Here is a 72,089-nt window from a genome sequence, read left to right as displayed (position 1 = left end):
GTGCAGATTTTTATGTAGGCTTATAGTGCAGATTTTAATTAAGCTTATAATGTAGAGTTTTATGTAAGCTTATAGTGCAGATTTTAATTAAGCTTATAGTGCAGATTTTAATTAAGCCTATAGTGCAGATTTTAATTAAGCTTATAGTGCAGATTTTTATTTAAGCTTATAGTGCAGATTTTAATTAAGCCTATAGTGTAGATTTTAATTAAGCTTATAGTGCAGATTTTTATGTAAGATTATAGTACAAATTTTAATTAAGCTTGTAGTGCAGATTTCTTAGAGCTTAAAATACAGATTTCTTTAGAGCTTGTAGTGCAGATTTCTTAAAGAGCTTATGGTGCAGATTTCTTTAAAGTTTATAATGTAGATTTTTGGTGGAACTTGTAGTGCAGATTTTTGGTGGAATTTATAGTGCAGATTTTTTGTGGAACTTGTAGTGCAGTTTTTAAAGAAAAAGATTATAGTGCAGTTTGGTTAAGTATTATAGTGCAGAATTTATGTTTGCATAGTATGCAGAAATAATGTAGCATAGAATGCAGAATCTTGATTAGTATAGTATGCAGAATTTTGATTAGTATAGTATGCAGATTTTTGTTTAAGCATTTCAAAGTTAGAATTTGCTTAAACATTTCAGTTTCTTTTTAAAGAAGCATTCTTTTAGAAGTATTAACAAGTATAAGAAAGATAAAGAAAAGAAAGAAAAAGGCCAAGGCCTTAAGTAGATCCCAAAGTCAAGACTTTAGGGATTTTGGCACACAAGGTGCTTATTAAAATACCAAGGCATTTAAAGAAGAAGTAATTAAGATAATAAGATATTTTACTTTGAAGAGGCTAGTACTTGACTTCCAAGGTTGTCGTTAAATAAATCTAGGTGTCCAATTCCAAGGTCTTGGCCCTGGTAGACCAAGGTCTGCTCTTTTAGGATTGGTGGCTCGCTACCCCAACCTATTAGGGAACGCGCATAAGATGATACTAAGCCTGGGCCCAAGAGAAGTTGATTATTATTTTGGAGTATTAAAGTATAAGTTTTAAACAAGTGAAATAAAAGAATAAGTTTTTAAGCAAGTGAAATAAGATTCAGAAAGTGTTTAAAACTCAGCAAGTTTTAGTTTTCCTTATTCTAGTGATCCTGTCCGAATCGCCGAACCAAAGGACGCTGGGCACGTGGCGCTTCCGGCTGCTGGCGTGGATCTTCGACTGGTGGCACGAAGCTCCAGCGAACCTGCACAAAAGTCGGGCCGGGAAGGGTTTCCCGGCGGCAACCCTCCGACGCTCAAGTCAGGTAAGCAAGTGGTCGAAAAAATAGCTCCAAAGCTTGTAGAACGCGTACCTCCGGCGAAGTCTGCGGCTCCTTATATAGAGCGATGAAAGAGCTTCTACACGCCCATCGAGGCGCGTACGTGTCCTCCGCCCATACCTCGGTATGTGTTTGTCAGAAAGCTTACCTGACGCCATACCGCAACAGTCCCATCGCGCCTTCGATGGGACAACAGGACACCCCGTTGTCAGACTAGGAGTATGGCTTAGCCATACGACTTGACGGCTGTCAGAAGATGTTCCTGTCCTTTACCCACCGCCCGGCCGGGACGTCCGTCCGGCCGTCCGGGCGAAGAGCGTCGTCCGGACGGCCCTAATTCCCTGCGCCGGCCGGGCGGAGCGCCCATTACGTCCAGCCTTCTCTTAGGCCTTCCGCTCGGTCATTATGTACTGTTTCATTGAGCATCGGAACCCCGATCCCTGTCAGGGCTCCTATTACTACCAGATGTTTACTGGCAGACCGATCGGCCTGCCCTTTTCGCATGAGTCCGGCCGGCTCACCCTTCTTCGACGGACCACCTGGCATTTTGACCTCCACGTGGCGTTGGCCCCTCGTTAGGGGGTCCCGGGCTTTTACCACCGGATCACTTGCCTTCCCCTCGAGTCTAGTCGAAGGAGGCAAAGTCCGACTGACTGGACTGCCGATCTGACTGAGCAATGATCATCGATTAGCCGCCGCCGTGCATAGGGATACTCATCCGCTCGCAGATCTTGCCCGTGCCTTGCGCTCTCTTGAATCCATGTCCGATGCTCTCCCTACTACCCATCACCTGCGCACGGTAAGGAGAGCTCATTAAATGCGGCTATCCTGCCGACACGTGGCGATCGTGCGTTTGTCGCGTATGGCGGTGGCGTCACCTCCGATGGGACAACCGTCGTTTGAAATGAATGGTCGGATGATGACCTCGTTATCGACGACTGGATCGGACGGCAAATCGATCGCGCCGCCTTATAAAGCCCCCGACCTCTTCGCCGATTTCGACCTTATCGCCCCACCATCCCTCCTGTTCCTTTTTTCCGATGACCTTATGCTTTCAGACCTCCGACGACTCTACCCCTTCGATCGCCTTCTTGCCCGTAAGGATTCCCTTTCCTTGCTGCCTCTCCTTTTTTCTCTCTATTAGCTATTTCTTTCATCATCCCGCATTCTTTCCCTGTTTTTATTTCTCCCTCCTTCCATCGCGCGTCCATCCCTAGCCTTATACCATGACCAACACCTCACAGCCGACCGGCGGTGTTCCGGGTCTTTGGTATTCGACTATGGAAAGCCGGTTCGACGAGGAGGACGCCTTGCGCCTCACTCGAACCTATGATCTGTCGACCGACCACCAAATAGTGTTAGCCACACCGGCCGATCGGCCTCATGAACCGCCGCCCGGCACCATTCTTTTCTTCCGAGACCAATATCTGGCCGGACTGCGTTTTCCACCCCACAAGTTTTTCTTACAAGTCTGCAATTATTTTCGTATTCCGCTCGGCCAGGTAGTTCTCAACTCTATTAGGCTGCTGAGCGGAGTGATAGTTCTCTTTAAACTGAACAACATCCCCCTCGATCCCAAGATTTTCCACTACTTCTTTTACCCCAAGCAAGCCGAGTGGGGCACTTTTGTTTTCCAGTCTAGGATAGGTTTCGTCCTTTTTGATAATATGCCGAGCTCCAACAAACATTGGAAGGAGCATTTCTTCTATGTACGTTTTCCCGAGCCGCCAACCTTCCGTACCAAGTGGCAGACGGCGATGCCAGCGCAGCCGGAGCTCGGCAAATTTAGAGGCGACGCGGCCTACCTTCATGCAGCCGAACGGCTGGTTGGTCAGCGTTATCATATTGACAAGCTGCTCCTTCCGGGAGTAATGCACATATTCGGCTTGTCTTCTACCCCAGCCGATCTGCCTTGCAGTATGAGTAAGTTCCCTTATCTTCCCGTTTATTTTGTTCTAACTGATTTATTTCTTGCTTCCGCAGCTGAAGTCATGTGGCGCGCCAAGGCGACCGAGAAGCTCAAATTGAAAGCCGCTCAGATTGAGGCGGTGCAGAACAAGGAGGTCGCCAAGCGGGGCCTTGCTCCAGCTGATCCGGCCGGCGAAGAAAGTGAGGGGACTCAAACTATCCCCGAAGCCTTGGACACCACTGCTTCTCACGACGAGGCTACGGGCGACGTAGAACCCTCTGCTCAAGTCGAGGTGGAGGGTCGTTCGGCCGATGATGTTCCGCTACTCACTCGGAAGTGCCGACGACCGGAATCTGCATCTGCCTCAACTCAACTTGACGAGCCACAGCCCGAGCGGGGCGCGGATGCTCCGGTGTTGTCCGGGACGGTTTCCCTAGAGAGTACCCCGACCCCCCATGGCTCTCCGAGGGCAAGCTCTGGGGTGCCGCCGTCCAGCCCTTCTAGAACTCTGCGCCGTATCAGGCGTTTGGGCGAGCTTCCTTCCTCGTCCACCGGTAAGGCCGATGCTTCTCAGAGCGAGCCGAGCGGCTCGAATTTAATTAAGACCGTTCTGCGCCTCCCCTCAGAAGAGTACATGGCTGCTGCTGATCGGCCAGTGGTCCCCGAGCAGCAGATTACCTTGACGGACCCTCTTGCAAAAGCTTGGGAGGACGCTCGGCGTCGCATAAAAGCGATGACTCCCGGGCAGCTCGGCGACAGCAACCTCCAACAGGCCACCGGGGTATGCTCTTTTTCTTTGTTCGTGTATTTGAATTAAGTTTTTAACCTATTCACCTTTGCACGTAGAACTGGGTGGAGCAGATTGTCATTAGCAATCGGTTGGCCGAGCTGGAGGATGAACTGAAAAAACTTAAAGCCGCCAGGGACAACCAACAATCGACGACCGCTCTGGAGAAGGCCAAAAAATTACTGGAAGCCGAACGGAAACGGGCTTCCGATCTGGCGAGCAAGGTCGTTCGGCTTGAAGCGATGATCAAACAACGAGATAAGGAGATCAAGACGCCGACCACTCGAAAGCGACAGGCCATCGATGACATGGACCGAATGAAGGTGGAGATCAGAGGGCTGGAGCAACGCATCAAGGATCTGGATGCTCTTCTGGCCACCGAGAAGGAGAGCCACTCGGCCGATCTCCAAAGATTTGACGGAGACTTGAAGGATCTCCAAGCCGCCAGCGACGCTGCCCACGCCGCGCTCAAAGAATATCAAGAGGGGGAGTCGGCTCGTTCGGACGAAGTGAGGAAGGCGTATCTCCGCTCGGAAGATTTCGGAGAGAAGTTTACCGACAAGATATCCCTTACTTTCGAAGAGCGATCAAGGCGGCGGTGGATTACCTGAAGACCAAGGGCCACCTGCCCGCCGAGCTGGCCATCCCCCCCGAGGACCTCGCGACCGTGATGGGCGCCATCCCTGACACTCTTTTTGACTTTGACGCGTGATAAGCGTTTTTTCTTTTTATGAACTTTTTTGTATTCCAGCCGTTCGGCCCAACTTATTTTTGTAGTAACTTTTTTGGTTCACCCAGTGCATAATAGATAATCTTTTCTGTTCCTTCAACTTCTGTTTTGGCAAGAATTTTTCCCTCGTCATATCTAGTGTTCTTTATATCCACTCTGATCGGCACCACGCTTCTGTCAAACTCAATTCGATCGTCTTTAATGTCTTTTATCATGCGACTGAGCAGCCGCTCGGCGTTCTAACGCAGCCGCTCGGCGTTTACATGCTAATATCTCTTAACTTCTACTGACCAACTTTTGCTTTGTGCCTTACCCCAAAGAAGTTATCCGTATACTTTTGATAAACAAGCCGCTCAGCCGTATGTTGGTCTTAACGACCAGGCTATCGCTGATTGTATCGTGTGAATGGCTATCCGCTTGGACGTTTATAGACGCCGGCTCGTCTCTCGATATTTAACGTCGGAGCTCGACGGTCTTCCGCTCGGACATTTATAGACGCCGGCTCGTCTCTCTATATTTAACGTCGGAGCTCGACGGTCTTCCGCTCGGACGTTTATAGACGCCGGCTCGTCTCTCGATATTTAACGTCGGAGCTCGACGGTCTTCCGCTCGGACGTTTATAGACGCCGCTCGCCTCGATATTTAACGCCGGAGTCGACGGTCTTCCGCCGGACGCTTATAGACGCCGCCTGCCTCGATATTTAACGTCGGAGCTCGACGGTCTTCCGCTCGGACGTTTATAGACGCCGGCTCGTCTCTCGATATTTAACGTCGGAGCTCGACGGCTTTCAAGGCTAATTTTGACGCTGCCGATCGGCGGATCCATTGGCCATCCTTTGCATTAATTATGCTTCCTGCATTACAAGGACATGGGCGACTAACATATACAAAAATGATTTACATTCGTGCACCTTTCACCCCGCTCGATAAGGCTGGAGATGATTCGCACTCCACGGTCGATCCAGCTGCCGCCCGTCTTCATCCTCCAAATAATAGGCTCCTGAGCGGAGCTTTTCAGTAACCTTGAAGGGGCCCGCCCAAGGAGCTTCTAACTTGCCGACATCGCCGACCGGCTTGACTTTCTTCCAGACCAGATCGCTAACCTGGAATGATCTGGGGATTACGCGGCGGTTGTAATTTTGCTTCATCCGCTGCCGGTACGCCATCAGCCGAACGGACGCCTTGGCTCGCTCCTCGTCGACCAAATCCAGCTCCATGTTCCTCCGTTCGGCGTTGCCATCATCATAGCTCTGGATCCGGACGGACTCAACGCCGACTTCAACCAGAATAATCGCCTCGCCGCTATACACCAAATGGAACGGTGTGACGCCCGTCCCTTCCTTCGGAGTCGTTCGGATGGCCCATAAGACGCCCGGCACTTCATCTGGCCAACTTCCTCCCAAATGGTCGAGCCGAGCGTGCAGAATACGAAGAATTTCCCGATTGGCTACTTCGGCTTGACCGTTGCTTTGGGGATAAGCCACGGACGTGAAGTGTTGCTCGATGCCGTAGCTTTTGCACCAATCCTCTAGCACCTTCCCTGTGAATTGCCGCCCATTGTCGGAAACCAATCGGCGAGGGATGCCGAACCGACAGATGATGTGTTGCCAGATGAATTTTTTGACCATCTGTTCGGTGATCTTTGCCAGCGGCTCGGCCTCCACCCACTTGGAAAAATAATCGACCGCCACTAGCAAAAATTTCCTTTGCCCGGTCGCCATCGGAAATGGACCAACAATATCCATTCCCCATTGATCGAACGGATATGAAACGGTTGATGCCTTCATTTCCTCGGCCGGTCGGTGGGAGAAGTTATGGTACTTCTAGCACGAAAGGCACGTAGATACTGTCCGAGCGGCGTCTGCTTGTAAGGTCGACCAAAAGTATCCGGCTAGCAGGATCTTCTTAGCTAGTGATCGTCCGCCCGAATGTCCTCCGCACAATCCTTGATGTACCTCTTGGAGGATGTAAGCCGAGTCTTTCGAGCTCACGCATTTCAACAGCGGGCGAGAGAAAGCCTTCTTATAAAGCTGATCGCCGATGAGTGTGAACCGACCGGCCCTCCTCCTTAACAGCTGGGCTTCGTTCCGGTCGGACGGTGTGGCTCCCGAGCGCAAAAACTCCGTGAGGGGTGTTCTCCAGTCGCTCGGAAACGCGAGGCCTGCCATCCGGTCGACGTGCGCCACCAACAATACTTTTTCAATTGGATGCTGAATGGCGACCGACGTTATTGAGCTCACGAGCTTGGCTAACTCATCGGCCGCTTGATTTTCTGCTCTGGGTATCTTCTGAACAATAACTTCTCTAAAATCGGCTTTGAGCTTCTCGAAGGCTTCAGCGTAGAGCTTGAGCCGAACACTATTGATTTCGAAGGTACCAGAGAGCTGCTGAGCGGCCAACTGCGAATCCGAGTGAAGCGTTACCCGACCGGCGCCGACATGCCGAGCTGCCTGCAAGCCGGCTATGAGGGCTTCATATTCTGCTTCATTGTTCGTGGCTTTATAATCCAGCCGGACGGATAAGTGCATCTTCTCTTCTTGAGGGGAGAGCAGCAGCACTCCAATCCCGCTTCCGAGCCGAGTGGACGATCCGTCTACAAATAATTTCCACATGGCTTCCGGCTCCGAATTCTGCACCTCAGTCACAAAATCTGCCAAGGACTGCGCTTTGATTGTCGAGCGGGGCTGGTATTGGATATCAAATTCACTTAACTCCGTCGTCCATTTGATGAGCCGTCCTGATGCCTCTGGATTTAGTAGAACACGGCCGAGCGGGCTATTGGTTTTGACGATGATAGTATGCGCCAGGAAGTATGGACGGAGACGCCGAGCGGCGAGGACCAGAGCGAAAGCTAGCTTCTCGAGCCCAGTGTAGCGAGATTCAGCATCTTTTAAAATGTGACTAAGGAAATACACAGGCTCTTCTCCGCTCGACCTCACTAAAGCTGAGCCGATTGCATGCTCGGTTGAAGACAAGTACATATGAAGTGGTTCACCCGCAGTCGGCTTGGCTAATACCGGGAGAGAGTTCAGATATGCCTTCAAATCTTCAAACGCCCGGTAGCATTCTTCGTCCCAGTGAAATTTTGTAGCTTTGCGTAAGATCTTGAAAAAAGGAAGGCTCCGGTCGGTAGTTTTTGAGATGAATCTGGACAGAGCGGTTATCCGACCGGTCAAACGCTGCACTTCCCTTGTATTTCTTGGAGGCGGCATATCTTGTAGAGCTTTCACCTTGCTGGGATTTGCTTCGATTCCCGCTCGGTCACTATGTACCCAAAAGCCCTCCTTTGGCTCCAAACAGCACTTCGGGGATTTAGCTTGACTCCATATTTCCAGCGCTCGGAAGGTTTCCTCCATGTCTTTGAAGAGATCGGCCGCTCGGACGGACTTAATGAGAATGTCATCCACATAAACTTCTAGATTCCGCCCGATCGCTCTCTCAATACTTTATTCATCAAGCCGATATGTGGCCCCGCATTCTTCAATCCGAACGGCATCACATTATAGCAATAAGTGCCGTCGGAAGTCGACTTTTCTTGATCTTCACGGGGGCACTTGGTGATAGCCATGGTAGGCGTCGAGCATACAGATTAATTCACAGCCGGTAGAGTCCACCACCTGATCTATCCGGGGGATAGAAGTCTTTGGGCAAGCTTTGTTGAGATCCCGAAATCTATGCATACTCTCCATTTGTTGCCGGCTTGAGACTAATACTACGTTCGCCACCCACTGAACCTCGACTCACAGATATGGCCGGCCTTAAGCTTCTCCACCTCCCCGGATGATGGCATTCTCGCTGAAATCTCTTTTTCTCGCTTTCGCCGAGCGTCCTTGGACATGTAACTCAGGTCGCCTATGCTCGAAATTCGTACTCATGTGTCGACCGAAAGACATCATGATTTCTTTGGAGGCATTGGATCAGTTCTTCTGCTTCTCCTCCAGATCGGACGCAATAAAGGTTATGGCCTCCGATCGGGTTGGGTGAATCGCACCTCTTTTTCCTCATAAATTAAAGAGGGTGGCTTTTCGGTGATGGCGTTTACCTCGATCCGGGCGCCGAGTGGAATTGGCTTCTGCTCGGACCATCTCGATGTAGCATCGTCGAGCTGCTAGCTGATCTCCCCGTACTTCTCCCACTTTGTCCTCCACGGGGAACTTGATCTTCTGATGGAAGGTTGAGACGACCGCGCGGAATTCGCTGAGCGCCGGTCGTCCCAAAATGACGTTGTAGGACGAGGGAGAGTCGACCACCACGAAGTTTGTTGTCCTTGTCCTCCTGAGCGGCTCTTCTCCCAGCGAGGTAGCCAGCCGGATCTGTCCGACCGGCTGTACTTCGTTACCCGTAAACCCGTAGAGCGGAGTTGTCATGGGTAACAGCTCGGCTCGATCAATTTGCAGCTGATCGAACGCCTTCTTGAATATGATGTTAACTGAGCTCCCTGTGTCAACAAATACGCGGTGAATAGTGTAATTGGCTATTACTGCTTTGATGAGTAGGGCATCGTCGTGGGGTACTTCAACTCCTTCCAAGTCCCCGGGCCCGAAACTGATTTCGGGTCCACTCGCCCGCTCTCTGCTGCAGCCAACTGCGTGGATTTGGAGCTGCCGGACGCTCGCCTTTCTTGCTCGGTTAGAGTCTCCTCCGGTCGGCCCGCCAGCAATAACGTTGATCTCGCCTCGGGAAGTATTGCTTCTATTTTCCTCTTCCCGAGCGGACGGTCGGGACCGTTCTCTAGACGCTCGGCGATTCTTCTGCCTTGGAGAACGATGCCGATCGGGAGTTTGTTGCTGTCGCCTATCAGCTCGCGTCCGATCGGCTTCATGAATTCTCTGTCGCCTGTCGACTGAGGGAGACCCTCGTCCGGCATTCCGGGGTACGGGATGAGACACGAAGGGAAGACTTCAACAATCCCTTGTGTTGTGCGTATCCGTCCGGTGGAAGGAGCAGAACATCGGGGTCCATTTCTTTTTTGGCGGCACCGCCTCTTGCACATGGGACTGGCGTGGGGATCGGATTGCTTCACCCTTGGTCCTCTAGGCGATGAGCGGCGTCGCTTCCGCCGGCAGAGGAGCCCCTACTGAGTTTCTTTTTTCCGTCGCCATGCTTCTTCCACGTTGATGTATTCGTTAGCCCGGTGTAGCATGTGATCGTAATCTCAGGGCGGCTTTCGGATGAGTGATCGGAAGAAATCCCCATCCACTAGGCCTTGTGTGAAGGCATTCATCATGGTTTCCGAAGTGGCCGTTGGAATGTCCATCGCCACTTGGTTGAACCGCTGGATGTAAGCTCGAAGCGATTCACGAGCTTCTTGCTTGATGGCGAACAGGCTCACGCTCGTTTTCTGGTAATGTCGACTGCTCGTAAAATGGTGGAGGAAGGCCGTTCGGAAGTCCTTGAAGCTTGTGATGGATCCATCCGGCAACCTCCGAAACCACCGTTGAGCCGATCCCGAGAGAGTGGTAAGAAAAACTCGGCACTTTACTCCATCTGTGTATTGATGGAGAGTAGCTGTGTTATCGAACTTACCTAGATGATCATCTGGGTCGGTTGTCCCATTATACTCGCCGATCGTCGGTGGCACATAGTGCTTCGGCAGAGGATCTCGCAGAATAGCCTCTGAAAATTGGCGATTAATCCTCTCGGGTGATGCGTCCGCTCGGGGGGCTTTCCCCTTTCTGTCATCTCATCTAGGCATCTCATCCGAAGAAGATCCCCTATCTCTATGAGCTGGTACGGCTTCAGGGGTGCGGAATAGGGCTCGATGAAATGCAACGGTGGCGGGTGGTGCTTCCGCTCGACCACCAGACGCTGATGTGGCTTGCTGCTCCGGCCACTCGGCTGTGGCTTTCTGTTTTTGCTCCACGAGCTTGGCGGCCCTTATCTCGATCAGAGCGTCGAGTTCCTCGTTCGAAAGCGTCACAATGTGTTGTCGTCCAGCCTCGTCCATTGCTTCCGATCGGATGCAGGGGCGTTCCCACAGACGGCGCCAAATTGATCCTGTCCGAATCGCCGAACCAAAGGACGCTGGGCACGTGGCGCTTCCGGCTGCTGGCATGGATCTTCGACTGGTGGCACGAAGCTCCGGCGAACCTGCACAGAAGTCGGGCCGGGAAGGGTTTCCCGGCGGCGACCCTCCGACGCTCAAGTCAGGTAAGCAAGTGGTCGAAAAAATAGCTCCAAAGCTTGTAGAACGCGTACTTCCGGCGAAGTCTGCGGCTCTTTATATAGAGCGATGAAAGAGCTTCTACACGCCCACCGAGGCGCATACGTGTCCTCCGCCCATACCTCGGTATGTGTTTGTCAGAAAGCTTACCTGACGCCATACCGCAACAGTCCCATCGCGCCTTCGATGGGACAACAGGACACCCCGTTGTCAGACTAGGAGTATGGCTTAGCCATACGACTTGACGGCTGTCAGAAGATGTTCCTGTCCTTTACCCACCGCCCGGCTGGGACGTCCGTCCGGCCGTCCGGGCGAAGAGCGTCGTCCGGACGGCCCTAATTCCCTGCGCCGGCCGGGCAGAGCGCCCATTACGTCCAGCCTTCTCTTAGGCCTTCCGCTCGGTCATTATGTACTGTTTCATTGAGCGTCGGAACCCCGATCCCTGTCAGGGCGCCTATTACTACCATATGTTTACTGGCAGACCGATCGGCCTGCCCTTTTCGCATGAGTCCGGCCGGCTCACCCTTCTTCGACGGACCGCCTGGCAGTTTGACCTCCACGTGGCATTGGCCCCTCGTTAGGGGTCCCGGGCTTTTACCACCAGATCAGCTAGCATGTTATTCTGATTAGCTTTACATGTTTAGCATTCCAGTATGCATTGTTCTTTTGCTATTAGATGAGCATGTGTAGTATTTTCTTTAGAGCTTTCAGTTCTTGGATTTCAGTATATTTACATGCATATTCAAGTTTTTATGAGTTAAACATCGCTTACTAAGCATTCGCTTATAGTTTGCATTTCATCTTACTGCAGATAAAGGAAGGCGACAAGTAGGTGCAGATGGATGTGTGATGTCTGGACTATAGAAGCCTTGGGATTTAGTTAAAGATTTTATTAAGATATTTTGTATTTAGACATTTGAGATTGTATCTTATATTCCATGTCATTTGAGATTGATATGTAGTTTAGATGTGTAGATTAGTCATTTAGTTTTCCGCTGCTAGTTAATTGCATGTTTAGAGAATTTATGTATTGATCTTTACATGTGAACAACTCTAATTAAGTAAAGTTAGTAGTCCAGTAGCGCTCCGCCCTCGCAGACTAGTAGTGAGGAGGTGGGGTGTTACAAATCAATTATAGAATAGAGAAGGAAAATACGATAGGCAAAAGAGCCTATATAGCTAATACGAGTGGATATGACACAATGTGGTAACCACAATTTGAGCCAGTCATTCAGTTCATAATCATGACCCTAGAGGTACCTCCTAGGAGAACATGCAGTCATATAGCCGAAGCTAACATAAATTATATTATCAGTCAAGTTTGGAAGGGCCCTCCCTGGAGCTCATCCCGGGGCACCCATCCCGTACTATCACTATATATGCTCATATTCATCCAATTAGTCACATAAAAAAACATAGTCTATCCTCATTATCCTTAACATAATTCATTCATATCATTCTTCACAAAAATAGGCATGCTTATTGCATAAGCTAACTTTCATAAAAGAAACTACCTAAATTCAAACAGTGCATAAACAACCTAAGTATCTTGAGGTAGTAATGAAAGAACAATTGCTTTGAAGGTGCTGAGTCTCGAGCCAATATACGAAAAATTCGAACAGTAACCAAGACACCAATACCAACTCACAAACCACAATATCAATTCCATAAATTCGTTACAAGCCATAAGGGGACCAACACTGAATTCATCTTAGCAATCCAGAGGAAACGAGCACACATTAAAATTGAATCAGAAACACACAACTTCATCCATATCATTCATTCAACAGCGGAGAATTTCACACATAAATCCATCCATAACCTTCACTCAACAGCGGAGAAACAAGCACGTATCGAAATCAAGTCACCACTACCAAATTTAGTCTTGGAAATCTAAAACCTCCATAAAGAACAAGAACAAACTCATTCTAAACTAAACCCACCAAAATTGTACTAGAACAACCCAACTACAAGCAAAAGAGCAAAGCAGTATTAAAATCCATTAGCTATCTCCCAAATCTACTCAAGAAATTTGATACCATCATGAAGAAAACATGAATCAAATTCAATTACAACCCATTGAGTCCATTTTAGTATTTAAAGCCACTACGAACAAAAAACTAAAGTAAAACAATTACTTAAAAAAAATCGTATTCATTCTCATTCCATCTAGATCTGTCCCAGCAATACCATTCACAAGAGAAAGCTAGTTGACATCAACAGTTACCGAACACAACAATTTCAAAAACACGAAAAATAACCTTGAGATCTAAACACAATCAACTAGAGCTGCCCGAAATCCCAGAACTCATATACAAAAGAAGTAGAAGAGCACCATTGTAATCGAGCTACAAATCCTATATTTGTCAAGTAGTCCAAAGAACATAACGAAGAAGAAGGGCATCGTAGAAATTCACCATAAATCCTCAATCGATAGAGGAAATCTGAAGTAGAAGGAAGAACTAGAATTTGTAAAGAGGAAAATCACTGGTTTCCCAATTTCTAAATCCAACAACATACTTCTACAAATTCAGAAATAAGAAAGAGGAACAAAAGCTTCTTCGATCGACACCCTAAACTATCCATACTGTCCCAAAGCTTCCGAAAACTATAGAACCAAGTGAACATCACGCTTACATCACCAAGAAATCAAAGATCACAACAAGACTTAACTTCAACCTTTGACAACATCAAAACTTAGGTTTGATTCTGGTGCAACTTGCACCAACAAGCTCAACCTCCCTGAGCTAGAGTAATTAAAGATTCATCTCACTGAGGGGCTCAACTTCCCTGAGCATGATCTATCAAAGTGTCGATGTCTCGCTAAGGGGCTAAACATCCCTGAGCGGGAGCTATTAAAGCAAAGATGTCTTGCTAAGGCGTTTAACCCTCCGAGCGAGAGCTAACAAAGTTGTCTTCTTAAAGGCTCACCCTCCATAAGAGGGGAGTTAACAGACTCGAAGTCTTAAAGTCTTAGTCTTCCCAAGCGCGAACTAACAACTCACACTAAAAAAGAAATTAGTAAAACCCTACACGGATGAAGAAAATCCATAGGCACAAGTCTTTAAAATATAAAGGCTCCAGGCCGGCTCCAGGCCAACTACAAAAAACATTTACAGAATCAAACGTCAGTGATCTGCCTTTTCTGAGGTAGATAGATCCTCCCATTCTTTCTACATATTGAGGAATTCAAGGGAGGTACGGGGTGATAGGTGTCTAGCCTGGAAGATTTGTCAGACAATGCCTTCACAATCTTGTCACATCCTTTTCCATATCTAGGTAGCCAACAAGTCAAAGTATTCTTGCGATGGAAGGAACTCCGTTTTGAAATTTAAGTGTTGTTCTTCCTCTGTAGCCTTATAAGTCGTCAACTCGATCTTCATTAGTTCTAGTTGAACAATTATTTCTCCTCAACTTTGAATAGCCTTGTTGGCCTACTCTTTCAATGTATCAAGGCTCTCTACTGCCTAAGTCAACTTCTCTTGAAGATTAGTCGTTAAATGCCCAGATCGGTGATTCACTCCTCTTGACGGCTTATATAAGACTCATGTTCTTGCAGCCAGGTAGTTAAGCAGACTCTTTATACCTCTAGAGGTGTGAATTGCATTTGCAGTTCTTCTAGCTCGGCTTCTAAGGACTTGACGTTAGCCAATGTTGTTTCTAATTCTTCTTAAAGACAATCAAACAAATTGTCCTATAGTTGGGACTCCTCTCGTGCCCTAGCTGCCTTGGCACCGCCTCTTCTACCACTCGGGAGGGTATGACTAGTTGGGTTTCCAATTCTTCAATTCGCTTTTTCAATAGCCCAATCTACCTACTAGATGTGGCACACGGTTGTGGATTTCCAGGTGCTCCGACCACAACTATCGGAGAGTTCTATTAGCTCCAAGACAACAAAACAACATACTAGTGATTAGAATCAATGAAGTATCATGATTATGGAGCTACTATCTCAACCACTGATCTTGAGCGTGTCCAAATTTTTTAATTCCTTGGCGTACTCACCCTCCTTTATTAGTGCTAGTAGGTTGGCCTAACGTTTATTCTCTGCTTCTCGGCATGACCTGGGCGGTACCCCAGTTACAATGGCAACTAGGGGTGCCTCTAATAGGGGTGTGGTCGGCCTGGTTGGGATTTCTTGCTATACCGGCATAGGAGATATTAATCATTCAAGACTTGATGGACTCGAGGATGCAGTTGGCAAGTCATGCCCGCTGACTTGCTTGAGAGAGCCGCCTGAGGAGGTAACTCTCGTGGCCCTGTGGCCAACAGAAGCCATACGCTTCCGTTTCTTATGCAAGGCAGTAACCAGGGATGACAATGGGTAGGATTTGGGTAGGATTTCATATCCTCCATACCCATCCTCATACCCATCGGGTATTTAACTTTCATATGTTATTTAGAGCCCTAGAGCCAATCATTTGATGATTGTATTATGGACTTGTTGTATCATATTCTATATAAATAAAGGCATTTGATTTTTGGTTATTATATTTACTTGTATTGGTGCCAAATAAACTAAGTATAATAACGTCCTTGAGTAGAAGGTTCTTACCTATATCAATCGATTGGTTGAATCGATAGTGAGATGATATAGGGAACACTACTCTAAATCATTCCTAGTCAAGTATTAACATTCAGGGACAATGTTAATGCAATAAGACTAGCATGTAGGTCAACTCGATGACTTGATCTCACAAGTCATGGATATGGAGATATCAAGTTGACACATGGGTATGCATTAGAGAATGTATACTAAATGACCCGCCATGAGAAAGTATCATGGATCGTTATATGAGTGTCATATACTTTCTCATGTGGCTATTAGTATGACTATTAGTCCTTAGACCTGAAGTCACCATGGTTCCCTACATAAGGAGTTATGTACTTTAGTTTCGTCAAACGTCACCCGTAACTGGGTGGACTATAAAGGCGATTACTGGGTATGTAACAAATTATGCGGAGAGATGTGAGTGATGTAGATGGGATCTATCCCTCCTATATGACGGGAGTGACATCGGTATTCTTGATATAGTGAGACCACGAAGTGCATGGCCATGCCCAAATGAGTCAATATAGGATATTGAGCTCATTTGATTTAGTGTGTCTACTTGGAGTTCAAGATTTAGATTGATTAGAGGATGACATGATCTATGCCTCATATTGATCAATCTAGATGTCTAGGATAGAAGGACACTTGTCATATTTTGTGAGGAGTCACAATTAGTAGTCACAAGGTGATGTTGGATCTCAACATTCTTGTAACTTGGGTAGCAATGATGTATTGCTAGATGTCGCTCATTGCTTATATTTCTAAAGGAGTTTAGAAACATTGCCAACGTTACAAGAACCTATTGGGTCACACACAAAGAACAAGTGGATGAAGATTAGGTTCATATGATGAACCAATTGGATTAGGTTCATATGATGCACCAAAGATTGGATTCGGATTAATTCAAATTAGACTTATTGAGTTAGACTCAATTAGATTCAATTGTTGAATGAGTCTAATTTAAATTTGATTCATTGAGTCAATTTATATTAATGAATTGAGATTCATTAAATTAAAATTGACTTAAACCAAATGTTGGTTTTAACTCAACAAGGAAGAGAATTGGTCAATTTTGACTTGACCAAATGGAAGTTGAAACATCAAGTTTGACTTGATGTATTGCCACATCATGAAGGTTGACTCATCCTACATGGCATGACTAACCTTGCCACATCATCTCCACCTCATAATGGTGTGCCACCTCATGGAGGTTACACATCTTATACCACTTAATGTGGCCAGCCACATTAAATGAGGGGGTTACATTGTGTGGCCGGCCACACTAATGTGAAGAGGGGGTTTTTATTTTGTGGCAATAATGTGTGATGAATGTCATCTTCTTCCTTGGGTCTTTTCTTCCTCCTTCTCTTGTTGTTGCCGTGGGTTTCAAGAAATGGAGAAGTTGTGTGAGTTGTGTTCCAAGAGAATAAGGGAAAGTGAAGGTCACAAAGGAGGATACTACTAGTGAGTGTATAAGATTCCTTTTTGCTTTCTCTCTTTTCTCTCTTTTAAATCCTACCCGAGAGCCCAAGAAGTGCTAGCACACTTGTGGTGCTCTATTCTCCATCCTTGAGTGTTAGAGAACACTTCTTGTTCGTGTGGATATCACTAGAGAGTTGTCTACGTTGACAACTTCGAGATCCGGCGTACCGTTGGACGAGCGGGATTTGCGAGGGCACGCTTCAAAGGTATAACCTTTTCTTCATGTAGATCTAGGAGTAGATCTAAGTTGTAAACTCGTACTCGTAAATTTTGCAATATACACTTCGCACGGATCCAGTGGCCGGGGTTTTCGGGGTTTCCGCAACGCGAAAAAGCGGTTTTCGCAGCCCGAAAAATCCAACAGTGGTATCAGAGCCACGTGCGAAGCGAGTACGAGTTTAGATTCGTATTTTTATGAAAAATATAGATCTGTAAACTTTCTGTAAATTCATGTTTTTATAGTTTTAATAGGTATTTTTCTCGTAGAAGCGAAGCACAAGTGTTTAGACACTTGTAGGCTTCGACTATTGAGAAGAATTTTCCGAAACGACAATGTTTCGCCCCAAAATTTTTTGGGACAGCGGGCTTAGGCGCTGTTAGATCGCAAAGGAACCCTCACGATGGTTAACGATGGTTAGATCGCGGGTAGGGGCGCTGCCCCTGGCCCCGCAAGGGGATTCGTTCCGCGATTGCGCCCGAAAACGCTAAACGGGACAGCTGGGAAAAATTTACTCATAAAATTGTAAAAATTATGAAAATTACAGAAAATTATGAAAAATATATAATTTAGAATTATATATTAATTTTGTGATAGTCATGGTCCAAAAGACCCAATTGGATTGGAATAAATGTGTTGTAATTCATAATACGGCTTGCGTGTCGTTATGTGATGTGCGTGCTGTATTTTTTTTTATTTTTATTTTATTCGTGACCTGCGCGTCGTGCCTTTCTCTTATATTCTGGTTGTAAATTAGATTTAGACTCGAATGTAACTCGAGTTTTAAAATTGTAATGTACAAAATTGGAGCTGTGGAAGATCCACTCGAGACGGAGTTATGAGGAGGGCGCGCGCAACACAAGGTGGTCAAAGGACGGAGCTTGAGAAGCTGTTGACCTTAGGTTGACCATCCGATCTTCTCATTGGCTTGAGAAGATCGTAGTAGGGCCCTGACATAATCACAAAATTTAATTAATTACTTGTGTATGTGATGCATGTTTAATTAAGTAATTAATTAGTGCCTTATGATTAGATTAGATCTAAATCGTGCACAAGATGCACTCTTACGATTAGATTAGATCTACATCGTGTACAAGATGCACCCTTCTCGATTAGATTAGATCTCGATCGAATCAACTCGTAAAATGCCTACCATGTCGTGATACTTATCACTACCTCGATCACATGTGTTGTTGAATCTGCCAAAGCAGAGCAACACATATTATCTTGGTAGGGTACGGAGGGACAATCTTGGTCCCGCCTATCAACGCATGAGTGAGTACAACTCAATTAGATTGAGTAACTAGTTAACTCAATTGGATCGAGTTTAACTGTAGGCATTTATCCAATGGTTGGAAAGGTAGGACAAAATCACGTTTATATTAACTCTCGGGCGTATTAGCCAAAGCTAACTCGAGTTTTAATATAAATGCGGATATTGATCCTATAAACAAGAGTTGCATAGAGATGTAATTGGTAATCGTTACCTACCGATCATACTAAATCTTGGGCGTATTAGCCAAAGTTAACTCAAGGGTTAGTATGATGTGGATCTTGTCCCACAAAATTATAGAATTTAGTGGGAGCATCACTTAGTTAAAGGCCTAATTAAATGATTTAAAAGAATATGATATTTATTTCTGCATTTCTTTCTGTTGTAGAATTGTCATGACGTCAAACACGAACACCTTCTCCCTGCGTTCTGTCCTTAAGAAGGACAAGCTCAATGGAGCGAATTTCCTGGATTGGTACAGGAACCTGAGAATAGTTCTCACCCAAGAACGTAAACTGTATGTTCTGGAGCAGCCCATTCCGGAGGCTCCTCCTGCCACTGCCACGCGAGCAAACCGAGATGCTTACAAGAAGCATCAAGATGACGCATTAGATGTGTCCTGTCTTATGCTCGCGACCATGAACTCTGAGCTTCAGAAACAACATGAGTTGATGGGCGCTTACGATATGGTTGAACATCTTTGTCACCTATATCAAGGACAAGCAAGGCACTGGAAGAGGAACTCCAAAGAATACCTGGAAGACCTTAAGAAGAAGAGAAATAAGATTTCTACTTCAGGTATACATGTTATAGAAGTCAACCTCTCTATTTCTTCATCGTGGGTATTAGATACCGGATGTGCTTCGCACATTTGTACTAATGTACAAGCGCTGAGAAATAGCAGGGCATTGACGAAGGGTGAGGTAGACCTACAAGTAGGCAATGGAGCATGAGTTGCTGCTATTGCTGTAGGAACTTACTATCTATCTCTACCCTCTGGGCTTGTACTAGAATTAGATGATTGTTGTTATATGCCTGCCTTGACTAAGAACATAATTTCAGTTTCTTGTTTGGACAAGAAAGGATTTTCGTTTACAATAAAGAATAAATGTTGTTCCGTCTATTTAAATGATATGTTCTATTGTAGTGCACCTCTGATGAACGAACTCTATATTTAAGACCTTGAGAGTCTTATCTATAACATAAATACCAAGAGGTTCAAGTCAAATGACATGAACCAAACCTACCTCTGGCACTGTCGCTTAGGTCATATAAATGACAAGCGCTTATCCCAGCTCCATAAGGATGGTTTGCTGGACTCATTTGATTTAGAATCATATGAGATATGCGAGTCATGTCTACGAGGCAAGATGACCAAGACTCCCTTTAGTGGGCACAACGAGAGAGCGACTGATTTGTTAGGACTCATACATAAAGATGTATGTGGCCCTTTCAATGTCGCTGCTAGAGGTGGTTATAGGTACTTCATCACATTTACTGATGACTTCAGTAAATATGGTTATATGTACTTGATGACACATAAGTCTGAATCATTTGAAAAGTTCAAAGAATTCAAGAATGAAGTACAGAACCAGCTAGGCAAGAGTATTAAGATACTTCGATCAGATCGAGGTAGAGAATACCTTAGCTATGAGTTTCGTGACTACCTAGCTGAGTGTGGGATTCTATCCCAACTCACTCCTCCTGGAGCACCATAGTGGATGGTGTATCCGAAAGGAGGAATCGTACCCTATTAGATATGGTGCGATCTATGATGAGTCATACAGATCTTCCGACATACCTTTGGGGTTATGCTCTAGACACGGCAGCTTTTATACTCAACCGAGTTCCATCCAGGGCCGTGATAAAGACACTATATAGGATATTGACTGGGAGAGATGCCCAGGTGTCTTTCATGAGGATTTGGGGTTGTGAGGCTTACGTTAAACGTCAAGTCTCAGATAAATTAGGACCCAAATCCGACAAGTGCTATTTCATTGGATATCCTAAGGAAACTAAGGGATATTACTTCTACATTCCCAGTCAGCACAAGGTAGTTGTGGCAAAGACTGGGGTCTTTCTAGAAAGAGACTTTGTTTCTAGAAAGACTAGTGGGAGCACGTTTGATCTTGAAGAAGTTCAAGATACGAACGATAGCACTGAAGCCTCGATGGAAGTTGAATTGGAACCACAAAGTATTGTGGATGATATTGTTCCACAAAGAGTTGAGGAACAACAACCAGTTCAAGTAGACATACCTCTTTGCATGTCTGATAGGGTACGTCGTCAGCTTGAGAGATACTCATTTCTCTTGTCTGGCCATGATGACGTTGTGCTCATAGATGATGAGCCTACCACCTATCAGGAAGCTGTGATGAGACCAGATTCCGAGAAATGGCTAGAGGCCATGAGATCCGAGATGGAATCCATGTACACCAACCAAGTATGGACTTTGGTTGATCCACCTGAAGGGGTAAAACCCATTGGGTGTAAGTGGGTCTTTAAGAGAAAGACTGACATGGATGGACTTATCTATAAGGGTCGCTTGGTAGCTAAAGGTTTCAAGCAGATTCATGGTATTGACTATGATGAAACCTTTTCTCCAGTAGCGATGTTTAAGTCCATTCAGATCATGCTTGCTATTGCAGCTTACCACGATTACGAGATCTGGCAGATAGATGTCAAAACTGCGTTTTTGAATGGAAACCTAGGATGTGTATATGATACAACCTGAGGGTTTTGTAGATCCACAGCATACTAGCAGAGTATGCAAGTTGCATAGGTCCATTTATGGACTAAAGCAAGCTTCTCGGAGCTAGAATCTTCGATTCAATGATGCAATCAAACAGTTTGGTTTCATCAAGAACGAAGATAAGTCTTGTGTCTACAAGAAGGTTGTAGAGAACACAGTTGTCTTCCTCATATTGTATGTGGATGGCATACTGCTCATTGGGAAAGACATCCCTTTGCTACAGTCTGTCAAGACTTGGCTAGGGACTTGTTTCTCAATGAAGGACTTAGGTGAGGCATCCCGCATTTTAGGGATACAGATCTATAGAGATAGATCTAAGAGATTGCTTGGCCTAAGTTAGAGTACATATATTGACAAGGTACTCCTTCGGTTTGTCATGCAGAACTCCAAGAAGGGATTTCTGCCGATGTCATATGGCGTGAGTCTTTCGAAGACTCAAGGTCCCTCTTCTAAAGAGGAGAGAGACCGCATGGATCAGATCCCTTATGCCTCAGCCATAGGATCGATCATGTACGCCATGCTATGTACTCGACCTGATGTCTCGTATGCTTTGAGCATGACGAGCAGATACCAGTCAGATCCAGGTGGAAGTCACTGGATAGCGGTCAAGAATATTCTTAAGTACTTAAGAAGGACTAAAGAATATTTCTTGATATATGGAGGTAATGATAAGCTAGCTGTAAAGGGTTACAGTGATGCTAGCTTCCAGACCGACCAGGATGACTATAGATCACAGTCGGGGTTCGTATTTTGCATTAATGGTGGTGCTGTCAGCTGGAAGAGTTCGAAGCAGAACATAGTAGCTGATTCTACAACAGAGGCCGAGTACATTGCTGCATCAGAGGCAGCAAAGGAGGCAGTTTGGATCCGCAAGTTCATCACTGAACTTGGGGTGGTTCCTAGCATTGCTGACCCTATTGAACTCTATTGTGACAACAATGGAGCTATAGCACAGGCGAAGGAACCTCGCTCACACCAGCGGACCAAGCATATACTACGGCGCTTCCATCTCATTCGAGAGATTATCGATAGAGGAGATGTGAAGATTTGCAGAGTACCTACAGAGGCTAACATCGCAGATCCCTTGACCAAGGTTTTAGCACAGAGAAAACATGATGGTCACACTAAGTCATTAGGCTTTAGAGCCTATACTGATTGGTACTAGTGCTAGTGGGAGATTGTTAGTTAGAGCCCTAGAGTCAATCATTTGATGATTGTATTATGGACTTGTTGTATCATATTCTATATAAATAAAGACATTTGATTTTTGGTTATTATACTTACTTGTATTGGTGCCAAATAAACTAAGTATAATAACGTCCTTGAGTAGAAGGTTCTTACCTATATCAATCGATTGGTTGAATCGATAATGAGATGATATAGGGAACACTACTCTAAATCATTCCTAGTCGAGTATTAACATTCAGGGACAATGTTAATGCAATAAGACTAGCATGTAGGTCAACTCGATGACTTGATCTCACAAGTCATGGATATGGAGATATCAAGTTGACACATGGGTATGCATTAGAGAATGTATACTGAATGACCCGCCATGAGAAAGTATCATGGATCGTTATATGAGTGTCATATACTTTCTCATGTGGCTATTAGTATGACTATTAGTCCTTAGACCTGAAGTCACCATGGTTCCCTACATAAGGAGTTATGTACTTTAGTTTCGTCAAACGTCACCCGTAACTGGGTGGACTATAAAGGCGATTACTGGGTATGTAACAAATAATGCGGAGAGATGTGAGTGATGTAGATGGGATCTATCCCTCCTATATGACGGGAGTGACATCGGTATTCTTGATATAGTGAGACCACGAAGTGCATGGCCATGCCCAAATGAGTCAATATAGGATATTGAGCTCATTTGATTTAGTGTGTCTACTTGGAGTTCAAGATTTAGATTGATTAGAGGATGACACGATCTATGCCTCATATTGATCAATCTAGATGTCTAGGATAGAAGGACACTTGTCATATTTTGTGAGGAGTCACAATTAGTAGTCACAAGGTGATGTTGGATCTCAACATTCTTGTAACTTGGGTAGCAATGATGTATTGCTAGATGTCGCTCATTGCTTATATTTCTAAAGGAGTTTAGAAACATTGCCAACGTTACAAGAACCTATTGGGTCACACACAAAGAACAAGTGGATGAAGATTAGGTTCATATGATGAACCAATTGGATTAGGTTCATATGATGCACCAAAGATTGGATTCGGATTAATTCAAATTAGACTTATTGAGTTAGACTCAATTAGATTCAATTGTTGAATGAGTCTAATTTAAATTTGATTCATTGAGTCAATTTATATTAATGAATTGAGATTCATTAAATTAAAATTGACTTAAACCAAATGTTGGTTTTAACTCAACAAGGAAGAGAATTGGTCAATTTTGACTTGACCAAATGGAAGTTGAAACATCAAGTTTGACTTGATGTATTGCCACATCATGAAGGTTGACTCATCCTACATGGCATGACTAACCTTGCCACATCATCTCCACCTCATAATGGTGTGCCACCTCATGGAGGTTACACATCTTATACCACTTAATGTGGCCAGCCACATTAAATGAGGGGGTTACATTGTGTGGCCGGCCACACTAATGTGAAGAGGGGGGTTTTTATTTTGTGGCAATAATGTGTGATGAATGTCATCTTCTTCCTTGGGTCTTTTCTTCCTCCTTCTCTTGATGTTGCCGTGGGTTTCAAGAAATGGAGAAGGTGTGTGAGTTGTGTTCCAAGAGAATAAGGGAAAGTGAAGGTCACAAAGGAGGATACTACTATTGAGTGTATAAGATTCCTTGTTGCTTTCTCTCTTTTCTCTCTTTTAAATCCTACCCGAGAGCCCAAGAAGTGCTAGCACACTTGTGGTGCTCTCTTCTCCATCCTTGAGTGTTAGAGAACACTTCTTGTTCGTGTGAATATCACTAGAGTGTTGTTTACGTTGACAACTTCGAGATCCGACGTACCGTTGGACGAGCGGGATTTGCGAGGGCACGCTTCAAAGGTATAACCTTTTCTTCATGTAGATCTAGGAGTAGATCTAAGTTGTAAACTCGTACTCGTAAATTTTGCAATATACACTTCGCACGGATCCAGTGGCCGGGGCTTTCAGGGTTTCCGCGACGCGAAAAAGCGGTTTTCGCGGCCCGAAAAACCCAACATCCTACCCATCCCCATATCCGTCGGATTTTAGGTATTCATATCCTACCCATCATCCTATTACTCCCTACCATTCTCATTTTTTAAAAAAAAATTATTTCAATGTACTTGTCAGATCTTCCAAGTCTCATACTTCTTCGATCGGGTGAACATTTCTCGTGGAAAAGAAGATAAGATACGTGTTGATGACCAGATAAATAGACAAACTAAGTCTTTTTTTTTTTAAGATAGAAAGCGGGCTAAAGTTTTTTTTTTCAATAAAAAATGAGGCTATATATATATCGGGTATCGGGTAGGGTATGGGTAGGATTTTATCACATCCGCCTCCATACCTATACCCAAAATACCCATATCCGAATATCCATTTACTATAATCGGGTATAAAAATTCCCTCCATATTCTCCTCCATTCGGGTCGGATGTCGGATTACCCATCGGATTTGGGTGAAATTGCCATCCCTAGCAGCAACTCGGAGGATAGGGGCTTGAGGTGACCCTTTAACTTCTTCGAGTATCTCCTCAATTAGTGACAAGGATCCCCCAGGTCAGACGCCAACCGCCATGAATAACTCGGGAAGAGGAAGTGGCGTTGCCTCCCTAGGCTGGATATGGTGGTTAGAGGAACCCTCTCTGTCTCCCTTCGACCGACCGGAGGGTTCTTCGAAGGGGCAGCTCAGACTCATTCTCTGTGCCATTAGGATTGTCTTATGAAACTTTAGTCGTCAAAAGAGCCTAAAGAGTCGCCCAGTACCACTTAATCTATTTGCTCATTGAAAGGTTTAGCATGGTGGCGTCTGTGCAAAAGAAAAGGATATGTTAGTCTTCACAAATGAAGTGGGTAGTATGAAACTCACTGAGCGAGAGTTCTAGGTCGACAACATTCAGGCATAGTCGAGCTCGATATAGCAAGCCTTTAGTATTGGTTAACTTGGTGGCATAAAACTCATGTCAGTCAGCAGATCCACGACCCTTAAGTATTCTGGGTCCTTCCTATATCGGTTGAGAAGTGGTGGGTCAGGAAGATTTACTTGTCATCCGATCAAGAACGTGAATGAGGTTGGAGGTTTTAGATAGAAAAGTTAATTTTTCCACCCCTTGTAAGATGAGGGGAACCCATCAAGGAAATGATAACCCGCCCGGATCATAAAATAAAAGGCACCTAACTCTGCCCATTTAGGGTGATAAAAGTAATGAAAGAAAACAGAAGTCAAGGGTATCCGATACAACCTAAAAATCATTGTCACCCCGCTCATAATCCTAAAAGCATTCAGAGCTAATTGATGGAGGTGTGTGTCGAAATATTCTGACACATCCCTATAAAACTCGGGGACAGGGAAACAGAGACTACCATCTAATTGATCGGAGAAGAAACTTAAATAACTTGGTGGGGGCATATAAGGCACTTGGTTGGGCTTGGGATACGAAACCGAATCTGGTGAGATATCATAGAATAGTCGCATCTCAAGGCAATGTTCTCCTGTTAGCGAAGTTTGGATCCACTCGTACTAAGGAGAAAGTAAAGGGTTTTCGGTCATCAAGAAAGCGATAAGAAAGTAAGAAGCTCGAACAAACTTACGGATGGAGGCAGAACTCTAAGGCAAGGAAGTGACAGAATGTAGCAACGAAGGCCAAGTCTCGAACAAGGGTTAAAGATGATTGCACAGGCAAGGCGGCACTCGCTCCTCCTCAAGTTGATTTATAGCTTCATTCTAACCGCAATCGATGGATTAAAGATCGATAAAAGACGAGATTGTTTTCCTACTATCAGATCTATTGCCAAACTCGCGGTGAAACACTAGTCATCATTATCTTAAGTCTAAAGTAATCGGGCCATCCAATCAGTTTTTTTTACGTGACCGTAGCAAAAGGTGAATTACGACACGCTCCATACTCGGCCCAATATCTATGGCATCATGGAAGCATTAATTATGCACCATGCCTAATTAAGGCCATCACACATCACATTTAATACGTATTCTCTATCCATTATCCGAATGATGCTCCTCATTAATACTGAAGACTAACGTCAGCCACGTGGTATTATTAAAACAACCATTAGTTGCTTTTGACTGGTACAATTAGTCGGTATTTGTATCTCCTTCAACTGGACTTGAGGGGAAGGCATACGATGTGGGGATGGTAAGGCCTCCACGTGTCTCCATAAGGGTCAAGGTATTTGCTTATGTGGAAGACAAAAGTCAAGTCAAAGATAATTCAGTGGGGTAAAATCGGCATGAATCTTGTCGACCAAGGCTGAGTTCGTAAAGCTACTCTAGCTAATACTCCCGCATGGCCATGCTCGCCCGAACGTCATTTGAGCCAGGTACTAGGGCCCGCCCCAATGGGGTAAAATCGGCCCGAACCCTGTCGACGAAAGCTGAGTTCATAAAGCTACTCCAACTAATACTCTTGACCGGCCACACCCGCCCAAGCATCACTTGAGTCGGACCAACCAAGCACAATTTTACTCAAAAAGTCAGACAAAGTAAGAGTACAAGCTTTGGATCACCCGAGCAACAAACACTAAGGACATATACTTGGTTTGTCGATCAATTATAAGAAGTCTATTCTTCTTGATCTTGAACCAAAGTAACTAAAGGACCCCAAATTCATGCATAATTAATATACCTCGAAATACCTAACATCATTAAAAGACAGTAAATCATTATTATAACATAAGAAGATGTGAATATAGTGAAAAAAAATTCATTAATACAATAGAAGATTAAAAATCATCATATAATCATTGACCATTAATGAATATAAAAAGAGGTCAACGGTAGAAAGAACAAGTAAGTTTTTCTCAATAACTCTACTACTTTTTGTCTACCATCTTCTTTTACCTCCTTATTGATTATTCTAACGAGAAAATTATGTTTTTAGTTCTGTAACTTACACTTTCTTTAATTTTAGTCTTGTTATGAGTCAATTTATATTTTTAGTCATGTAACTTGTAATATTTTTCAATTTCAATCCTTTTTCCTCTAAAATTAAAATTTTTCAATGGAAAATGATGAGTTGTAAATTGAATTTGAGGATTTTGATTTTTTATGATCCATGTGCTTTTTATATTCCAACCACAAACTAGATATTTTTCGTTGAAAAATTTTAATTTTGGAGGAAAAAAAGATTGAAATTAAAAAATATTACAAGTTGCAGGACTAAGAACGTAAATTAATTTATAACAGGATTAAAATTGAAAAAGATACAAATTACAAGACTGAAAATATAATTTTCTCTTATTCTAACCATTTTTAAATTTATATAACTCTCCAAATGCTCAAGAAGACACTGGTCCCTCCCCTCGACCTCCTCCCTTCTGTAGACTTCAACCATAACAGTCAACACCCCTCCCCACATCACCAAAGGATCTCCCTCTGTCCGACCATATTTGGGGCAGATAAGGACCATGAACACTAATTGAAACACTAACAAACTTTTACATTGTTTTGGCAGCTGAATGATACTGAAATTACGCGAGACTGCGGTAGTTGGAAATTTTGAGGCTAATAATTTTTTTTTTTACTGCACATGATAATGTTTAAAGTTACGTTTTAAATTTGGAAACAATGTTGTGCGGGACTCGTAGATCTGGCTGAAATGAATCAAATTGTATCAAAATTTGACCAATCATAAAGCTAGGTCGTTGGATGGTCGATAGCGACCATAAATGATCCATTCCCCCCTTGGCCTTTATGGCCCCTTAGCGTGTTCGGCACATGCAGGCGGAGTTTCCATCTTCGAATCAACGAAAATCGACAAACAGCAATCCGCAGCGGCCTCGGAGATCGAGATTCACGGGGTGGTTGGTAGGTGTGAACCACCGGCCTGATTCATCGTCTTCAAGTAGATCCTCCTCCCTTTTTTTCCCCTTCTTTCCTCTCTCTCTCTCTTTTTCTGCTTTAAAGACTGTTGTTCGGTCCGCAGATTCGCGTCGCTTCCCCATCTCTAGTCGAGGAAATGGCTGATTCCAGGGTGTATCACTTTGATGAGGTCGCTAAGCACAACGTCGCCAAAGATTGTTGGCTCATCATCGACGGAAAGGTTCTTTCTCCAATTTTTTTTTTTTTTTTTATATCTAATTTTCCCTCTTTTTGTCCTCTTCCTAGTAAGTGTTTTACCTAAAAGTAGTGAGCAAACAGTTTCTTCTGCCTTTGTTTCACAGTTTTTGGATCGCAGGGCTAAGAAATTGTTTAAAAGTTTGTAGAAAACACATAGTTGTTCGCCGATGATTACTTTTTGGTGCTAAACAGCAAGAGATAATCTGTGTTCCCTCATATCTTAATTAGTCCTCTGTACTTATCCTTAAGCCTGTACCGGACTGTGTGCATAGACTTGGTACGTGAGGGTGGTTTGTTCAAGTGCAAATAGGGGAATTGTTGATTTTATACTATGCTTACGGCAAAAAAAAAAAAAAAAAAAAAAACCCATGGTTGAAGCACTGAAAGATATTAGTCTCTCTATAGAGTTTGTTCTGGTCCAAAGATGTTAAAGTTGAGTGAGATAAAGTGTTTTCATAAAGCTTTTACTTAAATTGGGATATATAATCTATCTGTCGAATTCATTTTATGAGTGAGATTAATCTCTTAGATGGAAATTGTGAATATTAGCATGACTGCCATTGAGGAGAATTCATAGTGGTCTTGTATGGTGGCTAACATTGTAATTATTATCTGAGAATGGATACTCTTTCTCAGTTTTTTGGATTAAGATGTGCAGCTCTATTTCTGTGAAATGTAGTTGGAATTCAGTTTCATTTTGTGCAGTTTGGCCTTCTTCAGGGCTTCAAAATCTAAACTAACATCTTCTTGGTAGAAATAGAGAATAATTATTTCTAGATAATTTTATTAATGAAACTAAAGACTTATTTATACAAATTGTCTAACTAATAATAGAAATATTAAATATGACATACAATCGTAATAATAATAATAATCATAGCAGTGAATATAATAAATTTGAAAATATTACCTTTTGTAGTTGATCTTTGATTACAATGCAAAATATGATAAATCTCGATTGATTGAAATCAATTCGAGATTATTTTCCATAACTGCTTTCTTTATTGTCATTACCCCTTGACAAACTCAACGGGAGTACCCGAACGTTGAGTTTGGTTGCTAACTTGGTAAAACGTTGTCAAGATAATGACTTGGTGAATATATTAGCAATTTGATCTTCTGTAACGTAAGAAATCAAAAGTTGTCGAGTCGCCACATGTTCGCGAACAAAATGAAAATCAATCTCCACATGCTTGGTATGAGCATGAAAGATTGGATTTACCGCAAGATAAGTTGCTCATCTATTATCACAGCAGATTTTGGGCGTAGGGTTGGGGAAAAATGTAATTCCGAAAGAAGAAATTGCAGCCAAATAATTTCGGATGTTGCATTAGCGATAACTTTGTATTTAGCTTCAGTGCTTGAGCGAGAGACTGTAGGTTGCTTATTTGAAAGCTAAAAAATAAGATTTCATCCAAGAATTTTGCATACCCACTAATCGAACGTTTGTCTTCAGGAGATTCGGCCCAATCTACATCACCATAGACATTCAACTCTAGTGAGTACTGACGATATAAGAGAAGATCATATAAAATTGTGCCTTTAAGATAATAAAGAATTCGCTTAATACCTTTCCAATGGTACTCAGTGGGAGAATGTATAAATTGATAGACACGATTAACTGTGAAGCAATGTCAGGTTATGTAATGGTGACATATTGTAGGACACCAAAAATACTTCGGTAGATCTGGGGTCAACCATTAAAGGAGAGGAAGAAGGAGCATTAAAACCTCTTTTAATGATTGGTGTGAAGATAAGACGTGTGTCATCCATTTTAGCTCGTTGAAGAAGTCCACTGATATATTTTCTCTGAGAGAGAAGACAACCTTCAGCATGTGGAAGAGACTCGATGCTGAGAAAAAATGAGCCTTGTCGAGGTCCCGAATCGAAAACTCTTGATTAAGGAGATGGAGGAAAGAAGTGATGTCTTCTTGATCACTGCTAGTTATTAAAATATCATCCACGTAAATTAGAAAAAATATGGTAAATTTTCCATTGCATTTATAGAATAGCAAAGAGTCAGATTTTGACCTAGAAAAATCCTGAATGTGAAGTCAATTAGATGGACGATGAAACCACACACGATGTGCTTGTCGAAGACTATATGTAGATTTCTGAAGTTTTCAAACATGTGTTGAAAGTTGCGAGTAGATGAAACCTGGTGGTTGTTCTATAAATACAGTTTCTTCAAGATGATCGTGAAGTAGAGCTGTCAATTTGGGTTGGGCCCGTCGAGTTGGACCCGCCCCGCCAAATAATTTAAGCATATTGGGTTGGAGTTTTATCAACCCAAGCCCGTCGCGGGTCGGCTCGCAATGAGCTTGGGTTAGCTTGCGGCCTGCGGGCTAAGAAACACATGTAAGCCAAGTTTTATGTCAATGTATTATCTTTATTTGTTATAATTTTGAAATAAAAATAATACTTTTCATCAAACATTAATACTCGTTTGTGCCATTTATATTTAAAATACCTATTTCTGGATACATTTGATTGATGAAATCTTTCTGAAGTAAAACATTGAATATATGAAACTTTTTTAATTTTTTTTTAAATTTTTGATGGATTGTGGGTTTAGGGATTTGCCAACCTACCAAGATGACGGGTCGGCCCACCCCTCCTCACCAAATGGCTGCCCCGCCATGGGTTAGCTCGTGTGACAACTCTATCGTGAAGGAAAATATTTGAAACATCTAATTGTTGTATCAGCCAATTGGAGCTAAGAGATAGTAGCAATCTAATAGTTATAATTTTCACGATCAAACTGAAAGTATCATTGAAGTCAATACCTAGTTGTTAACTAAAGCCTTTTGCAACAAAGCGAGTTTTGTAGCGTTCAATAGATCCATTTGCTTGATACTTGATTCAGTAACCCCATTTAGAGCCCATAATATTTATAGACGGAGTACGAGGAAGTAAGGTTTACGGAGAAGAGCATCAGACTTTGTAGTCTTCGCAGCACGCCAATTTCTTTGATTGCCTGTGTAAAGCTAGTTGGTTCAACAAAACTTGAAAAAGCAATTAGAGCCCGTGGAAGAGGATAGCGAGTGGAAACTGGTGGACATCGAGCATAAATCCCGTTTAGAGGAAGCATACGACGAGGAGTATCATCATCAGAACTACTCGGAGATGAATGGTCAGATTGATGGGAATCAGGACTAGAGAACGGAACATTGCTAGATGTTGAGTCTGCAAGATTTGGTGGAGATGTAGCATAGCCCAAAATATCATCTTCCCTTGGACTTTGAGAATGTCTTGTTGGAGTAACCTGTGAGAGTTCTGGTATATTATTAGGGGAAATCAGAAAGATGCCTTGATTATTCGAGAGAATAACTGCAAATGGGAAAAGTGACTCATCAAAAGTAACATGTTGAGAAATATATATCCGCCTAGTTGATATATGTAGGCAACGATACCCATGATGCAAATTACTATAACCAAGGAAAATATATTGTTGAGATCGAGGGTTTAACTTATGTTTCGAGTAAGGTCGCAATCAAGGATAACATGTGCAACCAAAGATATAGATGAATGAGTAATCCGAAGGGCGATTATAAAGTCTTTCCAAGGGATTTTTGTTTTGAAGTAGTGGACTGGACAAACGATTGATAAAGTATACTGAGATTTGGACAACATTATCCCAAAATTTAAATGGAACTGAGGCATGATTAAGAAGGGTTAAGACAATTTCAATTATACGACGATGTTTTCTCTCGGATCCATTTTGTTCAAGAGTGTAGGGACAAGAGACTCGATGAAGGATGCCTGAGGAGGTAAGATGACGATGAAGAGCTGAATACTCTCCTCCCCAATCAGAATAGAGATATAGTATTTTACGATCAAAATAACGCTCAACATGCTTTTGAAAATGACAAAAAATATCGAAAAGATCAGACTTTTTTTCATATGAAGAATCCAACTAAATTTGCTAAAATTGTCAATAAAAATAACATATTAAAGAAAATCTTTATTAGATAGAATAGGAACAGGACCCACACATTAGAGTGAATAATTTCTAAAGAAAACTAGAGGTGTGAGTAGAACAATGTTCGTGAAAAAGGTTCGTGAACAACGTTTGTGAACAATGTTCATAAACCATATTCATTAATAAAACTTTTTTCAATATGCTAAATAAACAAATAAGTTTGAATTATCAAGTCTAACTAATCAAACAACTAAAAGTTTCAAACAATCAAGCTTGAATTGAGAGCTCGATAATATCTAAACGAACCAAACTCGAACGAAGCTCAAGCCAAGCTTGAATTGAGAGTTCGATAACATCTAAACGAATCAAGCTCAAGCTCATAAAAAATAAATCAAGCTAAGGTTGAACAATCATTTCAAAAGCTTGGTTTATTTTAAGCTCGACTCGGCTTGGTTACCTTATCAAACAAGCTTGAACACCCCAAAGTTCGGCTCGGTTCGTTTACAACTTTAGAGATGAGGAGGCTAAAGAAATTAGTAAATCATACTGATTAATGATATTCTAAACAAGACGTAGAGATGGATGACCAAGATATGCGTGTCAAGAGAATTTGTTAGTGTGTTCTCCAACAAAAGCATTAGCATAGGTGGGTTGAAGATGATAGAGGTCATCTTTAATGTTTCCTGAAAGTAGAATAGTTCCTGTTGTGGGATCTTTCATAAGACAGCGATGAGGTTGAAATTCAAAGAACACGTTATTATTAAGAGCAAATTAATGCATAGAAAGTAAATCTTTGGTGATAGAAGGAACATAAAGAGTGTTTCACATATGAAAAGTTCAACCACATGAGTGAAATGATGTGTTTCTAAGGTGAGTAATTTGCAAACTTGAGTCATTACCTATTTGTACAATGTCATCCTTCGGTGTGACATGATGAGTTATTCCAGAATTCGGATGTCATCTTGGGTTCTTAGGAGTTGATGAAACTTGTGAAATAGTTGGTTGTCTTAATGTTGAGGACATTGAATACCAGTATGTCCGACTTTGAGACAAATTTGACATGTTGTCTGACTATAAGACTAATTAAATCTTCTAGACCAATGAATACTAGTACAATGATGCGACAAATTTGACATCAGTCTGAACTTTACTTTTAGCTATCTTGATGTCGTTGAGTATCTGACATTGAAAATAAATAACTCTTCCCTTGATAGTAATAGACCTTGTTGCAAATTAGAAAGAAAGTTGACTTCTGCAGACTACCGCTCACGAACAAAAAAGGAGAAAATTGGCCGGAGTTTGCTGTTGTGGCTTGCTGGAAGAATTTTCGACAGTTGGAACTTTGTTGTCCGGCGGCACACGGAGATCTCTCCTTGTGATCGGCAGGAGCAGCAGAACAACAGCTGTTGTTCAGTGGTTGGCCGAAAGGGATGCTTCGGCTTCTACATAGTCGGTTGGAGAATTGCAAGTCAAAAGGTAGATTTGTATTGAGGAAGACTCAGATCGCTTAACCTAGAGCCAAACACTGATAGAAATACGAAGAAATAGAGGAACGATGTACATGAAAGAAATAGAGGAACGATGAGGGATAAAGGAAAAAAAGAGATTAGAAGAAGAGCGATCGATGAAAGAGATTAAAGATCATGACTATGACTTTGATATCATGATAGAAATAAAGAAAATAGAGAATAATTATTTCTGGATAATTTTATTGATGAAGCCAAAGGGCTTATTTATACAAATTGTCTAACTAATAATGGAAATATTAAATATGACATATAATAATAATAATAATAATAGTGAATATAATAAATTTAAAAATATTATCTTTTGCCGCTATTTGATTACACTACCAAATATGATAAATCTCGATTGATTGGAATAATTCAAGATTATTTTTCATAACTATTTTCTTTATTGTCATTACTTCTTTGGCTTTGATAACTTGGCTTAATAAATTAATAAATAAATTAAAATTAAGATGCCCAAGAAATGGTGGAAAAAGCTTCATTAGTATGTTATTTGTATATAATATTATACTAGTTAATAAATATTAGTTTATTAAATTCAAAATGTAAATTATGGAGTTTTAAATATCTTTGATGTATTAGTCGATTTTTAGATGAATGCGTAAGAGGAGTTTTCAGAGTTTTGATAATGTTGTTGACTCTCCATGCTAATAGAATCAAGGTATTGGTCAAAAATACTTGTAGTAGTTATTATAGCAAAGATGTGAATGCTAAGATAGAGTCTTCTGGACCTTGCTGAGTATGGATCTTAGGAGTTACAAACCTACCTATATGCATTGTACCTTATACGATCTGAATCATGACGATCCCACAGAGTTCCATACTATTCCACTGTCTGATATTTCAGGGTTCTTTTTCCATTTCGGTTTAGTATAACACTTTTCTGAGTCATAAATAATTCATTCCTTCTAGGTTTATGATGTCACCCCATTTATAGATGACCATCCGGGAGGTGATGAGGTTTTGCTTGCAGTAACTGGTATGGACGCTATTTTTTTCTCTTTTCTTTTTCTTTTTTATGTTTACTTATGGTTTCTTGTCATTCCCTGTTGGTTGTTATCTCAGTTTTTGTTTTATAGTTCTGTTTTTTTACTTTAAAATTCTATTTTCTAAGAAATGAGAATTCTGTAATCTCAGTAGTTTCATGCTCTAATATTAAAAGTTTTCTTTCAACTTAATCTCTGCAGGAATGGATGCGACCAACGATTTTGAAGACATTGGCCACAGCTCCACCGCCAGGGATATGATGGCCAAATACTACATCGGCGAGATAGATCCTTCAACGGTTTCAGTGAAGCGCACCTACCTACAGCCTCAGCAAGCGCCCAACCCCGTCGATAAACCAGCCGGCTTCCTGATCAAAGTACTGCAATTCCTCGTCCCCTTATTGATCCTGGGCTTAGCATTCGCCGTTCGAAAGTTCACTAAAGCAGATTAGGCTTGCTCATTCTTGCAGTTCCTTTCCAAACTCCATAGCTTCACTTGACATTCAAACTGATGATATCGAACTTTCTGTCGAAGTATCTATCTACTTGTGCTCGGTAGTGATAAATGCTAGCAATGTCTGTTGTGTCGAAACCTACCAAATCTATGAGACGATAGCAATCCAAATAAACTGCATCGTGATGCTTTAGCGGAGGAAGAACAACCCAAGACTATGGAGGACATCTTTTTAACTATTCGATCGTTGTTTGATTTGCTCACATAATTCAATCCCTTTTCTCTTTAATACAATTTCTAAAGCAATTACAAATTACAACACGTTGGAGTTACTCTTAAAAGCCATGTTTCAGATTATCTTGGTGGAGCAAAATCCAATCTGGCTAGAATTCAACAATCTCACGCTTAATTCCGTGTTCTGATATTTTGCACGAGTTATATATATAACGCACGTGTTTCTCACTTTTCTTTTGGCCTCATTAACTACGTGCGCTCCGCACCACCCACGTGTCTCTCGTTCCCCGTCGAAGAGCGACATTGTCGCATCCAGAGCGTCCACGTGGCGAGTCAACGCCTCCATCAAATCTAATACCGGACCCAATTCTTAACCCACTGACTCAAAAGAAAATCGCGTGGATGCCGTGACGTTAATTATCTCTCCGCTTCGAATCGAATTTTTCAACATTTCTGCGGTGATTTACCGAAATTTTACCGATTTCCGATTCGTTTTGATTTTTCTATAAATAATCAGCCCTGTAGAGCTGCATCACTGTGCAGAATTTAGAGATTGGATAATGGCGCGGAAGCAGAAGGGGGAGGTGAAGCGGGGAACGCCGGCGGCGCACGGCACGGTGACTGTGATGGTGGCCGAGGAGCAACAGCGGTTCGCGGTACCGCTGGAGTACCTGAGCCACCCTCTGTTCGCGGAGCTCCTGGAGGAGGCCGCGGCGGAGTACGGCTTCAGCCACTCCGGCGCCATCGCCATCCCCTGCGCGGTCGATCACTTCCGCCGCGTCCTCCACAACATCGAGCGAGACCTCCGCCGCCGCCGCCGCCGCCGCCACCCGAACTTCACTCTGCCCATCACGAAATAACTGCACGCGCCGCCTCGTAGGACTTCAACGACGGAGCGGAGCCGGCGAATTTTTTTTTTTTAATATTGTCGACCTGTTTAGCGTTTACTTCGAATCTTCTCTAGTTCTTCCATTTCCTTTCAGTAAATTCTACTTCCTCGATTTCTGTAATCGATCTGCAAGAGTTTGATCTTGAATCAAGAGAAGAAACAAAAAAAAAAAAAAACAAATTATTAGCTTAATTATCGATCAAATTTGCAATCTGCCATTTCCTTCGTCGCCATCCATCATCATTTCATCTGTTTACCTCGAACGCGGCAGAGGGAAGAGGGTTTCCCAAGCGTTTACCATAAATTTAACAAGCTCTACAAATACTAAATCTAAAATAAAATATTCAATTAAATTCGAAAAAAATAGCTAAATATGTATATTATTGTGATAAAAGGTGAATATGTTCGTCCCCGTGTTCCGTCAATTCGTCCCAAGGTTAATACGGAGGAAGTAAATCACGGACGACTACTAGTCTTAGTAATAATGATTATAAATATGTATATTATTGCACCTAATCAACTTGAATTATTGTACACTATAAAAGATTATTGTACTTTTTGTTTTCCACTCCATAATGTTAGCGAATTTACACCCTTAATCAATAGGATATTCCTTCACGTAATCCCATAAAACCACCCAATAGCTATAATCCCTTCGATCGATTGTGAGACTCTTCTTTGACTTTCTCCAATCATTGCTTAATTAAAAAAGATTTGTTAATAATTTGCGGTTAATTTTATGCCTTTGTTTAATTAGAAAAATAATACTACAAAATAGTTAAATTATGAGGAGCAAAATGAAATTTTCTCTGGCTACATCCAATCTGTTCCCTTCCTTCTGCGTTACTTCCTCTTCCATCTCTTCCTCTGGCTGCTCGTGTTTCGTTCCTCATGACCTTCTCTGGTTGCTTGCTCCGGCGGCCGGCGCGCTTCCCGACGACGGCCAAACTCTGATAGCGGACTCATGGCGTCCCCCTCCGAGACCGATCGAACGGAGCAGATCATCGTCCACTTCCTCCACAAGACTCTCCATACCGTGCTCGCCTCCCGCATCCCCCACATCCGCCTCGCGCCCCGACCGTCCTCCGGCAAGCGAGACCGATGGTTCCACCTCGACCTCGGCGACCTCCCGGGTCCGATCGCGCACCATGGCGCCTTCATGGACCCGTTGGTCATCGACGTCCTCCTAAGTCCGCGACGCGACGCCTCTGAATCCGGTTCTGGGGAGACCGTTGTCGAGCGCTGGACCGCGCAGTGCGTTCCCTGGCACGGCGCCCCGCAGCACCCCCATGATGTTGGCTCTTTCCAACCCAGAACCTACAAGAAGTCGGTAATTTTGCTCAGATCGCTATACGCGCTGCTCCGGCTCCTCCCGGCTCACCGGATCTTCCGGATGCTGTGCTCCTCTGGTCAGCCTTACAATTACGATCTTGGCTACCGGGTTTACTCCTTCGCGCCGCCATTTTCTAGGGCGGAAGGGGCGGATTTGAAGCGATACAGCTTCACGCCGGTGGAGACCCTCTTCGGCCAGATCGTTGTTTCGGTGGAGTACCGCCCCAGCCTCGCGGCATTTAACCTAGAAATTTCTCCCCTGATGCCACCGATGATCATAACCGATTACATCGGTAGTCCGGCTGCCGAGCCCAGTAGGCCTTTCCCCTCTTCGCTGCCCAATTGGGCGTCTCGACCCACCACGTCTCAGAATCCACCCAGGGGCTTCCGGCCATCGACGGTGGCGGCCCCTCAACTGGATCGCCCGCACAGCTGGAACGCTGCGCCCATGGCGCACCACCCGCTCAGTTCACCGCACGATCGGGTTGACAAGGTAGGATCCTCGCCTCCTGAACCTTATGACCGCTTGGGGCCGAACCAGCGGTCGGTGAGCGATCGGAAGGCAAATTTCAAGTTTGATGATTTTCGGCTCTCCCCACCGTTCTCGACATCGACGTCCCCTTCGCCTCCCACGCTTGGTGGTCATTCCCTCCAATCAAGGCTACAGATGGAGACGGCACCGATGAGCATACCAATGTCAGCAACTGGGAAGAGCCAGATGCATCGCAGTCCTAACCTCTCCGATCCTTTCAAGTGCCTTTTGCCACCTCCATCTCCTAGAAGCACAAGACTCGATCCTTCAAGCCAGGAGTCTCCTTCCAAGAGCAGATCTTTCAGAAAGTCAGAAGGTTTGAGTGGAGGCGATATCTATTCAAACTTGCATATGTACGCTGCATATAAGGTAAAATTCTACCCTTCGCGTTTTGTGACACATTTATGTATGAAAAGATTATAGCGTTAGTTTGATCCTAAGCACATGGTTTTATTGATTCTTGCTCCTTCATTATACAGATGCAGATTGCATAACTTCGATTATATCACACTTGCATACAGTATGATATATATACCTATCAGGGACTCAGCTTATATATCTCTATCAGGGACACATGTTGCTTTTTTTATTATTTCGTTATCACAGGAACCTATTTTTCCTTTATCCCTACATTAATTCAGCAGACTTGGGATTCATGAAAATCTATAGTTTCATTCCTAAAATTTCACATGCATTTTTATTTGGGAATGCAGAATATGACAAACGTCAGCTTTTGGGAACAATATGCAATTCATATATGACAGTAGCAGGATGTCTTAGAAGAAAAATATTGGAATTAATGCAAGAATGTTATCAGAACATATTGGTTAGCCCTCAAGTAATAACGTTTTGGGAAGAGGTTTAGGTTTTGGAGTAAGCAAAATGATTACTGGTATTTAGTTGTATTGATACAGAGTGGCATAGCCAGAGACCACTGGTGCTAAAAGGAACATGAGACCGATTGCTGTCAGTTAATAGTCAATTTGCAGATGGTAAGGGCTTACACTACAATGATACTATGCTCCTTAATAGGTCAAAAATACTAGTTTTGATGCATATTTTAGGCATGAATACATCTGAAATCCTAGTTATCTTTGAGGTGGGACCAGTCTTAATAGAAAACTTTGGGTATAGCAATCATTCTGTTGAAAGTGTCACTTTTTGCATATTATGGATAGTATATAGGATCCAATATAGGATTTTGAAGTACTTGTGGACTCATGATGAATATCAGAACATGTGACATATGTGAGTGTAAAATTGCAAAACTGGGAACAGTGCGATAATAATGTGTCTAAAATACCTCTGACATCGATCATCTCTCACATAGCTTCTTCATTTCAATTGAAATCAAGGAACCTGCATTCGGATTATTGGGTATTTATGTTTTTATTTTTTATACTCCGTTATGCATAATTCTTAAATATTGAATTTGTTGGAAATTGTTTCACCTGAAGACCTTTCGTCGCATTATTCATCTTCTCTGTCCTTTGATATGCTCAGGCTATAAATAATTGTGCTAATAAGGTGCAACTTCAACTAATGAACTTGTCTGGGTCCTTCTCATATTATGCTTTTAGGGTCTCAAGGATGGTCGGGATGATTCTGGAAGGTTCTCTGCTTTGTCTTCTGGTGGTTCACCTAGGTATGCATTTTCAAGAAGTTCAAGCCGATTCTCAATGCAGGATGATCTGGACGATACAGATTTCTCTTACCCATTTGCTGTGGATGATGTTGACACATTAGATTCTCATACAAGGTGACTCTCCATTCTGCTTATGATATGTTATTTTTGTGCCTATTTGAGTCGTCTAACATGGAGATTGGTTCATGAATCTTATTGTTCACTGTTTTTACCTATCTGTTGGAACTTTATAATAGTGGAATTTATGAATCCCTTAAATTATTGTGGATAAATTGTGCAGTTGTCCACTGCTGATCAAGAGATATCATCATATATTATAAATTAAATTGACATGATAAATCAAATAAAGCATATAAATAAAAAGATGAAATGAATTCAGTAATAGATTGGCTCTTCTTTTATAGAGTAAATATCCCTTTAACCCCCCTATGCAATTAAGGTTCTGTCCTTAGAGTTGTGCCCTTTAAATAATAATAAAAAATCAGAATTAAACTTATGAAAAAAAATATTTTAACTGTCTTATAAATATAAAGATTTTAACACTGTCTTCAACTACTATTCAACTTTGATTTCTTGATTCTATAGGAGGTATAGTCTTAATGTCGGTGTCTTTTTTTTTTCTGTCAAATTCCTTTGTTTTTGATTGGGTATTTTCCCCTCGTATGTTTCTCTTCTATGCTTAAATGAAGTCTGATAAACAGTTGGCTTGTTTGTGAGATTTAGCATCTGATTGTTTGATATGCAATATACTGCCTAAGACTAAACTTCGAACTGTGTAAATTCTCAGATTGATTGCCATGAAGATGGACACTGTATAACCAGATTTAATTGATTGCAATGTGGATGAATGTCTCATTAGCAGATTTTTTAAAGATATTAAACTACTTTACTAGAAAAGTAGTTGTTTTTTTTACTTTTGATTGCCCAGAAAGATTGACAGGAGACCCAAAAACTGAAATCTAAAATTGACTGAGAAGAATTCTTCCATTTCTAAAAGGTTAAATTGAAGAAGATGGTCAGCACTTTCCTATTCTGACTTCAATCCTATTTTTAAAGACTAACCAAATGCGAAGTAAACAAGGATTTCACTGTTAGATTCATATAATTCACGAGTACTTCTAGCAATTAGGGCTTTCAAGTCCTCTCCGTGTCACGATTTGGTTGTGCATCATAAGGAAAATCTCATTGCTAAACCTGTAAAGGTCTATCAGATCTGTAACGGTCTATCAGATCTAGATCGTAATGATTGACTTCAACAAGAGATGTGTTTAGAAATATTTATTGTATTTTTCTAATGGATGTGTGGACTTTTTAAGTTCAACTATACTTAAGGATCCCAGTTTTGTTTGGCGATATAGGAATTAAGACAGACTGATATGCTTGTGCTGAGATGCCTCTAGGTGTCATGCCTTGCTGTATTCTAATCCCCCACTTTCTGCTTTTAGTTAAATTTTTGCTTGACAATTATTTGTTTGCTTCTTTCTAACTGTGAACTACATTAAGAACAAATAATTTGTTGAACTATAGTTGAAGCATGGAGTTTCCAATGAAGGAAAAGTTGCACAAATTTCATTCTTTTTTCCATTAGTTTATCCATTTTGATTTAACATTTTTGCTCCTTAGGATATTTAGGGGACATGTGGCGGAATTTCAGAAGCAACAGCATGAATATAAGTGAATGTCTATCCATTAGCACATTTAATGCCATGAGCATTACACGTAGATGTTCTCACCTAAGTAAGAGTGCTAGAGTTCAGTTTTACTCTGCTGCATTCTACCAAGTATGGGGATGAATCATCGAGCAGCAAGAGTAGGCTATCTACGAACCTTTAACATGCTGCAGGGATTAGGAAGCAAAGTTTTATAAACATAAGACTTCATGAATGCTATTAGATTGTAATACACTATTGTGCCAATTTCCTTAACAATTATTTTGGTTTATTTGAGAGAAAATATTGTCGATAACCAATTGTAGTTAAATGTTAAGTTAGTTTGCAGGGATTAGGAAGCAAAGTTTTATAAACATAAGACTTCATGAATGTAATTAGATTGTAATACACTATTGTGCTAATTCCCTCAACAATTATTTTGGTTTGTTTGAGAGAAAATATTGCCGATAACCAATTGTACCTCTTGTGGTGCCAAATTCTGTCAAAACATGGTTGGTTTTCACCCTGGCTTGTTAAAGAAGTGAACATTCTAACCTTTTTTGGTGTTTGCTTCGGTGCAAGTGCCTGTTTGTTATAAATCCATCGCCTACATCGTATGTGTGACCTAATACAGATTTTCATGATTATTTGATCAACAGGAGCCCTGATGTTAAGGATGCAGAATACTCTTCCTCCCATAAGTCCCAAAAGGCAGCTGTTGGAAGTCTTGTCCACATGTTAAAGACCGCGCCTCCACTTCGCCAAGATCAGAGCTGTTCATCGCAGTCTTCCGACTTAAATGGAGAAGTTAGCATGAATAGTTCCTTCTTGTCTAGGAAAACAAGTGACGCATTGGAGGAACTCCAAACCTACAAAGAGATGAAGAACTTTCTTCTTTCCGAGAGTGGAGCTATGACTAAGCTACAAGAATCTCTTCGACAGAAAAACAGAAACAAAGAGTGATGATACTTAGCCGAATAATCAGACACTAATGAGACTATCCAGGAGCTAATTTTTACGAAGATACATACCTGCACAAAGGCCAGCGACTCAAAATGATGCCCATAAGATTTATTGTTGTACATATAGCAAGATTGTCTGTTGTTTGGAACTCTTAAAACTCTCCTAGAAAATTGCTTGTTTCAAACTGATTATTTACCTAATTATCAAGTGTCCCGCAGAGTGTTTCGCAGCTGTAAATGCCTGTTATCTTACCAACTCTGTGTCCATTTATTTATGGTTAATTTATATCTTGTGAAAAGTGAGTGTTGAAGGATTTGTCATCACAATGAATCTCTAGTGTCTTGTGTCATTACATGGATAATTCTGCTATTGAATTTCTGTTTCTCTAGTTGAGGTAGTGGCGAGCAAATCGGGTGGGTAGAAGTGATCTGAGCTGGTTTGTGTGTTCTGGTCGAATCGCTTAAACCATTCTCTTAAGTAGAATAGGATATTGGAACTCTAAAACCATCTTACTTGTTATGATCGAGTTGATTAAAACTGACTATTGAATTTGCCTATCGTATAATTCAAATCTCATTCGACCGAAAGTTCGAACCAGTTTGGATCAGATGCAAGGTAAAAAAAAATTATTTTTAAACACAGAAATTTTATGTGCTCAACTTAAAATGTTTGGAAGTTTAAAATGGATCGATAGAAATTTATGTTAGTCGACTTATAAAAGATTTTCACAAATTTCCAAAAGACTTTTTTCTAGCTCTAAATTCTATTACAAGTGGATTTGTGATTGGACTCACAACCATCAAATAACAAATTCCCAACAGCTTGCAACAAACAACAGTTATGTTTACATTTACATGACTCATTATAACACGAGATGCATACAACAGGCTGACTGGTCTCACCACCGGGTTCTCGTCTAGCCAAGCAAAAAACATGGCTGAAATACCCAGAATATGAGACAGTAGACACGACTCAGTGACGGCAGTATGGGCATATACACTCTGCTCAGCAACTGACATATGTTGGGGGTAAAAGAACCAAACTCGAAATTTGGTCCGGTGTTGAAGGTCTATTTACAGTTTCAGTATACGGGGATGGTCATTTGAGAGCTGCCCCCACCATGCGTACCATTGCTTTTGAACCAGAAATATGAGATCCCCGTGATGGCTGCTTGCCGAGCGATTTGCAGCCTGCACACAAACCTTAGCTCTGCCCATAAAGTATTGCCCGCAACGCCTGTTTTGATGTATCGGTCATATCCATCAAGGTCTGACTGCGACACTACCTCATAAGAGCTCTCATCAAAGTGTAGATGTGTTTCAGTGATGAGGAGCATTGGAGACTTTATGGTGAGATCTTTAGAAGAGATACACCTTTCAATTCTTTGCACTTTGAGGTGGTAGAAGTGTTGAACAGCCTGAAAAATTAATTACCAAGAATTGTAAATCTTTGTCATGTTTGTTGGTGCAACCTTAGGTCAAGGTTGACCTGGTTGACCCGACTCGAGTTGACGTGACTCGAGTTGTATTTTGATGTTTGACTTGGGGAGATTGTCGGTGCAACCTTAGGTCAAGGTTGACCTAGTTGTGTTGCATGTTGATGTTTGACACTCGTGAGAGAGTTCTATTCTTGATGTGGGACAAGAATAGATGTTTGGGAGATTATTGGTGCAACCGTAGGTCAGGGTTGACCTGGTTGACCTGATTCGGGAAAAGTCCAAGTATGGAGACTTGGCACGGAAAAGTCCAAGTAGGGAGCTTGGCACTGGAAAAGTCCAAGTATGGAGACTTGGCACGGAAAAGTCCAAGCAGGGAGCTTGGCACGCGAAAAGTCCAAGTATGGAGACTTGGCACTGGAAAAGTCCAAGTATGGAGACTTGGCACTGGAAAAGTCCAAGTATGGAGACTTGGCACGGGGAAAGTCCTGGTGAGTGAACCCAGGCAGTGGGAAAGTCCTAACTGGGATATTAGGCAGTGTGGAAATCCTGGTGAGTGAAGCCAGGTGGAAAGTCCTGGTGAGTAAAGCCGGGCAAGGGAAAATCCAGATGGATCAGGGATGATCAGACTTCTGGTGTTGGAAAGTCCAAGTAGGTCAAAGGGATTGACCGGACACTTGGCAAGGAGTTCTAGCAGGTCAAGGGAGTGACCAGATGCTAGGGATGAAGTACCAATAGGTCAAGGTTGACCGGATATTGGTTTGGAAGTCTTGGGACTTGGTTTGGGCAAAAACCAAGCTCTGGATCGGTCACCAGACCGATCCAGTGATACTGTTGCTCGATCGGCCCGGTGACCGATCGATATCAGAAACTCTCGTTGTCGATCGGTGGACCGATCGCCAGTTAACAGAGGCGAAAAAGGCGGTGATCGGTCCATGCATCTGATCGACGGCCTGGGACCGATCAGAGACGATGTCGCTGAGGTTGGCTAGATCGATCCGTGGACCGATCCAGAGGTCCCGATCGCATCAGAGTACGCACAGAAGGTTCTGTGCACTAACTGATCGGTCTGGGGACCGATCAGCACAGGGCCTGATCGGTCCGTAGACCGATCAGGGTTCTAGCCGTTGCGACGCAACGGCTAGTTTCTTCGCTGTCTTCTTCGCAGGTATAAAGGGGTCGAGGGCTGCAGCTGCGCGATAACTTCTTTCTCTTCTTTCTACTGAGCTGCTGTTGTGCTCTTGAGCTTTGTTGAGTTCCGAAGCTTCGTGTGAGCTTCTACGACTGGTTTCCTGCTGTTGTAGGCGTTGCTTGAAGCTGCTGCTTCATCCAGTCGAAGAGAAGGCAAGTAAGCGAAGGTTTTACAGTTGTATTGTATTTTGCTTCTTGCTGTATACTCCTTCTTGTATTGCTTTTGCAAAACTTTGTGGCGAGGTTTCTCCACCCAGAAGGAGTGATTATTAGCCGGTTCTCCGGGGACTCATCCACCGACGGATTGATAGGGCTCGTCCACCTTACGGACACGCCGAGGAGTAGGAGTTTATCTCCGAACCTCGTTACATCGACGCGTTGAGGTTTGATCTTCTTGTTTTCGTTTCTTGTTCTTATTTCCGCTGCGCTAACCCTAGTTTGTAGAAAGAAACGCGAACGATTTGGGGCGGCTATTCACACCCCCCCTCTCTAGCCGAGTACGAACGATCCCAACAAGTGGTATCAGAGCGAGGCCGCTCTTCGACGGATCAACACCCGTGGGAGCAAAGCTAGAGAATGGATCTCTATGGAGAAGATGTCACCATTCCACCTTTCTACGAATGCGGCGACTTCGCGTATTGGAAGGTAAGGATGAAGTATTTTCTTATGACTAACATAATGAATTGGTTTTGTGTACAAGAAGGTTTTACTCCTCCGGTGGATGAAGAAGGAAAACCACTTGAGAAGAAGGAGTGGACAAGAGAACAAATTCACAAATCCGAAATCAACGAAGAGGTAACGAGAATAATTGAATTTTCATTGCCTACTAACATTTTGTGTAAGATAGGATACAACAATGCCAAGGAGTTGTGGAACAACTTGGCCAAGTACCATGAGGAGAGCTCCACCTCAAGCCATGAAGAGGAGCCTAGTGAGCCAAGTAGCTCACATCATGGAGGGAGCGAATTGGAAGTTGAGGGCTACTCAATATCCAAGGAAGAAGAGGAGGAGAGTTCCTCTTGTTCAAGTTCGGAGCAAGAAGAAGAAGTTTCCACCTCCGGAAGGGTTGAAGAAGAAAGCTCACACCCATCCCCAAACCTAGGTAACTCAAGCATCTCAATTTCAAATAAGTTACATATAATATGCTTTGAGTGTAGGGAGTGTGGACATTACAAGAGCAAATGTCCAAAGAGAGTTAGGAAGACTCCACCGGCACCAAAGGTCAAGGAAGCCCGAGTCCCAACACGCAAAGGCAAGAAGCACATGGTGTGCTTTCAATGCAAGCAACGGGGACACTATAGGAGCCAATGTCCGAAGAGGAGGAAACCTCACAAGGACAAGGGATGCACATCGATAGGGGGAGCTAAGGCAAACCCTAAGGTAACCTCTAAGGTTCATTATTGCAATTCTAATAAAACTCATGCTAGTAGTTTTGTTGCAATTGTTAATAATGATAAGCATGTTAACTTTAGGAACCAATACATGTGCTTAGGAGCTAAACATGTTAGCCTAGATAGGGATACTACTAGGAATGCTAACCCTAGGATTAACACTTCTAAGGTTAAGAAAAACCTAGGTAGAAACCCTAAATCAACTAGACATATGCCTAGGAATACCTCAAGGAAGAGTGATAAATCAAAAATTGAGGTATTAGAGAAGGAGAATCAAGTCTTGAGGTCAAGACTTGATACTTTGGAAAAGGCTCTTAAGAACTTGGAGAAGTCATCTCTAGGGTTTAAGGGTCAAAAACCAATGTCCAAGAACAAGAAAGGTTTGGGTCACAAACCTAAGTCTCAAGTGGTCAAGCCCACTTATCATAATGTTCCATTCGATTATGGAACAAAACCTAGGGCTAAGAAGACCAACATCAAGGTCACAAGGGGAGTCACCCCTAGAGTTGATCTTGATGAGTCCCAAATGGCCAAGGCTTTAAAGCCTAAGAGGGTCATTAGGAGGGTTGCTAGGGAAGTTATCCCTAGTGAATATTTAGTGAACCCAATGAGCTCTAATAGGTATTGGGTTCCTAGGAGCATCTTCTCTACCCCATAGATGGGTTAGAGAGTGTCAACTCCGATTAGAAGGGTAGTTAACCCAACTTTGAGGAAATTGACACTCAAGGAGCATTTTCAAGGTTTTGATAACCTTTGAAAATGAAAAAGAATTATTATTTACTCCTTAAAGAGTAAATTGTGCCATATTTGAAAAATATCGATTTCAATCTTATTTGGCACAATTTAAGAAAACCTAGAGAAATACCATAATTGGGATTTTGGTTTTCTCTAAGGGATATATGGGCAATCTAGGGTTAGATTCTAAGTTAGCTAAGGCTAAGGATACTTAGATAGGGAATTTAGGCATTTTATTTGTGCTAACTTCCCATGATTGGTTGCCATATGCCATGCCATGACATCATACTTATTTTATTATCATTTGAAATGTCATGATAATGCTTAGGTTATCTATATGTCATGTGTTAGTTTCGTTTCAAACTTTATGCCATGACATCATGACATTGGCACATGTTTTCATTTATGTTATTAATTTATGCCATGTCATCATCTCTTGCATTAAGAATCAATGAAATTGATTTAAGGATAAAAACACATTTTGGTATTGAGATCAAAGTGTAGTTTAGAAAATGCATGAGAACTTAGCCTAAGTTGACCTTAACCCATATCTCACATCAAATTGACTTGAATGTGGTTTGATACACCTTAGATGTGTGTGAGATATTAGGATCATGAGTTAGGATCAAGGTGCATAGTTTTTGTACCTAGATGAGCCTAATTCAAGAAAAGGAGGATCATAGGGAAAGCTTGTGTACAAGTCATGTACATATAGCCCTAAGATTGTGGTCCCAAATTAAAGGGTTTGAAATCATTTCAAAATTGTTTTGAAAAACCTTGATGAAGCTTTCCTAGTGATAGCTTTCATCATTGAACATTGTGATACAAAGTTGACTTAACTTTGAATTATTTCAAAGTTTTTGAATTTTGTATCAAGATTTGAAAATGGAAGTTATTCTCATAGAAAACTATTTTTCCATGATAGTATATGTTATGAGGAATGTATCCTCAAAATTTCACATTTTTTCGAATTTTCGGAATTTTTAGGAGTTTCTGAATTTCCGGAAGGAGAAATCTGAAATTCAGAGTGTGGATCGGTCACCGGACCGATCCAGAGGTTCTGATCGGTCCGGTGACCGATCGGACGTGCGATCAGTGAAGCGTGGATCGGTCCGGGGACCGATCGGGGATTCGATCGGTCCGGGACCGATCGATGCGTGCGATTTCGATTTTTCACCGCTGGTCCGAAATTTCAGGAAGTTGGGTTTGTGGATTTCTAAGGTTTGGAACTCTCAAAGACATTGTTGGTGCAATGGTCAAGGGAGAGACCTAGGGGAGTCTTACCTAATTGTCAAGAGGAGTTGACTTTTAGGGGAGTTTGTACTCCTTAAGACTCTTGAGGATTAGTGATATGGGATTATCACTAAGTTGATTGTTGAGTTTAGTATCGAGGGAAATTAAGAGTTTCAATGAAAGGTATGGGACTTTCATTAGGAAGAAACTCTTGACCTTGATACTCTCCTTTGTCTTTTGATGTGTGTCAAAAGGGAGAGTATTCATTGGAGAATTATTGAGAACCCAAGTTAGGATATCGGGTTAACCTAAGCTAGGAAAGAATGTCAAGGAATGTTCGAGGAAGAACATTGGAATTCTTTTGATGTGTGTCAAAGGGGAGAATTATGGAGAGCCCAAGTTAGGTTATTGGGTTAACCTAAGGGAGAATGTCCGGAGAATGTTCAAGGAAAGAACATCGACATTGAAAGATGATTGAAAACCTAAGTTAGGTTATCGGGTTAACCTAAAGTGATTATGGTTTTGTCAAACATCAAAAAGAGGGAGATTGTTGGTGCAACCTTAGGTCAAGGTTGAACTGGTTGACCAGAATCGGGTTGACGTGACTTGAGTTGTATTTTGATGTTTGACTTGGGGAGATTGTCGGTGCAACCTTAGGTCAAGGTTGACCTAGTTGTGTTGCATGTTGATGTTTGACACTCGTGAGAGAGTTCTATTCTTGATGTGGGACAAGAATAGATGTTTGGGAGATTATTGGTGCAACCGTAGGCCAAGGTTGACCTGGTTGACCTGATTCGGGAAAAGTCCAAGTATGGAGACTTGGCACGGAAAAGTCCAAGTAGGGAGCTTGGCACTGGAAAAGTCCAAGTATGGAGACTTGGCACGGAAAAGTCCAAGCAGGGAGCTTGGCACGCGAAAAGTCCAAGTATGGAGACTTGGCACTGGAAAAGTCCAAGTATGGAGACTTGGCACTGGAAAAGTCCAAGTATGGAGACTTGGCACGGGGAAAGTCCTGGTGAGTGAACCCAGGCAGTGGGAAAGTCCTAACTGGGATATTAGGCAGTGTGGAAATCCTGGTGAGTGAAGCCAGGTGGAAAGTCCTGGTGAGTAAAGCCGGGCAAGGGAAAATCCAGATGGATCAGGGATGATCAGACTTCTGGTGTTGGAAAGTCCAAGTAGGTCAAAGGGATTGACCGGACACTTGGCAAGGAGTTCTAGCAGGTCAAGGGAGTGACCAGATGCTAGGGATGAAGTACCAATAGGTCAAGGTTGACCGGATATTGGTTTGGAAGTCTTGGGACTTGGTTTGGGCAAAACCAAGGCTGGATCGGTCACCGACCGATCCAGTGATCTTGTTGCTCGATCGGTCCGTGACCGATCGATCATCGGAAACTCTGCTTGATCGATACGGTGACCGAAGCGTTAACAGAGGCGGTGATCGGTCCACGGGCCGATCATCTGATCGATGCGGGACCGATCGGGGAGACGTCGTCGGAAGCACGGCGAGTTGGGATCGATGCGTGGACCGATCCTCTGATCGGTCCACGCCGTCGAGTACGCTGAAGGTTACGTACTAACGGTCGATCGGGACCGATCGGCCTGATCGGTCCAGACCGATCAGGTTGAACCGTTGTGACGCAACGGCTAGTTTCTTCACTGTCTTCTTCGCAGTATAAAGGGGTCGAGGGCTGCAGCTGCGCGATAACTTCTTTCTCTTCTTTCTTTGCTGTTGTGCTCTTGAGCTTTGTTGAGTTCAAGCTTCGTGTGAGCTTCTACGACTGTGTTGCTTGTTGGCATTCTTCCGTCGAAGAGAAGGCAAGTAAGCGAAGGTTTTACAGTTGTATTGTATTTTGCTTCTTGCTGTATACTCCTTCTTGTATTGCTTTTGCAAAACTTTGTGGCGAGGTTTCTCCACCCAGAAGGAGTGATTATTAGCCGGTTCTCCGGGGACTCATCCACCGACGGATTGATAGGGCTCGTCCACCTTACGGACACGCCGAGGAGTAGGAGTTTATCTCCGAACCTCGTTACATCGACGTGTTGAGGTTTGATCTTCTTGTTTTCGTTTCTTGTTCTTATTTCCGCTGCGCTAACCCTAATTTGTAGAAAGAAACGCGAACGATTTGGGGCGGCTATTCACACCCCCCCTCTCTAGCCGAGTACGAACGATCCCAACAATGTTATGATCGATCATGGAGCTTAGCATAGAATTCAAACATTTTTAAGGTGCGACACAAGTTCTTGATGGCAATTAGTAACTTCTATTAATTACTAATGAAAAGTTTCAAAGATGTATCAGTGACAAAAGTTTGCAGAGCACATGATATTATCCCCGCACTGTACTTTGTCGATTTTCCAACAAACAAAATATAAATAGATGAAGAAAAAACAAATCCATTTTAAAAAATGAAATAAATGATGTATGGCATAGAGTAATAAACTAACCTTCCACTGTGAAGAAGCTAAATGTACTCTTGGTCTGTTCACTTTCACGTATTGGTATGCAGCAGTTGGAGTCATTTGCTTATGTTGCACCTGTGAAACAGAGTTCCTATTACCTTCCTCACATTGAATATTAGATGATTAGTCCTTTTAAATTAGATTTATGCGTACCAAGTAGCATAGCACAATGGTTGTACTGCGCCCTCGACCCGCTTTGCAGTGAACATATGTTATTTTCCCACTGTTGCTGTTCCCTTTTGTAAATTTGACATGGCAAAGAAGATTAACCGACCATCAAATGTAGAGGTAATGAAGGGAGGTTATTTATATCACATATATAAAGGTCGAAGAAGAAAAATACTAGACATATTTAGCTAATGATGACCATTCATTAGCTAGTAGAGGTCATTGTCATGTGAGCTTGAATTTAGAAATACCACCAAGCCATACATTACAAACAATGCTAGAAGTTAACTACAACCTAAAATATTTCACATGCATAATTACTTTTAGTTGATAAACGCCATTAATAAATATGAAATGCAATTGTCAGAAAATGATTGAATGATTAGTATTGAAAGAAAGTCACACCATTTCCTAACTAGATGGGAGAATTATTATTATCATTATTTTTAAAGAGAATTAGATAATTGATATGTTCATAGTAAGCATAAGATGGTGGGTACTTACTATGGATGAAGTCCACAGCTAGACATATATCTCCAAGTGATGGAGCAAAGAGGTAATCTCTTGTGGGTATCAGCAAATGTTCAATCCCGTAGGCCTATTCCGAAGAACCAAAATAAATAAATAAATAGCGAATGATACTTGAGCTCATCACATTAATAAGAGAAAAGATACGTGCAGGATCTATTACTCCTGATCAACAGAGAATGCTACATAATAAGAGTCAAACGTTCAAGAATAAAGCCTCTGTCCAATGGTAAAGATGCTCCGTTATTACATGAATGAGAGGGGTGGGGGAAAAGGTCCCATCCAATGGGTAACTGATCCAACCCGATCTTATACGACCTAAAATTTGGATTATTTTGGTTTTGGGGTTGATGCATAGGCTAGAAATTTAATGTATTCAGATCATGATTTGTTTCTCGTTGTCTAATTTAAAATGCAAATAAAGGAGAGCCGGCCCAAGTGATAGATAATTGATTTGGAATTTAACCATGAAAATACTAGAAAATTTGGCAGAGAAATGAACTAAGAGTAAAGCACAACTAGTGTTTAGTAGCTCAAATCAAGGGTCACCAGTAAACTAAATTTCCTGCTGATGCTATTGGTAAACCTCATGGAGGATATGGCTTCTATTTTATGAAGTTAGTGGAAAGAATCTATCTAACTACATCAATCACCAAGTTTATGACTAATAAAGTAGATCAAATTTCTAATTATTCAATCAAAACCTTTCTATACAATATAATCTAGGTATATAGAAAAAATAACCAAAAGGAAAAGTACTCACATGATATAAGGAATTAGGTACCAGTGTCTCATATGGCTCATTCAATGTAATGACTCCACCGACGCCAAGTTTCTTCAAGCGAGGAACATCACTAGGAAATGGAACAGCACCTAAGAGTAGAAACTGAAACAGAAACTATGTGTAACTAACTAATCGACAGGTTCAACAGAGTAGAATCAGTTATAACCAAAAGGGGGAAAAGGCAACAAACAAATCTGATATGCATTACAATTCCAACACAAGAATCATGAAACCTTATTAGAACATTAGAGGCTAGAAATTATTATCCAAAAGTCAAAACTTCAGAATAATCTCCAGATATGCATTACGACTCAGCACAGGAAATCATGAAACGTCACTATTAAATAGATGAGGCTAGAAATTCTTATCCAAAAGTCAAAACTTCAGAATCATCTCCTGGCATTACTGCTCAGGCACGAGAAATCATGAAACATCACTAAAATATTTAAATCATTATCCAAAAGTCAAAACTTCAGAATAATTTTTTGTTTGTATCTCAAGAATTCTGACGGTCCAACTAATAAATTTGAAGTGGTCAAAGGAGCTTCAATTATCCACAGCAATTGGTTGTTATAAAATCATGTCAATAAAAAGAGAAAAATAGGTTAAAGAAAATGATGATTCAAGGGGGGAACAAACCTCATCGATTTGATCCCACCAATGGAACTGGGGTTCGATCATATTGCGCAGAACATTGTACCCAAGCGTCGGGTAAAAGAGAATCCGAGCCCCGATTCCGACCGCCGCTCTCTTCGCATCGAGAAACACAACCCTTTCGCCACCGATCCCTGAAATCGACCTCTCCCCATCTCCTCCGCCAGCGCACTCCTTCTCTAACTCCTCGATACGCATAGCCCCAGATCCAATTCCTCGAAGACACAGCAGAAACCGCCAATCAAGAGTCTAATTTCTCCACCCTAGTCGAGGACAAGGCCGTCGATCGCAAACCAACTGGAAAAGGGGAAAGTGGATTTCCAGAACAAGAAACTCCCACCGTTGCCTGCCTGCCTTCGTTCGATTCGGAGGATCAGCAAATCGATCTGCTCCGCTGTCTCGATCCTTCGCCTTTCCCGTTTTAAGAAACGCCGAACAACCGTTCCGCCCTTCCCAACCACCGTTCTGCTCCACCGTCGACGTTAATATTGCAGAGTTTCGGTAAATGTGCGTCTGATTCGCAAAAAAAGTCAAATCGATGGAGCACGGACGGTCACGATGAGCTTTCGAATTCGGGGCGAGCGCATAACCATGGATGCCAATTGCCTGTCAGTACCAAGTCTCCATACACGGAAGTGAACCTTCTCATTGGGCATACTGTAGGGCCTACCGGTATTGACGATTCGAGTCTGACGGAGGACACGGGAGAGGCGACGGCGGTGACTCTTGCGAGAGCGAAATCGAGCTGCGGGACTCCGGGGTGAATTGGTCCACTCATAGTGATCCACGAGAATCGGGGCCCACGGAGTCCTTCCAACGAGTGGACCCCATTCAGTAATGGGTCTCGAATGAGATATTTTATCATCTTCCTGTTTATTTATCTTTGTGGTGTCCAATCGAAGTCATAGCTTTTTGGCTAAAATTTCTTAGTAAATAAGGTTTTGTTGGGATTGAAGGGAAATGGAATGGTTTCTTGAACAAAGAAGTAAAAAAACAAAGGCGATAGATTTTGATTTTTCAAAAGAATCATTAAAAAAACCTGAATATTGACCGTTCCACTGTTTAATTAAAGGGAAAGGTAAATTTAGATATATTTATCCATGTTGAATTTTCGATTCATGAATCAATTACAACTGTGACTTATTATAAGAGAGATTTCCTTTTAATGAAAAGTAAACTTAGAATGTTGGTTATTTGAATGAGCATTAATATTATTTTATTTATTCTAATATTTAGTGAAATTTTTTTTATGTGTCAGACTAGTCACCTATGATTAATCGGTTAGAAAAATAAAAACTTAATAGTAACTAAAAAAAATCTTATGAAAATAATATAAGAGGAGCATAAGAAACACTTTTTAATATAGAAAAGATTTTCTAAGAAATTAAATAGGTCTAAACAAATAAAATAAGTAAAAAAAAATCCTACTGAAGCATGGTATCAATGGAATATGGCTAAATTGGTAGACGTTAATTACAGGTGTTGAAAAACTATGCCTATATTGTTTGATGTTTTAAAAATTGTGATATTTATTTATTTTTTAACAAAAAAGAAACAAATATAAATAGTATTTGAGTTTTTTTTTTTTGGTTAGATAATCATTTACAATTTAGTCCAAAGTACCAAAATCACTAATCAGACTTGACCCGTTTGGTTAACTAGACAAACTAGTCTCCACGGATTGGACCGACAAGAATCATCATCTACTAAGTTAGGCCTGATCATCATCATATGCAAAAGTGAATGACAAGTTAGATAACCCCTTGGTATATTACATATTATATATATATATATATATATATATATATATAAATAATTTAATAGGTTGTGGATCTTATACTATAGACTCATACAACTTGACTAATATGATTACTAATATGATTCAGGCGCTTGAATTGAATACAGACATTTGGATTCATTCAGTAAATTTTTTTAGGATATATTATCTGTATTTAGGATTCAAGATTTTAAGATTTAAAGTTAAGTTATAATAAATTTTGGACCAATAAGATTTTTTCTTTAGGGTTCAAGTTTTTCTCTTAGGTTATAGTCGTGTTTAGGATTAAAATTTTTAGATACTCGCAAAGTATATTATATATATTTAGGGTTTATGATTTTAGAATTTAGAGGTTGAGTTATAATGAGTTTAAGCTAATAAGATTTTTTTCTCTAGGGTTCAGACTTCTCTCTTGGGTTATAGTGTTCAAAATAAAAAATTTTAGATGTTGATATAGTGTTCATCTTTAGAAAATATTTGGTTTAAAAAAAAATTAAATCCAGACACTTGGATCATTATAGCATAGGTGGCGCGTGTAGTGTTTCGTCCATAGCATAATAGTTATATATGTTTCAGCCCGCAAATTAAGCTGAATCTACTATACTGTCTGAACTCGTAATTAAGGCTGTAAATGAATCAAACATTCGTGAACAAGCTTGGTGCTCGGCTTGGTGAAAGCTTGTTTATGTTCGTTCAAGATACACAAGATTAATTAAATAAACAAGCTTTAACAACTCGTTAAACTAAATAAATTAACGTTCGTGAATAATATTCGTGAATAATATTCATGAATAACGTTCGTGATCAATGTTCACGAACCATATTCATTAATAAAATTCTTTTCAATGTGCTAAATGAATAATAAAATAAAATAAACAAATAAATTTAAATTATCAAGCGCAATAATCAATCAAACAATTTTCAAAAAATCAAACAAATTTGAATTGAGAGTTCAATAACATCTAAACAAACCAAGTTTGAACCAAGTTCCAGCCAAACTTGAATTGAGAACTCGAAAACATCTAAACAAGTTAAGTTCAAGTCAAGGTTCAAACAAACTCAAGCTCATAAAAAATAAACCAAGCCAAGTTTGAACAATCATTTCAAAAGTTTGGTTCATTTTAAACTCGACTTAACTCGGCCGAATTACCTTATCAAACAAACTTGAACACCCAAAACTCGATTCGATTCGATTCATTTACATTCCTACTCATAATCCACACAAACTATTCCATTTAGATTTAGTTTTAAATAAATAAATAAAATTTTTAATTTAATTTATTTAAATTATTTGATAGAAGAGATCAGAGCCAATCCAAATAAACGTCTATAGAGAGCTCTAGACTCATTAGTCGTCCGGCCATTCCACCCATCCATTTCGAAAATTGGCATTAGTAATAACGACAAATATCGTCCGAAGGAACCATCAAGGATGACGTTCATCTTCTTTTGTCGTGAGTGACCACTTATTGTATTACAACTATCCATTTGCTAATATTATAACAATTTAATTCTTAGATCCATATGTTTGCCTTCTATCGGATTCAACTCAACTGATCTCAAAAGAAAAATCTTGAAAAAAGTAAAAGTAGAAAAAAATCTGAAATCAAAACAAACAAGCTCATCAACTCCAACAGCTTGAAACAGAGACTTCCTGTGGAAAAACGAAAAGAAAAAAAAAAAAAAAAGGTTCTTTGAAGCATTTCAACAAACAGGGGAGAGGCGTAAAGGGAGGAGACTGAAACGGAGCGAGTAGCTGCACGCGGACACGCACAATGTCACAGAACAAGCAACGAATCACTGCGAGAACTCAGAGGAGCATAATTTCCACGCCTCACACGACTAAGGCCGTGGAGTTAATCCTAGCCAGGCGCATCCAGATCGCCGGCGAAGTCGACCGCGACGCCACCACGCCGTCGCGGATCTGCCGCAGCTTCGAAACCAGAAGCACCAGCCTCCGGAACGGCGCGAGCACGAGCGTGAAGGGAACGAGCCAGATTCCCAGCTCCAGTATCAGCATCGGAGACCTTCTACTTCTTCTCCTTCCTACTCTGCTCGCGCAGGCATATAAACACTCAGTTTAAACCGGACCGGAAAAGGCCGAACCGGCAACTCATGGACGGTTCAGCCGGTTGGATGATTGATGCCGTGCGTTGCTTTGCGTGTTGCAGAACACAAAGCATCTCAGGTTAAATGATTGAGTTTTCATTTAGTTGGATTTATTGATTAGTTTGGGAAGATCGATCTAATTTTATAAAAATAAATTATCTATCATCAGGATAAATAAATCAGAAATTCTTCAATAACACCAAAATTTCATTATTTTATTGTTGAACATTGAAACATAATTGATTAGTTTAGGACAAATGAAGCGTGTAGTGATAGATTAAGATCGTTTTAGTTGTTTGGTCACATGATTTTTATATGTAGGGAGTGATCATCGAATAGTATTAGTGAATATAATTGAACACGACCTCTTGAGTAAAGATTTTGCATAAAATGGAACTGAAGAGAAGCAGGGGAGAATAGTCTAATACTCATATAGGGCAGAAGAAAAGGGTGTCTATTAATCATTTTTGTCGTTTTTTATCCCAATTTGCTTACTGGTATGTTACTCAAAGTTGGTTAGTTATTCAGTCAGTCATTTTGTATGAAAAATGGATATCGAAGTTTGAAAAAGGACTTGTGTAGTGATAAATCAAACTTAAACTCAATTTGATGAGCAATAATACAAATAATATGAAATGTTTTAATATTAGGAGTATCAATTCGGATACGTAGGAAGGGTCAGATTGAGTCACATAAGTGAGGATATTAAAAAAAATCTCAATGAACCTGAACCTAATTCAAAAATCTTAAACCTGAACTCGAATTATCTATCAATCTGAATACTTGATCAACCTTATTAAAAGATTTTTTTACTATTTTTTCTATATTTTTTTTTATTTTTATCTTAATAATTTATTATTATCATACTAACATTTTGCTATTATGCATATAAGACATTTAATTTTCAAAATAAAATTTAATTTAAACCCTAAATAATAATTTCAGTTCAACTTGAGTCAATCTGAATCTAATCCGATCCAATCACAATAAAAAAACCTAAATCAATCCGAAAATCACTAACACTAATTTGATATTTTTCGAATCAATTAAGTCGAATTTATTTTTGACATCTCTATTTACTATGAAATAGATTCCTTAAAAAATTGATAAAAGATAATAAATTCATTATAAACCGATTAAGTTTTGATCCTGTCCGAAAGCAGGAAGGTGGAAAGTTAAAGATGTGGCGGCTTCACTGACCGGCTATAAACCTCGCTCCGTTCTGCAAAACAAGTCACGTTAGTGTCGAGCTAGGGAAGGGGTCCCTAGCGTTGACCCTCCGATGCTCAAGTCAGTCACTGGAAGTGTAGAAGGAAAGCGGAGCAACATTAAAGTAGGCACAAATAGTGAATATCGCGTACCTCCACCGATGATGGACCCCCCTTTATATAGAGCACTGGTGGGCGACGTGTACGCTCCTCAAAGTATTGGTATGTTCTCCAATACATCATATGAAAGGACCTGCAGAAAAATACCTCTAACACCATACCTTAACAAGGCATGCATATCCCTGACAAGACAGTAGAAGCTTCCATCGTACGATCTGCCTGTCAACCGTACCTCATGTCAGCGACACTATCTCCCAAAAGAATATCAAGAGATACTGCAGTAGTCCCGTTGCTTGGCGTAGTGGGATAGCTGCTCAACTGGGACTCTGCTCTGTCCTTGACCAGGTCTCGTTGCTTGGCCGAGCGAGGTAGCCGCTTGGCCGGGACCCCTCCGCTCTGTCGACCTCAGTTGTTCTTCCGTGCAGTGACTATGTAGTAACATGCCTACTCCGTTCGGACAAACTATCCAGTCTCCTTTGGTGTCCTGTTGTTCTGTACAGAGCGTCGGCTATCTTACGTATCATCCCGAGCTAAACGGATGGTCGGTTCAGACATGCCTCCCTCCGGTCGGGCCCTGACTGTCCTGACCAGCCATCGCAATTATCCTCCGTTCGATCCTTTGACACCTAGGTGTTGCCCCCCTTGACTTTGACTTTCACCCTGGTAGTTGACCCCTTGCCAGGTGGCCCCCCTCTATCACCGCATCAAGCTTAAATGGTCATGTCATACTCCATGGGTGTGTGAATGGGTGTGTGATGTAATAGTAAAGCACTTATGCTCTGTTTATCTTAAGGAGGGGATGATAGATGGATGAAATAAACCTAAGGTCATAAGAAGAAAATAGAAAGGGAAAGAAATCTCTTCATCTGCATACATACTTAGTTATATTGATTGAGAAAGGTAGGTACACGAAGTGTAATTTTTTAATTAAAAAATAGTACGTACATCATTTTTTGTATATGATATAATTTTATGAGTTAAAAATGATACGTATATCATTTTTTTATATATGATGTAAATTTATGGATGAAAAGGGGTATAAATGTCATTTTTATCCATTATTTTCCGTCCAATTTTAGATGATCAATTTTTACTTAAAGTTACTCACCAATAAATTATGTTTCTCATTGCTCTTAAAATTTTAATGAAATAAAAGATTTTACTTTCCACTCTCCGGATAAACATAACATTAGGGAAATAATGATGGACGGAGCCAAAAAGTCCACCTCATGTCAGCATGATGAATGGTTCCACACCCGAGCACTTTGTCTACTCGGGCATAGGGGTGTAAATGAGCCAAGCTGCTTGTGAGCTATTCGAAATTTGATTCGATAAAAGCTCGTTTGAGCTCGTTTAATGAGGCTCGTTAAGATAAACAAACCAAGCTCAAGCTTCACAATATTCGGCTCGTTAGCTTGTGAACATGTGCGTTAAGCTCATAAATCAATTTTTAAATAAAAATAATAATAATTTTGATATTGAATTTATAGATTTTACACTCTACTTATGAAAAATATAGACAAATATATTAAATTTATTTATTAGAATAAAATTATAAATTTTAACAAGAATATTATATTTTTTTTAAAAAATATATAATTTAGTTTTTAATGAATATTTAAATTTATAATTTATATTTATTAAGCTCGTTTTTAGGTTCGATAAAAGTTCGAATAAGCTCGTGAGTCATGAATATATTCGTTAAATAAAGCTCGAGCTTGGCTCGATTATAAACGAATTAAACTTAAACATCCAAGAATTCGACTCAACTCGACTCGACTTGACTTAATTATACCCCTACTCAAACATCATCTCAAGCCCCATCTCTAAGAGTAGCGTCGCCCAACGAGTTCACTATCACCAATTCCTTTCTAAGCTGATGAACTTTCCCTCGCTTTCTCCTCACACTTCACCACCATCTCGCGTCGGTTTGAATCAGGGAAAAAGTCGGTCAGACTAAATCTGTGCACCTAAGTTATCAAATAAATAAATATAAATATTTATATATAACCAATTATAACATCCAATTACAGAGCAAGTAAGAATGTTGGTGACATCGAAGACACACATTTCCTTCACCACCTGTTCTTTCATGTCTTTATATAGCCAATTAACCTCCGACTCCTCATCCTAGTCCTCGGGGCCATGATATGACGGTAAGATATCCAAGTTATCTCCCAGATACTCGCGGTTCGAATCCCAGCTACAATGTATTTACAGGAATTTTTTCTCCAAATGAGGAGCGTAATCAAAGGATGCTGGGCTTCTGGGCTGGCCGCCGCGTGCGCTTCCCGATTTACTCTGGTGGCCGGTGGGAAACTTTCGTGGGACTGGACCGGTCACCCCAGAGATAGTCAATGAGGCAAATTGAGATTATCATTTTTTTAGTCTAATTCATACCCGACACAATAGGCGGCTCATCACGGAAACACAATGCGATTTACCTCTCTCATCTCGCCACGTTTGCAGGAGATATTGCGGGTATGTATAAACGAGTGTATAGGCTTGCCACCCTTTTGTAGGACCATTGCTGCCGGCTAGAAGGGCGGGATTGAATAGCCTGGCAAGCACAAAAACAAAAACTCTTCTCGAACACTTAAGCTAACACTTGCATAAATAGATAAATAAAAAATAACTCAAAAAAGTAAAAGGCACACCGGGATTTACTTGGTTACAACCGGAGAGGTTGTTAATCCAAGGAAGATGAAGCACTAGTATCTCCTTCAGGTGGAGAAGCCTTTTACAACGTTTAAGCACAGAAACAGAAGCTCAACTCTAAACTAAAGCACACAAGCGTTGGAATTACAATTCTTGAGTTCGTTGAAAAGCTTCTGGACCAAGGTTTATAGCTTTGGTCGGGGCGCTCCGAAGGGTTCCGGGCGCTCTGGGAGGGATAAACTTTATTCCCCAACATTCAGATCGAGTCAAAACTCGATCTGGTCAAAAGTCAACTCCGGGCGCCCCGATACGATCCGAGCGCCCTGGTACGCTCCGGGCACCCCGGTCGAGAAAGCCAACCCCGTTGATTTTTTTCAGCCCGGGTCTTCTGCTCTGGTTCTGTTCACCTCAAACTGAGTCTTTCGCTCGCTTGAGTGATCTCTGTCATCCGAAATAGGTATCACCCAAACCCAACTTCCGATCTTCTCGAGCAGGCTTCCGCTCCGGCTTCTCGTCCCTCAGAATCGCCGCGTGCTTCCTTCTCGTCTGCCAGCGTACTCATCCGCAGTCTTCGTCCCTCGGTCGCACCCCGTGTCGACCTTCTCACTAGCTGCGTCTCTTTCTTCTCGAGCAGTGTTCCGCTCTGACTTCTCGTCCCTCGGAACCACCGCATGGTTCCTTCTTGTCCGCCGGCATATTCTTCTGTAGCGCCTCGTCCCTCGGACGCACCGTGTGTCGTCCTTCTCGCTAGCTGCGTCTTTCGCTCGACTACCTGTGTTCCTAAGTTCCTGCACACTTAGACACTAGGTTAAAAACACAGGACCTAACTTAACTTGTTGATCACACCAAAACAACCTTAGGGTTTCAACAATCTCCCCCTTTTTGATGTGAGCAACCCAAGTTAAGTAGGGTAAAATATATATGAAAATAAACTAACTAAATTTTGTAATTAAGTGTAAAAAGATAGAAAAAATTATTTTCAGTTCTACCTCCCCCTACACTTATACTTTTCCTATCTTGTAGGACCATTGCGACCGACTAGAAGGGGGGGGTTGGATAGCCCTGTAAATATAAAAACGAAAACCAACCCTTCTCGAACTCTTAAACTAACACTTGCATAATAAATAAGCAGATAAATAAAACAGAAAGAAAGAGGCACAAGATATTTACTTAGTTACAATCGGGGAAGTTGTTAATCCAAGGAAGTTGAAACACTAAAAACTCTTTCAGGCGGAGAAGCCTCTTACAACGTTGAAGCGCAGAGACAGAAGCTCAACTCTAAACTAAAGCACACAAGCGTTGGAATTACAATTCTTGAGTTCGTTGAAAAGCTTCTAGACCAAGGTTATATTTATAGCCTTGGTCGGGGCGCCCTGGGTGTAACGACCCGGCCCTCTTGGCCCATTTGGCGGCCCATTTGGCGACCTCTCATGTCGTCGACCGTCGACCCTTATGTCGTCGGCCCATTTGGCGACCTCTCATGTCGTCGACCGACGACCCTTGACCGTGCCGTTACTCACTAGGACTTTTTACCCCTGGCAGTGGATTTTTGCCTCCCCCAGGATTCGAACTCTAAACCTCCAGCCTTAAGTATTAGAGTTTATGAATCCTGGTAACTAAGTGAGATGATCTCACTTGGTTACCAGGATTCATAAACTCTAATACTTAAGGCTGGAGGTTTAGAATTCGAATCTTGGGGGAGGCAAAAATCCACTGCCAGGGGTGGAAAGTCCTAGTGAGTAACGGCACGGTCAAGGGTCGTCGGTCGACGACATGAGAGGTCGCCAAATGGGCCGACGACATAAAGTTCGACGGTCGACGACATAAAGGTCAACGGTCGACGACATGAGAGGTCGCCAAATGGGCCGCCAAATGGGCCAAGAGGGCCGGGTCGTTACAATAAAAGGCGCCTTTTTATTGTAACGACCCGACCCTTTTGGCCTCTTGGGCGACCCTCGTGGCGGCCCAACTGGCGGCCCTTATGTCGTCGGCCCATTTGGCGACCTCTCATGTCGTCGACCGACGACTCTTTGGCCGTGCCGTTACTCACTAGGACTTTCCACCCATGGCAGTGGATTTTTTACCTCCCCCGGGATTCAAACTCTAGACCTCCAGGCTTAAGTACTAGAGTTTATGACCCTTTGGCCGTGCCGTTACTCACTAGGACTTTCCACCCCTGGCAGTGGATTTTTTGCCTCCCCCGGGATTCGAACTCTAGACTTCCAGGCTTAAGTACTAGAGTTTATGAATCCTGGTAACCAAGTGAGATCATCTCACTTGGTTACCAGGATTCATAAACTCTAGTACTTAAGCCTGGAGGTCTAGAGTTCGAATCCCGGTGGAGGCAAAAAATCCACTGCCAGGGGTGGAAAGTCCTAGTGAGTAACGGCACGACCAAAAGGTCGTCGGTCGACGACATGAGAGGTCGCCAAATGGGCCGACGACATAAGGGCCGCCAGTTGGGCCGCCACAAGGGCCGCCCAAGAGGCCAAAAGGGCTGGGTCGTTACAATGGGGGGGGGGATAAACTTTATCCCCCAACGTTCAGATCGAGTCAAAACTCGATCTGGTCAAAAGTCAACTCCGAGCGCCTTGGTACGGTCCGGGGGCCCGGTACGCTCTGGCCGCCTCGGGCGAAAAAGTCAACCCCATTGACTTTTTTCAGCCTGGGTCTTCTACTCCGGTTCCGTTCGCCTCAGACTGAGTCTTTCGCTCGTTTGGGTGATCTCTGCCATCCGGAATAGGACTCACCCGAACCCAACTTCCGGTCTTTTCGAGCAGGCTTCTGCTCCGACTTCTCGTCCCTCAGAATCACCGCGTACTTCCTTCTCGTCTGCCAGCATACTCATCCGCAGTCTTCGTCCCTCGGTCGCACCCCATGCCGACCTTCTCGCTAGCTGCGTCTCTTTCTCCTCGAGCAGTCTTCCGCTCCGACTTTTTGTCCCTCGAAACCACCGCACGCTTCCTTCTCGTCCGTCGACGTACTCTTCCGCAGCGCCTTATCCCTCGGACGCACCGCGTATCGTCCTTCTCGCTAACTACGTATTTCGCTCGACTACATGTGTTCCTAAGTTCCTGCACACTTAGACACTATGTTAAAAACACAAGACCTAACTTAACTTGTTGATCACACCAAAACAACTTTGGGGTTCCAACACCTTTACCCTATTATCCTCATGCGCGCATCTCTCCATTCCCGGTCTCTTTTCCTCCTTCCCGCTGCAAAACCCTAACTCCATCCATCTCATCGTCGGCGGTGATCCGGGGATAGAATACGACGCACAAAAGTGTAGGAGACGGTGCGCGACCAGGAAATGACGCGACAGTGCTCCCACTGCAACCCCGATGGGCATAATTTCCCTAATGGTAAGTGATCAGACCTACGGAGATAACACGCTGGGCACGGTGGACGAATAACTGATCGTTAAAAGACTTTTCTCTCATAAAGAAGCTTCTCCTTTGATCCTGCACATAGGAGATGATCCAACAAAACGTCAATGCCTAGAAACCAGGGGAGTCCCTGGTGAAGACCCTCCGATGCTCAAGTTAGTCCCAGTCCGAACGAATGGAAGAACAATCAGAGCGTATACGCGAGAGTAGAGTTACCGATGTCAGTGAGCATACCTTCGTCACAGAGAGGACTCCCCTTTTGTATACCACCTCACATAACCTCCACAATTATGAGGTGGTGAAGTGTGTCAGAGGTTGTTAGACAATGCACCATAATTATCTAAGGAATCTTTTCCTTACCCACATGTATACCTCTTTTGTCATTTATAGCTTCTGTTATTACTGAGGTTGATGAAAAAATATGCTGTTATTATTGGTCTACTGATAGGAGACACGATGACCCCCTGAAGAAAGTTCCAGAAGAATATTCTCTGACATAGAGTTGTTATTGTGACAAGTTGTCGAGATATTATCTATTGAACATGATTTGGTCGGTCCTTAAATCGACCACCCTATTGAGATGTTGTTATCAATTAAATATACCCCGACCAGTCCTTAAGCTAGCCATCCTGTTAGGATGATCTTGTTGACTGAATAGGTCTCGGTCAGTCTTTAAGCTAGCTGCCCTATTGGGCTGATGTTATTTGATAAATATATCTTGGCCAGTCCTTAAGTCGACCGCTTGATTAGAATATTTGCTAAATATATATCTTAATCGGTCCTTAAGTCGGTCGTTTGATTGGAATACCTACTGAATATATCTTGGTGGGTCCTTAAACCGACAGGTTGATTCGAATATATGTTGAATATATCTCGGTCGGTCCTCAAGTCGGCTGCTTGATGGGAATATCTGTTGAATATATCTCGGCCAATCCTTAAGCTTCTCTGTTATATTTTGTGTGGCCTCAAGACATTCGTTTAAGAATGATATAATGTTTTAGTCATGTTAGAAATCCACTCAAGGAATAATATAGTGCCTCATGTTTCCTAGAAATCCTTCTGATACCATATGTTTTGCTGAAATCCTACCCCAGTGATAATATAAGGATAAATGCTGCAAACTCGATTGCCCCTTTATCCGCCTAGGCCTATAAAGGTTACTAAGAGAGATGTAACCATACTGTGGCATTTCCCGATCGGATATTTATATGGTCGGATATTTGTACGATCAGAGTATACATGTTCGCCCGACTTTAAGATTGGTCGGATACACGTGCATGCTACCCTCTATAGTTGGTTTGTTATAGAGTGACTCAGTCATTCCCGCTAATGTATAAGGTTGGCTGACCTTAATCTTGGACGCCTCAAGGTCTAACCTGTTGGGATGTAGCGCGCCAAAGACGCGAAAACGCAGCGGAAAAATTACTAAATCCTCTTATCCAGCAGATCCATGCGAAGGGAAGAAACATTTTCTATTTATAATTTATACTAAGCTACATGAAAGGATTATATCTTTGTTGTGTGCCCTTCACAATCCCGACAACAACCTCTTTTTGTTTAGATGCAGATCTCAGCGCGTTCAAACGTCTGTACCTCTACGGTATCCACACGAACAAGCCTTGCCTTCGTTTGTCTCACAAACTCAACAAGATGGAGAAGAAAAACACACAAGGTTGTGCTAGCAACCTCAATGGTGTGTTCAGCCAAGATAGGGAAGGAGGAAGAAGGAGAATGCCAAGGGCCTCTTCACATTCACATCTAATGAAAATCACTTCCAAAATGATTTATATAACCATCCCATGATATACCAAGAGTCTCCACCCTTTCATCTTCTAATCCAATGGCTCAAAATCAACCATTCAATCCAATGGTTGAATTTTGACCATTCAACTTCCTTTGCGAACTTAAGTTCACCCAATGAGTCTAACCCATTGATTCCCATGCAATTGAGCTCAATCCAACAATTGGATCCCTTTGAGTCAAACTCAATGAGTCAAATTCGGATTACACTTAATCCATTTATTCATCACATGAATCCATCTCCATATCAACTTGTTCTTAGTGTGTGACCCTATAGGCTCTCGTAACGTTGGCAATGTACCCAAATCAATATTTGTGATACATAAACAATGAGTGGCATCTAGCAAGGCATCATTGCTACCCAAGTGACGAGAAAGTCGAGATCCGACCTAACCTGTCCGTGGCTATCATCACGTATGACTTGGTCTCTCTATCCTTGATATCTAGATTGATCAATGAGGTATAGACCGTGTCATCCTCTTATCAATCTTTGTGTTTCTTGATCTCCAAGTAGACACACTTATCAAATAAGCTCAATATCTCATATTGACTCATTTATGCATGGTCATGCTTTCTTGTGTCCTACTAATCAAGGGGCCCACAAATATCACTTCCGTCATATGGAAGGGATAGATCCCATCTACATCACTCACATCCCTCCACATAATTCATTGCATACCCAGTGATCGACTTTATAGTCCACCCTGTTACGGGTGACGTTTGATTATACCAAAGTATACAACTCCTTATGTAGGGAATCGTAGTGACTTCAGGTCTAAGGACTATTCATACCAATAGTCACATGAGAATGTTTATGACACTCATATGACTATCCATGAAACATTCTCATGGCGGGTCATTCAGTATATATTCTCTAATATATACCCATGTGTCAACCTGATATCTCATATCCATGACTTGTGAGATCAAGTCATCCGTTGACCTACATGCTAGTCTCAACGCATTAATATTGTCCTTGTATATTAATGCTCGACTAGGAAAATAGTTAAGAGTAGTGTTCTTTACAATATCTCACTATCAATTCAACCAATTGATATATTGTAGATAAGAACCTACTACCCAAGGACATTATTATATTTATTCAATCGGCACTGAACTGCAATAAATATAATAACCACCTTTTGCCTTTTATTAATAATGATATATACGATACAATATGAGTCCTTTACAATTATCTCATAATTGGTACTAGGGCTAATACTAACATAACCATCCTTAGGACAATAAATTCCCTAATTAGCTTAACCTAAGGGATGATCATCTTTCCCCAATCGACTTAAACCCTGGTCTGGTCAACCTAAGAACCTTAACACTAGGCAGCTGATTCAAGCCAAAGGAGGGGATGTATCTTGACTTTAACCATCACATCAGCTTTTGGGTCCATCCATCATAATTTATATCACTAACCTCCCCTTCAAGTCTAATCGAAGTAAATGTAGCCAACTGACTAGACTCAAGTCTTAATTTTGCTCACTCAACCTTTTCGCGCTTCCTTCCTTTTGTACATTGGAGACTTGGCAATTTTTTCAAAAATCATCTGCTCACAGGCAGTTTTTCTCAGATGAGAATACTGAGGATGTGTGGAGAGATTCATAGTCAGAGGAATAATGTGGCTGTTACTTCCATCACAAATACCCATTCATGGATTGATGTCATGTTGCTTCCCTTTCTATTTTCCGAAATGACTTCTAGCGCACGCTAATCTATACAAATTGATGATACTCTTCCTTGCCGCAGTTAAATTAGTTTTTATAAAAAAAAACCCTAAGCAGTCGATACTCTCAACACTTGCACTTCATCTTCTTCAGTTTCTTTTCGGCTAACCCTCCTCCTCCATTTCTTCTCCGCCTACGCCTTAAGTGATCTAATAAGTTGTTCTCTTCCCATCAATTCTTGTTAAGGCTTAAGAATCATTCACCCCCTGGTATACCTATACTTGTTCCACCTTTGATGATTCAAATGGGGCTTACATCCGGTCTAAGTATGAAATTCCTAAAGGGTATACCATTGGTTTGCCTTCTCCCAATGATCGACCTTGTTGGGACCTTGACATCCGCTAGAAGGGGAGGGGGGTAAATAGCTTCCTACAATTGTTAGTCGTAGCGGAAACAAAGATACTAACAAAAAAAAATGGAAACTAACTCTAGAAAACAATAAACAATAAAAAGTAAACTAATACATGCTCGTTTAATGTGGTTCGGAGATTAGGGCTCCTACTCCATGACATGTCTGTAAGATGGACGAAACCTCAATCCGTCGATGGATCAATCCCCGACAAACTTTGGCTAGGTCACGTAGCTCTTTATGGGTGGAGAAACCTCACCATAACTTACACAAGACCACACTTGAGAAACCACCGCTAATTTCATCATCTTGCTCAAGCATCCCGAGCTTTATTAAATAGAGCTCGGATGGAAACATCTAAGTAATGTTTCTGCCACTAGTCGACTCGCCTTCGTGGATTTCAACCATTATAAGCCAACGGCTCAATACCAATCAATTGATAAAAATACCAGTCGACTGCTACAGTAACACTACCGTAATGCTACAATATCGCTACAGTAATGCTACAATAACAGTACAGTGTTGGTTGCTACTCGGAAAACCTAGAGGTTCCACTGTACAAAAATTTTGTACAAAGGTCTGAACCTTTTCCTAGCTACCATGTGTTCTTTTAAATTAAATTTTGGATCGCCTGCGGAACTTAACACGTTTGATCCAAAACTTAATCTATTTGTTCTTTTAGGTTTTGACTTGGATCTCCTGCGGAACTTTACACGTTCAATCCAAATCACCTAAGTTATTAAATCCATTAAATATTAATTTCCATAATTGGTTCCCAGTACTGACGTGGCGAGGCACATGACCTTCTTGGATATGGGAACAACCACCACCGACTAGACAAAACCTTTTAAGGAAAGCTAATATTTAATTTCCTAAAATAACTTTAGGTTAACCGAAAAGAACAATCAAATCACAAGGAAAAGAAAAAATAAAAGAACACAACATCGAAAAACATATTCGAAATACTAGAATCGTAAGCCTCTTGTATTTGGTATTATTTCCAAAAATAACTAGTATGATGCGGAAAGGAAAAATTACTAGTTATACCTTTTAGAAAGACCTCTTGATCTTCTGCCGTATTCCTCTTCTAACCTCGGACGTTGTGTGGGCAACGATCTTCCGAGATGAAAATCCACCAAAGCACCTTCTTCTTCTCCTAGCTAGGTTCGGCCAAAACAAGAGCTTTACCAAGGATGAAGAAAATCACCAACCAAGCTCCAAGGGATGCAAGCTTTCTCTCCTTCTTCTTCTTTTTCTCCAAGTAGTATCCGGCCACCACAAGAGCTCCAAGCCAAGAGAGAGGTTTCGGCCACCACAAAGAGGAAGAGAGGAAGAGAATGGCAAGCCACACCAAGGAATAAGAGAGGGAGAAAAATAATAGAGGTTGTACCCTTTGAAGGCACCCCCACCCCTTCTTTTATATTCCTTGTCTTTGGCAAATTAGGAAATTTAATTACAATAAAATTTCCTTAATTTTCCTTGACATGAATTAATTGAGAAAAATAAAATAAAATTTCCCAATTAAACTTATAATGGCCGGCCACATCATAGAGAGACAAATTAGACAAGTTTCAATCAACAAATTAAAACTTCCTAATTTGTTTCTGGAAATTTTAAAAATAAAATTTCTCTTCAAAAATCCCTTCATGGTTGATAAAAAGAAATTTCTATAATTTTAATTTTTCAACATGTGAATAATTTTCAAAGAGAAAATAAAATATCTTTCCAATCTACAAATAAGGAAAGAGATCTAATCTCTTTCTTTAATCTTTTGTAGATCCTTTTAAGAGAGATATTTTAATTTTAATTCTCTTTAATAAATTATATCTTCCACATAATAAAAATTAAAATTAAAATTCTTTTTAATTTCATTATGGCTGGCCCTCTCTAGCTTGGGTTCAAGCCACCCATAAACCAAGCTTAGGCCGGCCCTAGCTTGATTCCCAAGCTAGCTTGGCCGACCCCCTTTAGGTGGGTATAGAAGGTGGGTATAGGTGGGTATATTACTCTATAAATAAGAGGCTACGATAGGGACCGAGAGGAGGAATTGGTTTTGGTCTCCCGATAAAATTAAGCATCCCGTGTTCGCCCCGAACACACAACTTAATTTTATCAATAATAATTCATTCCACTAGAGAATTATTATTGAACTACCGCACCAATCCCAAATTACATTTTTGGGCTCCTTCTTATTTTGAGTGTGTTAGTCTCCTTGTGTTTAAGATGTTGAATGTCCACTAATTAAGTGAGTTACTGACAACTCATTTAATTAATATCTTAATCCAAGAATAGTACCACTTAACCTTATCGTCATGTCGGACTAAGTCCACCTGCAGGGTTTAACATGACAATCTTTATGAGCTCATCTTGGGGACATTATCAACCTAGATTACTAGGACACAGTTTCCTTCTATAATCAACAACACACACTATAAGTGATATCATTTTCCAACTTATCGGGCTTATTGATTCATCGAACTAAATCTCACCCATTGATAAATTAAAGAAATAAATATCAAATATATGTGCTTGTTATTATATTAGGATTAAGAGTACACACTTCTATAATAACTGAGGTCTTTGTTCCTTTATAAAGTCAGTATAAAAGAAATGACCTCTAATGGTCCTACTCAATACACTCTAAGTGTACTAGTGTAATTATATAGTCAAGATAAATTTATACCTAATTACACTACGACCTTCCAATGGTTTGTTCCTTTCCATTTTGGTCGTGAGCTACTGTTTATAATTTATAAGGTACTGATAACATCCTCTTATGTATGTGGCACCACATACTATGTTATCTACAATATAAATTAATTGAACAACTACAACTAAATGTAGACAATTTGACCAAATGTGATTCTTTATTCAAAATAAATGTTTACAAAAGCTTAGGCTTTCAGTATACACTCTAACAATCTCCCACTTATACTAATGACTAAGCTGCCATATCTTCTGCCATACATCTGATTCCCATTCCCTCCACATGCCGATCGAAAGCTTTTGCTGGAAGGGCCTTAGTGAAAGGATCTGCCAGGTTATCTGCTGATGCAATCTTGGCGATGACAACTTCTCCTCGCTTCACGATATCTCGTATCAGGTGGTACTTGCGCTCTATATGTTTACTTGCCTTATGGGCTCGTGGTTCCTTCGAGTTTGCAACTGCACCGCTATTATCACAATAAATTGTGATGATTTTGGGCAAACCAGGAATCACATCTAAGTCCATTAGAAAGTTCCTGAGCCATACTGCTTCTTTAGCTGCCTCAAAGGCTGCTACATACTCAGCTTCCATGGTTGAGTCCGAAACGCATTTCTGCTTAACACTCCTCCATGAAATGGCTCCACCTCCTAAAGTAAACACATAGCCTGATGTAGACTTACTGTTGTCCCTATCTGATTGGAAATCTGAATCCGTGTAACCCACAGGGAGCAAATCGTCTGCTTGGTAAACTTTAATATATGCTTTACCGCAGTCCAATGTCCTTGTCCAGGGTTACTCTGATATCTGCTAACCATGCCCACGGCAAAACAGATATGAGGTCTCGTACATAACATTGCATACATTAGGCTTCCTACAGCTGAAGCATAAGGAACTCCTTTCATGTTCTCTATCTCCTTTGATGTCTTCGGAGACATCTCTTTAGATAGAGCTACTCCATGCCTAAAAGGTAAGAAACCTTTCTTGGAATCTTGCATGCTAAAACGAGTAAGGATTGTATCTATATATGAAGCTTGGGACAGACACAACATTCTTTTCTTGCGATCCCTTATAACTTTGATCCCAAGAATGTGTGCACAATCTCCTAAGTCCTTCAT

General features: G+C 41.8%; 4 protein-coding genes across 4 annotated transcripts; 3 read left to right on the top strand and 1 right to left on the bottom strand.

Annotated features, from left to right (window-relative positions):
* The first annotated feature begins 27,999 nt into the window (after positions 1-27,999).
* LOC121981034 (cytochrome b5-like) lies at positions 28,000-35,511 on the top strand. The gene is made up of 4 exons (XM_042533361.1): positions 28,000-28,192; positions 28,274-28,390; positions 34,771-34,837; positions 35,046-35,511. Exons 2-4 carry the CDS (start codon positions 28,307-28,309, stop codon positions 35,294-35,296), a joined length of 402 nt encoding a protein of 133 aa, XP_042389295.1. The 5' UTR covers positions 28,000-28,192; positions 28,274-28,306; the 3' UTR covers positions 35,297-35,511.
* A 424-nt stretch (positions 35,512-35,935) lies between these two features.
* On the top strand, positions 35,936-36,613 carry LOC121983032 (auxin-responsive protein SAUR32-like). Its single transcript, XM_042536019.1, has 2 exons — positions 35,936-35,990; positions 36,076-36,613. The coding sequence occupies exon 2, from the start codon at positions 36,093-36,095 to the stop codon at positions 36,390-36,392; it is 300 nt and encodes a 99-aa protein (XP_042391953.1). The 5' UTR covers positions 35,936-35,990; positions 36,076-36,092; the 3' UTR covers positions 36,393-36,613.
* Positions 36,614-37,256: 643 nt separating this feature from the next.
* Positions 37,257-42,829, top strand: LOC121981032 (autophagy-related protein 13a-like). Its single transcript, XM_042533359.1, has 3 exons — positions 37,257-38,654; positions 39,866-40,044; positions 42,239-42,829. The coding sequence occupies exons 1-3, from the start codon at positions 37,386-37,388 to the stop codon at positions 42,540-42,542; spliced, it is 1,752 nt and encodes a 583-aa protein (XP_042389293.1). The 5' UTR covers positions 37,257-37,385; the 3' UTR covers positions 42,543-42,829.
* A 512-nt stretch (positions 42,830-43,341) lies between these two features.
* LOC121981033 (phosphatidylglycerophosphate phosphatase PTPMT2-like) lies at positions 43,342-53,620 on the bottom strand. The gene is made up of 6 exons (XM_042533360.1): positions 53,107-53,620; positions 52,447-52,569; positions 51,660-51,753; positions 51,141-51,223; positions 50,973-51,062; positions 43,342-43,959 (listed from the first exon to the last, which is right to left on the bottom strand). Exons 1-6 carry the CDS (start codon positions 53,317-53,319, stop codon positions 43,624-43,626), a joined length of 939 nt encoding a protein of 312 aa, XP_042389294.1. The 5' UTR covers positions 53,320-53,620; the 3' UTR covers positions 43,342-43,623.
* Between the last annotated feature and the right edge of the window lie 18,469 nt (positions 53,621-72,089).

This window comes from Zingiber officinale, chromosome 5A (assembly GCF_018446385.1).
Source record: "Zingiber officinale cultivar Zhangliang chromosome 5A, Zo_v1.1, whole genome shotgun sequence".
Lineage (NCBI taxonomy): Eukaryota > Viridiplantae > Streptophyta > Magnoliopsida > Zingiberales > Zingiberaceae > Zingiber > Zingiber officinale.
This window is presented reverse-complemented; position numbering and strand designations above follow the sequence as displayed.

Bases quoted from the DNA above. Each gene is read 5' to 3' on its own strand.
- LOC121981033 (XM_042533360.1), bottom strand. From the start codon at position 53,319: ATGCGTATCGAGGAGTTAGAGAAGGAGTGCGCTGGCGGAGGAGATGGG. The intron at 51,224-51,659 runs GTAAGTACCCAC...AATTTACAAAAG, and splicing joins AGCTGTGGACTTCATCCATA to GGAACAGCAACAGTGGGAAA. The intron at 43,960-50,972 runs GTTAGTTTATTA...TTAATTTTTCAG, and splicing joins TAGCTTCTTCACAGTGGAAG to GCTGTTCAACACTTCTACCA.
- LOC121981034 (XM_042533361.1), top strand. From the start codon at position 28,307: ATGGCTGATTCCAGGGTGTATCACTTTGATGAGGTCGCTAAGCACAAC. The intron at 28,391-34,770 runs GTTCTTTCTCCA...CATTCCTTCTAG, and splicing joins GGCTCATCATCGACGGAAAG to GTTTATGATGTCACCCCATT. The intron at 34,838-35,045 runs GTATGGACGCTA...TAATCTCTGCAG, and splicing joins GGTTTTGCTTGCAGTAACTG to GAATGGATGCGACCAACGAT.
- LOC121983032 (XM_042536019.1), top strand. From the start codon at position 36,093: ATGGCGCGGAAGCAGAAGGGGGAGGTGAAGCGGGGAACGCCGGCGGCG.
- LOC121981032 (XM_042533359.1), top strand. From the start codon at position 37,386: ATGGCGTCCCCCTCCGAGACCGATCGAACGGAGCAGATCATCGTCCAC. The intron at 38,655-39,865 runs GTAAAATTCTAC...TTATGCTTTTAG, and splicing joins ATATGTACGCTGCATATAAG to GGTCTCAAGGATGGTCGGGA. The intron at 40,045-42,238 runs GTGACTCTCCAT...TTTGATCAACAG, and splicing joins ACATTAGATTCTCATACAAG to GAGCCCTGATGTTAAGGATG.